Raw genomic sequence first — 72,089 nt, 5'->3', positions numbered from 1 at the left:
CTAGTTAAAAATCACATTAAAATAGGTTTGCCTATGATGGTGCACGTATGTGCTATCAGACATGCCATGCACACAATTCAGAGGGCTTCACACCCAGTTATGGCATCCATCTATAACACCACAGCAGCTTCCACAAGCTTGCTTCAGCAAGACACGCTTGAACACATGATGTCCTATACATATCTACCCCTCCAACTGCTCCCAGCACGCACACATGGCAACATTCAAATCTATGCGCTGCGTATACCTAAAAGTGGAAAGGCAGCAGCCCACAGAGCCCGGCATCAGGGCACTCATGTCCCGCGGGACGTGGGAGCTGCCAGCCCAGCCCACCACACGGAGGCCCAGAGCCGCCCGCAGGCGCGCACGGAGCGCGGCGCGGCTCCGCAGGGATGGGAACGCGCCGGGAAGTGCCAACTCCGGGACACCGGCACCAGCGATGGGGACCTGGCGTCAGGTTTGCCTCACCGACCTCGAAAATGCTTAAATGCCCGAAATCCTAATTTGGTGGGTTCCACTCCACCCCCCTACAACACCGAACAAAATTAAGCGATTCCTCACCAGGGATCTTTGCCTCTACCCGCGGGGAGCCGCTCCGAGACCCTCGCCCGACAGGCGCACACTACTGCGGGCAGATGGGCAGCACCGCTCCGCACCCCTTACACCCCTCCGAGGGGCAGCATCCCCCCGGACACCGAACGCGGTCCCCCGGCATCTCCTTCGCACATGGCGCGTCCGAGGGATGGGGCGCGTTCGGGACCTCGGCTCCCCAGCGCGGAGCCCGCAGGAGTCCGTGAGAAGACCCCCAAAAAGTCGCTTTCCCCCCTTTCACTGTGCACGGAGCGCATCCCTCCCACACATTCCCGCGTGCCTCCCGAGGGCAGCGGGAACCGGCCGGGCTGGGGCCGGTGCGCGCCCTCACCTCGGGAGCAGATAACGGGCGGGTGTTGTTTCGTTTGCTTTAAATTAAGGAAAAAACAGAGTGAGGCGAGGGGAGAAATAAAAGGGGGAAGAAAGAAGGAAAAAAAAGAGGCAACGGGCTCGCTCGGTGCCGACACGGAGCCGCAGGAGAAGCGCGCACCGGGGGAAGCCGAGGCGCCCGCACCGCCCACCCCGCCCTGCCCGGCCCGGAGCGCCGAGCCCGGCGGGGCTGCCCGGGGGTCCTGGGGCTCGGCCGCCCCTCGCTTACCTCCGTCACCGTGCCGGGAGCGGGCAGGGCCGCCGGCTGCGGGGGCTGCTCAGACGGGGAGCGGAGCGACTGGGCCGATGGCACCGGGAAGTTTCTTTATATGATGGAGGGCGTCGTGCCGGGTGGGGGGAGGCGGGCCCGGGGGTGGAGCCGGCGGAGGGGAGCGGGCCTCGGCGAGCTGGAAAACATCTGAGCAGTGACACATAGCCATTGCTGGTAAACACAGTGCGGGCGGGCGGGCGTGCAGCCCGGCGCCCTCCGCGTCCCCGCTGGCTTGGGTTTTTTTAAATCTTTACAGACAGACGCACGTACATAAATAGCCCAGGGAAACTCCTACCAGTGAGAGCCGGGCGAATTTTCCTGTAAAGACCCAGCTCGCTACACCCACCAGAACCGTCCTAGACGGCGCCGGCCGGGCCCCCGGGATGCTCGGGGAGACGCGGGGGCATCCGCGCACCAGCCCCCGCCGTGCCCGGTCGGTGCCCCCGGCCGGCACCCTCTGCCCCCCAGCCCCTCTTTGCTCGGGCCGGGATCGCGGGGTGGAATGAGACACACACCCGCCTCCTTCCCCCCAGGGCTCGGGCTCTCCCCGTCCAGCCCGCTCCGTGTTTGGCCGCCCGAAAGGTGTGATCAACTGGGGGGCAAAATCGGGGGACACCAGCGGCGCCGGTCCTGGAGGCAGCGAGCCCCGACGGGGCGGCAGCGGGGACAGCCACCAGCCCCCCGGGACAGCCACCAGCCCCAGCCGAGAGCGGGGACAGCCACCAGCCCCGGGACAGCCATCAGCCCCCCGGGACAGCCACCAGCCCCCCGGGAGCGGCTCCCTCCCCGCTGGCCCAGGGCACGCTGCCTCCTGCAAAGCCCATCCTGAGGCGCCAGGGCTGGAACCCTCTGGCTCGCCTGCCCTCGGAGCCTCCTGCCCCACCGTGGTGGAGGAAGGAGCGAGCTCCGGGCTCGCATGAAAGTCTCTCTGCCGCCTCTCGGGTTTCAAGCACGTGTGTCGGAGCGGCACGACACTCTGGTTTTGGTCTGCTCTAACGTCCCCAGCGCACTTCCATCCACATCCTCTCTGTGCAACGTCTCAGGTCACAGAATCTGTCACCGCGCTGCGCCGCAGGTTTAGGATATTAATTGCAAATCTTCAACGCCATCTTCTGAAATTTAAATGTAATTATCGCCGCGTTCGGAGGGAGAAGTGAGAAGTGCAGGCGTTTTCAGGTATTGGGTCTGTAACACACCATCCATCTGCCAAAAAAAAGCATTGGCAGGGCCAGTATGAAATCCTTTCAGTCATGAGCCAAAGCACCTTTGGAACATTGGAACGCCTCTTTGATATTGGATGTGACTGCTACCATAAATCAAGACAAGTAACCACAGCTTTACCAAATGGCATCTGAAAGACTTACTAGAAATCCAATTTCAATTTGCAAGGTTAAGACTGTGTGGTGCTCAGAGTGCCAGCTGAAATTTCACTAAGTATAAAACCATCTTGAAATATATGACTGTAAAAGGAACATTTCTCATGTGTTCTCTTTTGTGTTTTTTAAACCAGGAAATTTGGGACCAAGGTGAAACATGCAGACTGGACCTGCACTAGGTCAAATCCTTCATGAGAAAAATAAAAACCTTCTTTCTCAAATACTGGAGAATATTAAAAAGAAAAAAGAGTTGCTCTTGCCCAAAGAAATCCATGTATAGATGGAGAGGTAGGTAAGTTGCATGTCAAGAGAAGATAAAGTCAGTCATAAAATCCCCAGAGACTACCTATGTAGGAAATTACCTGGCTGGGAGTTTGGTTGCTTTGCAGCAAGAACTCCATTAGAAAACTGTCTCCAGTTGCCTAAATGTTAGAGGAGATGATTAAAGCCAGACCCCTACATGCACACTCGGCCTTTGCAAATCAGTCCTCTCATGAGTAAGATATGTAGGACATATGTAGGACCACAATTTTGGTCTGCAAAGTAGAAAGCTCTGATCAATACCTCAGCTGTGGTGTCCCCATTAAATGCTGCATCTCTGGGTGCTTTTTGCATATCCCAAGAGATGATTCCTCCCTAACCAGCCTTGCAAGCACAACAGCCTGGCCTGTTCATCCATTTCTGGTGTTTTCCACACCATTGTGAGTGTCTGACTCTTCAAACCTTACCGAAAAGCCCTGCTGCCTTCATGGAAGTTTTTTGAGTTAATGCCTGAAGTCCTCTTGTGAAAATGCTCTTGCTGCTGTTTAACCACGGCAGTCGCTGCCGGGCCCCCTGTTTTTCACACTCTTAAGGTCACACTGACTAAAGGCATGCCAGGAAAAGTGACTGTTTCTTCTCAACAGTCTCTAACAAGCCCTCAGTGCACAAAAAGATGGCTTCTGCTTTCACCAAACCCCTCTGAAGTCCCAGCTGACTCACCTGGGACTTGCACACAAGGTACAAAAGCAAAGAGAGACAGATGTCGTGTCAGAGCAGCTCTCTGAAGTGGGTCCCTACAGAAAGGGGCAGTGCAGAGCCATGGAGGACACATATTAAATGCTCTTGCATCCAGCAGTTTACTCCTCCTTTCCTTCAGGAAGGTTTCCCTCCCTCTCTGGGTACAAAGGCTCTCCTGTCTCCCTAAAATACCACTGGGTGCACTCAGTCCCTAAGCCAAACAGGAACCTGTTGTCCCCTGTATGCCAGGGACCATAAGTCTGGCAGGAGAGACCTTTTGTTGGACTGTGGCTTGTCCAGGGGCTCCCTCTGCACCAGAGACCGAGAAATCCCCTCCCTCGGGCATCAGCACAGGGGGAGTTCCACGGTGCAGAAGAGGAACCTGCAGAGGGGAGTGAGGGGCGCCCACTCTGTGGCACTGCTCTGCCCTGGGCTGGGAGGGCTTTCCTGGGCTGGGAGGGCTGCCCTGGGCTGCTCTGGGCTGTCCTGGCTGCCCTGGCTGTCCTGGCATTCCATCTGCACCAGGGAGTTTGCTCATGGGGGCAGCTCCTGGTGCCCAGCAAAGGTCTGGCCCTCTGCACTGCGGCTGCAGCCCGGAGCAGACCCACCAGTGAGCAGGATGTCTCCTCTCAAGTGGAGACCCTGACCAGGGCTCTTCAGGAGCCCAGCAAACCTTGGGCTGAAGCCCTTTGACAAATGACATTGGTAAAAGCATTTTCAGAAGTGCATTAAGCTCCTAAAAGTATTTTTGGAAAGCCCACAGCTACCTGTGTACACCTTCAGCTGTCCCAAACCTGTTCCCCGAGATGGAGGTTGCTGGTGGCACAGGTTCTACCATGGGGTTTTCATCCCTCAGAAGTCCTTGCCAATCCCTGGTTGCAAGTCCCTGTGGAATGATGCCCTCCATGGCCCAAAGCAGCAGCACAGCTCGGACCCAAACAGGGGCACTGTTAAAGCCTCACAACACCACTCTTCAGTCAGCAGCTCTGAGGCATGGGGTTGAGTTCAGAAGTGATTCATACATCAGAAACATGTCTGTGGATGTAATTGAATTAATTCAGAGACACTGTGGAAATTTGGGGCAGATTTCTGATTACTTTGGTTTATTCGAGCAAAGCACCTGCTCTGCAAGCAGTCTAACATGGTTCAAACAAAAATAAAAAACAATTTCACGCATCTTTTATTGTAGCAGCTTCAACTCCTGGTGTCATAAGAGCTGCATTCTTGTTTTGGAAGGGTATTTGCAGTTCCTCCATTTAAAATAGTGACTCCTAAACCAGTATTAGTCAGTTACATATTTTCCATAATGCTAATTGCAGAGATATTTTAAACTACTAGAAACAAAGCAAACTGACAAGCATTGTTATACCTTTCAAGCAGAAGAGCCTCACAGCCCAGTTGACATTATTTTAGGTGGATTTGGTGGATGTTTTGTTTTCTTTTCCTGTACTTCCCCTCTCCTTCATAGCCAACAATATTTCAAACCAATTCCCATTAGGCTGCTTTCATGCCTCTGTTCATCAGCCTGTGCATGGGACTGAAAGAGCCCTTCACCACCTGTCCTCACTCCTAAGTCATTACAGAATCATGGATTCAGTTACCTTGGAAAAGCCCTTGAAAATCAGCAAGTGCAACTGTTAACCAAGCACTGGCCAAGTCCACTGCAAGATGGGAAAATACATTAACTGCAAAATCTATTTTTTAGAAAAACCTGCAAATTAACATCACATAAAAATGCTATTCTGTGGCTTTCCTTTGGAGAGAAGAAGTTGGCAAGCACACCCAACCAGTGTGGCACACAAGCAGTGTGGTGCCCTTCCCCAGGGCCCAGATGTCAGGCCAAGAGCTTGGAAACCCTGGGCTGACACTTTCACCTCTGAAAACCAACAGCAAAATGTTTATGGACTTCCTGCTCCTCAAGGAAGGAGGCTCCTTGCCTCCTGATTGAACAGCCCACCCACCTCCCCAGAGCATTTCAACCTTTGGTTTTCCAGCTACTTTCATCAGCAAGCAGCAGTCATGAATCTAAAGAAGAAAAAAAAAAAAAAAAAAAAGAAGAAAACGATAGAAAAAGAAAAAAAAATTAAGTAGTTTTCCAATTAAAAAAAAAAAAAAAAAAAAAAAAAAAAAGGAAAGCACCTGATGCAGGCCAGGAGCCGTTGAGAGCAACCTCTCCCTTAACTCAGATAATCTGAGCCTTCCATCTCTGCAGGGCAGCCAGCAAGGACTGCCAGGGACTGCTGCCATGGAGGGAATCATGGTCCTGTGCCAGCCATGTGAGGCACAGCGTGGCCGTGTCCCCTATGCCCTGGAGCAACAGGTCCAGCTCACCTGGGAACCTGTGCTACCCTTCATCCAAAGGAAGAGGCAAATCCAAATTATAGCATTTTTCTTTTTTTTCATGTGCAACCTTCTTTATTTGCAGTAAAAAGATGGAGTGACAGGTAAGAACTTCAGGCCAACAGCCCACCTGACCAAATTTCATCAGCTATGTTGTGTCATCAGAGTATTTCCCATAAAGGCAGTTTACAGACTGCTCTCAAAGACATTCCAAATATGATGAGCACCGACAAAAAAAAACTTACTGCAATTTGATCACAGAAGTAAGGCCAAACTAGGGATGGACTCTCACCGTAGTGGAGAAGCGGGACTGCTCCAGAGGTGGTACCTGATCTAAATGTGATTTATTACAGCAAAGAACAAGGTAAAGACTGAATTCCTGCCTTGGACACATTCCATGTCTGGAGCCTGTTTCCAAGCTGTGGGGCACACAAGGAGAGGGCCAGGCTGACTACTGTGGGACAAATAGAGAGCTGGTGACAGGAGTGCTGTCACCTGTGCGTCTTGCTTGGGATAGCCCTGGGATCACTGTCTTAAATACAGTCCTCCAGCTAGGAAGGAGTTTCCAGGGAATTGGGGAGCACTGAGCACTGTGGGCTGACACATTGTTTGATTCCTGGCACATTCTGAGCTTGTCAAGAGTCTGTGGCTGGATGACACTCCAAGTGCTGTGATGACACCCTGGGACGCTGTGAGAGCCCCATGCCCTGGGGAAGGGAGGCTGCATGTACAACCACTTTAAATACTTTAACCAATTGTTGCCAGCTTTCATACCAGGAAATGTAAGAAATGTGCTTGGGTTCCTTTTTGTCTAAATTCAAACTCACATAATTTACTGGGTTCAAAAGATCAGCTTGGTTTTGAACATTATGGAGTTGAGGTTCCACTTCCAAGGAAGTGAGCTGCAAGAACCTCTGTTAAAAAAGAAAATTACTTGGAGAGGGGAGGGATTAGGGTGGCACAGCAAGAAAACTCACTAAAAACTAAGCACTGAATATTGAAAAAAACAAACCCACAAGATATATACTACATAGGTATCATCCATTCTGCTCCTGCTGCCTACTACAATTGTCCATTAAATTTAAAACTGTCTGGGGTTTCTGTCCTTTTGAACTGGAGCATCTCTCTGAAAAGCAGTGCAAAGCAGGAATTAAAATGATAGAGAAAGGAACTCAGATGGAAGTGAGCCTTGGGAAGTTCCACAAAAGTCATTGATGTGGGTGCCACTAGGATTTCCCTGCTTTAAAGAAACTGGGAGGATTGCCAGTGGCACACTTGGGGCACATGCAACACTGTGGAGGGGGCTTCACCATTTCAAACATAATTTGGTTTCATCCTGTCTTGATTAGCGAGGGGTAAATCCCCAGCCCTGATTTACTGAACAGATGGTGATGACATGCAGATCGTTGTGAGAAGGAGGTGGTGATGGTCTAGCAGTTTGCTACATTCTTCTTTCTGATAGACAAAAGAGGAACCCAGAGCCCCAAAGGAAAAATACTTAGTGAGCAAGGAGGGCTATAACCTAAAGTATTTAAAGAAAAAGAAAAGCCCATTTATCTATTGCTCTTCTTTAGGCAGCAACGAAACATGTCTACATTTTTGTGTTGAGAGACCTGTTTCATCATTCACAGGGGTGCAGTGTGAGTTTGGCTGTGATCTACAGGGAGTGAGCAATCAAGCCCTAAATGAATGTACCGTGGTATTTCACTTCGAAAAGAAGCAGCGCGACCCTATTAGATGTGCAGGAGAATGATTTAAAAGGAAACAGGTTTTTGTAAACAAGGATTTCGGTGGAGAGCAAGAACAGAGGGTAGCAAGTCAGAATTTCTCCTGCTATCAGTGATCAGTCTAGCACGTACATAAACTAGTGAAGGCTTTCTAAAAGTTTTCAAAAACATGTAGCAGCAAATCCAACCAAAAATCACTTTACAGCACAACGCCAGATGAACCACTGGATGCTCAGTAGTTTCAGCTCTAGCCCTTGGATCAGCAGGCCCCATAAAGCTCTCCACTGCCAGCTGTCCTGGGCAGGGGCTTTAATGCAAGATCCTTCCTGCAGGAGGAAATTCATCCTTCTGCAGTCCTGTGACAACTGGGACATCTGTGTTGCAGTCCTCCTTGGCAGGTACCTCTGTGAATGAGAGGGAATGAGAGCACGGAGAGCACTTGACAAGCTTGAAGTAACCCCTCTCTCCTGGGTTATCAGCATCTTTCAGCCCAAAGCAGCTTTGGCACCTTTTGCACCTTATCCTCCTGGGTGATGGAGGATAAACCTGCTAAATGTGAGGGGAAATTCATAAGAGCTGAAATGTTGTCCGAAGACAGGAGGAAACTCCACAGCATTGTGACATGGTGGACATTTCAGACAAAGAGACTTGGCTGCTTTTGGAAATGTCTCCCAGAAAAATTCATATGTGAAATAAAATGATGATACAGTATTACATCTCCTCCCACCTTTCTCCACCCCAGATCACAGCAGCTTTTGGTATCACTGGAAAAGGAAGGGCCATGGTACGTGCAGTGCTGTACCCACAACTGTCCCATTGGTGGAACAGCACCTGGGACCACCAAGGGCAGACTTACAGAGGTAGAGGGGGAAGTTTTCAATGGCAGAGAGCTGCTGCCTTCCTTCCAGTGGCATGGGAAATACTCCCCTTGTGAGACACATTGCCTGCTTGGCTTTATTTCACTCTATCTCAGGAAAACTCTGAAAATTCTCCTAATTTTGCCCGGCAGTTGATGCAGGCCCCCAATGCCTTCTGAGGCCTGAACAGCTGCAGTGACTGTTGACAGCTGATGCTGCCTGGATGGCCTCTTTCATTGACTTTTGTACCAGGCAGCTCTTTTTTAGTGGTGAAAAAGAAGAGATATTTGCATGCATGGCTACTCATGGCTAGCATGAACAGGAAGGATGCTCTGAAGGGTGACTTACTAGCATGGGGGAATGCTTCCCTTTTGAAGCAAAATATTTTTTTTCACATTGTCAGTGATGAAAGCTCAGCCACACACACTTCTGCTGAAGGTAGCTGCATGCTAGAAAACACCAAGAAATTCCCTCACCCACTCAGCATTACTCATTTTGTTACATAATTCTTTTTTTTCCCCTTTTGCTGTGGATTGGGTCAATAAATACACTGGCCCTTAAAAAACCCAGATGTCTGTTATGCTTGTTTATAGCAAATGCAATTTTGGCTGTTACTGAGTGGGAAGGCACCATGGGCTACTGGTCCCAGCAAGAAGGTATGAATACCTTGCCACTGGTTTTATTGCAGCACCTCAGGCCCATCGTGGGACAGCTCACCTCTGCATATTCAGACCTTACAAAAGCCTTCAAAGTCCTCTTGCAGAGCTCCCCAGTTCTTGCTGTCCAGAAGGACACAAGTCACTGGCTGCTGTAAGAAGCATATTGTCAAATGTGCTACATTGTTTTGAAGTTTTTTTCTAGCCCTTTTCTTTCATTTAGTCCTTGCAGATGGGAGAATTTATTGGTGATATGAGAAGTGAGATGAAATCTCATTGCATCTCTATGTAAAGCAAAATCATGTTACACCTTTCTATTGCTACTTGATCTTTCTCCCACACTGGTACTGCAGCTGGCTGCCTTGAGAAAGGGGAAAAAATTTTTAAAAGGAAAGAAATGACCATTTGGTGGCCTTAAACTGCTACTCAAAGCACCAAAATTCAGATCCTGGTGTCCCTGAACTGGGGAGGATCCCCCCTCTTTTCTGGCTGGGAACAAAGTGTGCCGGCCAGGAGCTGCCTGTTGCACAGGGACAGACATTCCCAGTGCTGCCAGTGCCAGGGGCTGCCTGCTGCTACACTGCCCCAGCAGCTCTGAATTATGAGGTTTCCCTCCACAGCTGCGAGGCAGTGACTTTTTAAAAGACTTTTTTAAAAGGACAGACAGCAGCATTTAAGGGGATGCAAGCAAAATTCCCTGCTGACACAGTAAAGCTTCTTGAGTAACAGTAAATGCTCCACATAAAATGGCAGATGGATTTGGTTTCTGAGGCATCTCTGGGGCAAGGACTTTACTGCCACAGTAACTTCCAAGTCACCACAGCACTGACAGCACCCTATGACTGACAGCAGTCCCAGGACACAGCTTCAGTGATGTTGTTCCCAATCCATCCAAACTCCAGCCTAGACCAATATCCATTTAGTGTGCAATGTATGACAGAGACCAGTACCTAGGTAGTCCATGTCTGGGATGGGTGTGTGTGCTTCCACATCAGGCAGTCAGATAAATTCCTGTCATGTAGATTCTGAGAAAGCTCCAAGACTGGTGTTTATTTATCATAAGGCAAATGAGGAACATATCATAGAGTACTGGAGAAGCAGCAGGACAGGCTGTCCTCATTAGGGAAAAAAAAGTGTTTGACAGAGAACTCAAGAACATCATTATTGCTGCCCAAGGCTCATTTGGAAATCCATATTAAAAGGGCTCTGCTTGGGACCAATTCTTTCCTCTTCCCTCAAAGGTCCCCTGGAATCATGTTCTCATAATTTTGACACTCGCCAGAGATCAAATAGGATCCTTTTAGCAACTCTCAGTCGATAAATTTACACTTCAAAATACTAACTCACATTTCCAGAGCACAGAAGCCATTCAAAGAAGGTCACAGATGCCTCCAGTGCCTTGGGGTGAGGATAGTTGTTGGTGCCACTAAAGAGCACGAGCAAAGGATCTGATGTTATACCTGCAGAACTGAGAAAAACTGTTCACCTTGGTGCACTTCCATGAAGCTCCTCAGAGCTTAAGGGAGCAGAGGTTGTTGGTTCCTTTCACCTCTCTGCATGGGCAGGAGTTTAAAATATAAAATATCAGTACCAAGTGGATATGCTCAGGAGAACATTGGAAGTCAGCATGGGCTCACGTAGCCCAAGTCTGTAAGTCCTAAACCTTACCATGGAATCACAGAGTCCCAGTCTGGAAGGGACCTCAAGTCTCATCTGGTCCAACCTTTCTTGGCAAAAGCATGGTCTAGACAAGATGGCCCAGCACTGTCCAGCTGATTCCTGAAAGCATCCAGTGTTGGGGAATCCACCACTTGCCTGGGGAGATTATTCCAATGCTTGATGTTTCTCATTGGGAAACATTTCCCTCTTGTGACCAATAGTAATCTCCCCAAGAGTAACCTATACCCATTACCCCTCATGTTTTCCATATGACTCCTCTTACAAGGGGGTCTCCATCTTCTTTGTAGCCACCCTATAAATACTGGGACACAGTGATAAAGTCCTCTCTGAGCCTTCTTTTCTCAAGCTGTTTGTCCACCAGGACCAACCCCGGCTCTGGGTAGATTCCAATCTGTGATACAGTCCTGGATTATGTTTTCTAAGAAACAAGGTATTACACTTGTCCTTCATAAGGTTCTTGTTCACTTGTTCTTTCAATCTATCCAGTAGGGTGGCTCTCCCTTCCAAAGTGTCCACTTCCTCTCTCAGTTTGGTGTCATCACCAAGTTTCATCAGGGTATCCTTGGTCTTATCATTCAGATCACTTATGAGGATATTGAACAGCATCAGGCCCAATTTTCTCTACCAATGCATCCATGCTCCTTCCTCATATTCCTGCTCCACAATTTTGGAAAGTTGCTCTAACCATTGGCCTGTCAAGTGCAGCTCACTGGCAGCTGGTTTGTGTATTCACTTTGGACCAGAACCATCTGTTTGGTCATGTTTTCATTATTGGGTTCTGGGGGCCTTTTTGGTGCACTGAGATACAATAGTCAATGTAATTCTCCAAGTAAGTGTCCTTTTCCTTTCACCTTTCTGATTGCACACAATATTAGCCATCTTTTCTGCCCTCTCATTAATTCCAGAACAAAGCCTTTACTCTACCTCACTGTGTCTTTCTTGGGAAACTCACACAATTCCTGAAAGTTCCTCCATTTTTTCCTTCCACCTCCCACAAGTGCCACTATTTGTTTGTAGAGTTTTTCCCTTGTGACAAAGCAGCAGGAAACCAGCAGAACAAAATCAAAGCCTGACTTGGCTTTCCTCTAAAAATGTGATTACATTTTCCTCCTTACCTTAACTAGGCTAGAGCACTATAAACCCCCTTAAGATCAGCCTATCTGTTATGACTGTTCACCTCCAGGGGCTTAACAAGTGTGCACCAACAAGTGACAGAAACCGAGAGTCACCGATGCAAAGTTCTAGAGGACTGTAGGAAAAAGAGAAATTTGATGACAGCCAAAGTCCTATGAGCAAATGACTATGAGCTTTTCTACTAAATGTTATATGTTATGTTTAAAGATGATCCAGCAGATACCTGCATAACTCAAACTACTTTCTTGTTCCTTGTTCCTGCTATCAGATGTCAGGATACACCACCTTCCTGGAAGATCTTTTGAAACCTTAACTTTGGGCTATACTCCATCAGTAGTCTTGTCTAAATAAATAAATTATGCCTCTCTAGAGGGGATCTTCATAATCTCTTCCCACATCTAGTTATTACTGACAGGTGGAAGGGAAGATATATCATAGCAGAGGTCTTCCTTTTTGTGACTGCTCTGACTCCACTCCAGGAATGACTGTGTACCTGCAGGGCCTGGCTAAAGTCATCCCTGAAATGTGAAGCTGCTGTTCCATGAAGCTGCAACAACATGTGACAGACCACGAATATTGATCACCCTGCTTTGAAGGATGGCCAAAAAGCAAAACTGCCAAAAGCATCGTTGACTTGTGAAAATGTGCATTAAAGGCTTATCTTAGAGTTGCGCTCAAATGTTTAAAGCTTCCCCTGCAGGTTGTCAGGATAATCCTCTCCCAAACTGAACCAGTGCACAGCCAGCTCCCAGCTCCCTGGGGTCAGGCTCATGCACTTTGCCAGTAAACCCCGTGGGTCTGTCCCAGCTCATCAGCCCTCTGGGAAGCCAGGGCATGCCGTGGCACAGCTGGGATGCACAGCTGGCAGCCTTCCTCACCGTGCAGGTTTCACTCAAGGTGATGCAGACATGACCCTATTTATTACCATCTCCCAAGAGAGTGCAGCCATTTTACACAATTCCGTTGTCAAGTATTTCCTTCAGGCATCATCTTGGCATCTGCTATTGAAATGGGGTTGCTAATGTGTCATTCCATCCCTTCTCAGAAAAGCACCCAGCTGCAGCCTAGCACTACTTACAGAAGGCTCCTTCTTGCTTTAATTGCAGCCTCTTGTTTAAAATATCCACTGTCTATCTGCCCTCCCTCCCCCAGCAAGCACACAGGTAGAAATTCTCTTGCTCAGAGGCTCATGGTACTTCATGAAATATTAAATTAGAATATGGCTGGTTTAAAACAGCTACTAATGCCTTTCTTCTCCAGCCCACAAAGCATTCTTGTAACCAAAGCCACAAAAAAAGGAGGTATTTTTAAATGAGCTGTGGGATTGATTCACCGATTACTGTCTCTTCCTCTGCTTTATTATTTCCCATCAGAGCTGGCAAATCACTCTCAGAGCAGTCACCAAACCATGCTCTCCCTACTTCTATTTCTGCTATTTCCACAGCCTGGTCCCCACACGAGTTATTTTCAGCTAGGTAAATAATCTATTAGTTTCTATCACCCTAATATACAAGCTCCCAATTAAAAATGGATTAAACTGTTTGGCTTTCTTGAACAAGTGATCAGCACAGAATCCAGCAACCACCTCCATTCAGTCTTGAAGGGAGGAAGGAAAGCCTGGAGGGACTAATAGAATCCCAATTACCCAGCTTAGTGCTCAAGGAAACCCTGGAGAGGACAAGGAGACTTTGGCCATCAGTAGAGAGACAGGGCCTTCTCCAATACGCAGTTTGCATCTACTCTGGCTGGCAATTTAAAGTTTTCTTTTTTAACTGAGGTGCCCACAGCAAGCACAGCAAGTTCCCCAGCCCTGCATGAAGTTCAATGTGTTTCAGGCCACTGAGGCTCCCTGATCACTCACTGAGTCCCCACACACTGACATTCCCTCAGAAATTACCTGAGAGGTGGCGCTGACAGCATTTCACAGAGTGCAATGCATTCAGAGAAAATCAGCTAAGTCAAGGGGGAGTCCCTTCCTCTGCTGCCTGGAGTTTCCAAGCTGTCTTTGGAGATGAATCAAATTCATGTCTTCCATGAAGCAGTCCAAAAGTAGCAGCAGCAGCTTGGCCAGGGAGACACTGATTTTGTTCTTCCTCCAGTTCTCATCTGCCAGAACAGCCTTTATTAGATGTATGCACTTTCTTTCCAGAAAAAGAAAATCAGAAAAAATCAGGTGATTTTTCTATCACCATAGCCATATATCCAAAGTATTGTGGAGAATCCCTTTTATTTTTTTTAGCTTGGACACATTTTCCTGGAGTACATGGAAGGTATCAGGACATGGCTCAGGAGCTCTAACCACATTATCCCTAGCTATTCCAATGTTTTAATTTTTTTGCCATGTGCTATTCCTGCTTTGCCTGCTGCCCGCTGCTCCCCCCATCATTTTTGAAATCACAAGCACATTACATATCCCAACCATTTAATTTTTACCTGTGATTGTATGCCCAACCGATGCACCAGAGGGATTCATTTCACCTAGGACAGTCACAGCCAGAATTGCTCTGGGCCTCTTTCTCTTCACTCCATTTTTTTCTCATTTAGAAAGTAAGACAGCCGCACTTTATTGTTCATGTTGAACACAGTGTATGGTTCCCGGGAGAGTAAGATCTCTAGATGGAATTTTCTCCCATCTACATCCAACCACCATCCCGAGCACCTTCCTATGCAGGTGGGATGAAGGTGTTGAGACCCCCACAGCTTCTTGCCCTGCCTCAGGACCTGTTACCAATTTTAACACCTCTGAGATGGAGGGCAAGTGCCTCAATTGACAATACGCAACCAACATTGATGCAGTGCTTTTCACTGGGGGCATCTCAAAGCTTTACCAGGGAAAGTTGTGGCTGCTTCCCCATTTTACTGGGAAAATGAAGCTAACCAGACTGAAACAACTTGCATAATCACACAGCAAATGGCAGGAGATTTGGCAACAGAATCCTAAATGCTGCTCAGTCCAGCATTTTATGGATTGAACAAAGGTGAGGGACTCAGTATGCCTTCTTGGCAAGTCAAAACCACAAGTCCTTTGTTTCAAAAAGGATTATGGAAACTCGTAGCCTGTCCTACTGCAACACTGGTGCTCTTGGCACCCTTTCTATACCATTAATGCAATTTGTGCATTATCAGGGAAGTATAATTCTAAGGGAGAGAAGCCCAGCTAGAAATATGTGAGATCTCCCAAGGGAAACATGTGAAGTGTGTATGGTGATCAACCCAGGGGAATGAAGGTCAACTCTAAAAGAAAAGAAAATATTGTAAAGTATCTAAGACTATTTCAGTGACAGCAGAGCACAGAGTGCATTTCCAATGAATTACTATATTACATTAATACCCACTGGAGGTTATAGCTTTTCCTATTCATCCTCCAGACTTATTACTAATTATTAATTTCATAAAGCCTTACCTAACAGAGAGATGACAGAGGCACACTTGCACAGCCTCCAAAAATAGGTGTAAAAATATGAATTTTCTGTTTTTCTCTTTTCTTTCCTTCTTTTGAGACATTGAGGGATTTTATAAGTTGTTTTGCTATGAAAGTCATATGCTGCAGACTTAACTTGCAAAGACTTCCAAAATGCAATCCTTGAAAAAATACAGAGTGAGCATGCATATACACAGCTGTAATTCTGACATCTTCAACATACACTTTCTCTAAACACAGGAGAGAGTTTTCCCTACTTAGAAACTTTCAACTAAGTCCCATCTTACCTTAAAATGTAAGAGAGAGGATCAAGTAAAATGTTTGCAATTACTAGTAACCTGCACAGGATGCAGGTCCACCAATGAACATTGCTTTATGGCATACAAATCAGAAATAAAACATCCCTTTTGAATGTTTTCAATGACAGGCTCAACACTGCATAGATCAGTGTTACTTATTCAAAGCATCCAGTGTTGTACAAGAGCCAGAAGGCCACAGAAGATGACAACATCCAACAAAAGGCACATCAAGCTTCGGAGAAAAGCCCCAGTCATAACAGGACAGATAGACAGTCAGCCAAAGTGTACTTGTTAATACAATTAAGTAAATCAGCAACCTTATAACAAAAGCATTTGTTAACATAAATACATACTTACAGGAAACAAACTGAAAACACAAAAACCCAAACAAACCCACACACAGAAAACAAAGGTAAAAGGATGTAAGGAGGGGAAGAAATGCAATAAATTAACAAAAATCCCATTCACTGTATTATCTGCTGACAAATTAAATAAAAACTCAGTTGCTTCCAGGCAAAGAAGGGGAAAAGGAGAATCAGAACTCAGACGTTCAAAAGGTCAATTTGTAAATGTCTTCTCCCAGGTCTAACACTGTGTTGTCTATGCCTGTATGAATAATGACCAATCAAACAACTTAAGAAAGTAGCTTCAGTGTATTGGTTTTTATCTCTCTACTCATAGTTCAATAAATCATGGAGGATACAAACCTGCACATTCATAATTGTCTCATATGAAATGGAAACTGGGCTCAGGTCTGGCTGAAAATCCCACTTTTTGAGGCTGCTTACAAGTGAGTTTTAGTCCTGGTTCACTGCAGATGTGTTTGGCTCACATGGGCAGAACCAAGTCTCCTACAACAGCTCAGTCTCGGGAGTGAGCTATGCAGCTGCTCAATGGCAAAATGACACCTCTTGCTCACACTTCACTAATGCCCATTCCTAGTATTTACACTAGAAACTACATGGAAAACTACAGGAAGTCACATGTAGTGACTACAGGAAGTCACCTGTAGCTACTCACAAGCCTCTCAGATTTGGTGAAATGCAGCTGGCATAATTCACTAGAACAAAGCACACATTCAAATATATAAAGAATTTTTCCTTGACTGAGAGCAGAATAATAATATTGGACAGAACACCTAAATGTAGCAATGAAATAGTTAAGTACAGGGGCTGGGCCACATGGAAAACAAGACCCACATTTAAAGCTCTGCTGGGAACAAAGTATGAAATTAGCTGTTCCTGTCAAGTGCATGGTGTCTCCAGGGGTATCTACAAAAACACTGCACAGTGCAACATCATCTCCCTCATGGTAATATTTTCTACAGACCATCATCATTTTCCTCCTGCCAATGCAATCTTCTTGCGGAGGTGGAAGGACTCTCATAATTTGCTGGCAAAGCCAAAACCCCTTATCAGGTTATAAGCACATCTAAGGACATGCAGGTTTACCCTCTACTTCCCTCAGCTGACTGCATGGGAGGACAGGACTCCAGGAATCAGATCAAAACTGCCACTTTCCAGAACTCACAACAGTTCCACAAAACCCTAGAGGGAATGAGATACACGGTCAGGAACAGCAATGTAGAGCCATGGTCCCAGCACAATTTTTGCATGAGATTTGGTTAAAAATTACCCTTGAAAAGTACTAAGTGGTCAAAAGGAAGATTAAGCAGTAAAGCATTTTTCATTTGGAAATGGTTGTTTTCCTTTAGGCAGAGGAGAACTCTTCTCTAAAGCTTATGAGGTTTCCCTAGATCAGAAGGCATTATACTTTAAGCATGTTTTCTGTCTCATCAGTGTTGTAGTGTTGTAGCACATATGTTTATGACACTTCTATGGATAACAGATGGCAGAAAGAAGGTAATCACACTACTAATTCAAGTGTCACATAGCAGGCTGTATTGAATTTAAAGACATGAAGAGGACTGAAACACACATTAATAAAATCCGAGCCGTCCCATTTACGCTGAAGATGAATTATGAATTATGTATTATGAAATGTATTTGAACAAGAGGCATCTATCACTTCAGAGCTATCTGCAGACACACCTACTTTATTCTAGTGGAAGGTATTACTGATTAGTTGAATGCCCAAGATTCCTTAGGAACCACCATCCACACATTCCCAATAGTATATAAAATAACAAATGCTGGGAGAGGAAGGAGAGGGAAAAAAGACAAGACTCAGAACTCACTGTGCCTGAGCATCTAATTCTGCCTTCATGATAAGCGAGTCCCACTGCAAAAACAGTTCAGCCTTCAGCAATGTTCAAAATGGACATGAGATCTGGCTATGATCTGACTGATAATAATCTCAGGTTGGTGGGCTTTTTTGGCTTAGGTTTGGATTTTTTTTTTCCAATTGCCTCTCTAAGCAGAGGTAGCGTCAAACCAGAAATTCAGTGAGTTATCTGTGTGAATTTGAATGGGGCATTTCCTCCCTTACACTCTAAGTTTTTTAATGTTTTCCCCTGAGAATCATCTGCCACTTACATCAAACTTCCTCTGACAGACAGCTACTGAGAGCCTTGAACACTGAAAACTAGCCTGAAAACTAGGTAAGTTTTACAGCTGGTTAAGCCCTAAATCAGTGTGCTATGGAAAAGAAGGTATTTTGAAATAATAAAAAACATAGGATTCACCACATACCCTGTTCAATGATAGCCAGCAACAATCAGCAAGACATGCAAGACCCTCCTGGGAGACTATCAAGAGGTGCCTGTGCTGAAGATTCTTGAACTCACCTGGAAGTAGTCGGTGAAAAGAGGGGTAGTTTCAAGAAGTCTGTGTGCAGGAGAAAAAAGTAATTGAAACAGAAAAATGAGTTCGTCTTGTACTCTTAATGTACCTGCAGGGATGCAAACAGTGAGTAGAAACCTTCTGGACACTACCATTGATTTCAAGAAATACAAAAGCAGATCAGGTGTTAACATTTAATTTTATTTATAAAAAAATTGTAGAACGTATTAAATACAAACATTTGGAAAAAGCAATCAAGGCTTCACTAAGATGCCCAGGAAGAGGAAGACAGAGAATCAAAAAGCTTACCAGATTCAGAATCTTTAAACTAGTGGAATAATTGCTATAATTTTTCACTGACATCTTTATAGGTGGTGGCCATTATAGCAACCAAAGTCATTATCCCTTTTAAAAAACAGATATGATTTGCCATATCTTCCCACTCAACCACAAAATGTAAGGAAGCAACTTTTTCCAGGTTAAAAAACTTAGTAATAAATACTATTAATGCATTTACCCATTACCTACATTCTAAAACACTAGACATTTGCTTATAATCACACATGGATATCAAGTTTAGCCCAAAAAAAATCGATTATACATTTCAAATCTGAATATCCAATAAGGTGTTATAAACTTTATACATTTTCCAGTGAACATCAAAATGAGGACAGTGTTTTGAAGTACAGAAACAAAATAACTGAATGCATCATCTACACTACAAAGGCCAACTACTAAGAGGTGAATTGGGTCTAGTCATGTTCCAGATAGCTGGAAAGTCCTACAAATTGCCACTGAAAGGCTGGTTGGAAGACAAATCATGTCACATTCTCAGCCTGCATTAGCTCCTCTCCCTCTCCAAAAGGCTAAAGGTGAGGACTGTAGCTCTCTCTTCATTCTGCTCTCTATGTGGACAAACCAGATTCAAGTTTCCTTAGACTGCTGTTGCTCTTATACTGCTCTTACCTGCAGTATGCAGTACACAAAGAACACTGCACAAGATGTTGAAGGTGGAGACTGCAGAAAATACCCCTTTGCCTTTCAAAAAGAGAGAAGCACTTCCACTCACTGACAATATGGCATTCCCTCCGTCTTCCCAGCTTACCCTGTATCTGCTTTGGAGCTGCAGCATAACACACGCTGATGTTGGCTATGTGGCCTTAAAGCCAAACTCAGTTCCAAAAAAAAATCCTGTTCAAGGGACTGACTCTTTGGAGATAACCAAACTATTAAAAAAAACCAGTGCAGATAATCTAGGACACATGAAAATTAACAGATATCTCCCATTCTGCCTTCTATGTGTCAGAACAATAAAAGAACTGCCAGCTTACCAACACCCACAGCGTTACTGCTGAAAGGACAAGAGTGCCAGGAGTGTTATAGGATACACAACATTGGCAGCCAGCTACAGGAAGGACTGGCTGGATACCTGCAAGACCATAGGCAGAATATTTCTGACAAAGCTGCCCTTTGGAGATGGGCTGACGCTGCCCTCTGTATCCTACCATGAGTAGAGGGTTGAACAAATGGACCCGCATCCTGAACGTGTGTCAGACCCTGTTACCGAGGAAAACATTTTCCAATTTTTATATCTAACCTCAGAGCACACAATGGACTGCCAATGTGGACACTGCTGGGCTGGAACTGTTAACCAGACTATTATTTGCAGATCAACATCTTCAGAACAGCTAAATACCCCTCTTACCAGGCAATCACAGAGCAACTGCTGGATATACCAAACAGGCAGTGGTTCATTTAGCTGCAAGCTTGAAAACAAGGTCAGTTCCAGCACTCTTCCCAAATCCAGCAACATCCCTTACTGCAACAAAGATTCGATTATCCTGCTCTCATTGTGCTCAGTACACTTCAAGCACTTACTGCAATGAGAACCCTGATGCAGGCTTGGCCTCAGATGAAATGGACAGGTCAGTTCCACCCCATTCCCTTTTTTCCTTTTAGGCAATTACTGATATGAAAGCCAGTATTTCACAAGCCATAACATATTTTTTTCATGATACTTAACAAAAGATATTTAACAGCCAGAGTTTACTTGACCCAAAAGCCTTGCTCCCATCCAAAGAATTCACTGCCACCTGCAAGCAGGAAATCACATGTAGAGGAATCTTGTGAAGGAATGAGAGGCCAGAGTACCAAAGAAATTGAAAGAGACATAATTTGGATACTATTTAGTATGCTGATTGCTTCTCACTCAATGCTCAGCTTTTAGCATGATACACACCACACTTGAACAAATGAAGGGTTTGATTTTAGCTTTTTATCTTGGCTGTTTGGGTGGTACTTTTTATTTTCTAGAATCTAGAAAGAAGAATCTAGAATCTAGAAGAAAAGCAGGCCTTCCATCCTCCAAGTCAAAGACAAGAAATCCTGATCTTGGCATCAGGGCCACCCTGAATTACACCATCAGAAATCAATACATTGCCCAGCATCCCTAGTGACATGTTTGAAATGACACTCTTACAAGCTGCTTCAGTCAGGCAATGGCTCCATTCCAGAAAAACACAGCGTTACCAAGAGCGGAGTATGGCTGCTAGTTTCAACCTAGTTTAAAATATATTGTACAAAAGCATTCCCATAAATCTGATCACAGCAAAATATATAGTGGTGCTTAAATGGCAGGAAAGTTGAATTCCAAGAACTCAATCTTTAAACCAGTGAGAAATATGGGCAATTTTAAAAGAAAACAATAAACTTCTCAAATACAGACATTTTGAAATATTCGTGCACACGCACTCTCGCACACACACGCACCCACTTACTTCACTCAGTGTTAGATTAAGATTACACAAGGCAATTTTCAAGGTTGCATCTACAACCACAATGACAAGAACAGCATTTTTGAGGTAGCTGAAGTCAAAGAGCAAACCACAGCACAAGCAAAGAAACAGGTGCTGGCACTCACACCGAGCCCACTCTTTGGAGACGCGCTATCGCGTGCGCAGGGGCGCGTGCTGAGGAGGCACGTGTTCCGTGGGGAATGAAGGTCAGTGGCTCTGGAGACATGAGAAACTGTTCTCCAGAAAAGCTTATGCTGGGAGACCAGATGCACAGTCAAGGGAGCACGGCTTAAATCACTGCACATCAGCTGAGCTGTGGTAACAGCCTGGGTGCTCTTGGTCTGTGGCAGCTCTGCCGACAGCTCAGTCTCACGGGCACTGAAGCAAAGACAACTGTGGCGGTTGAAGGTGTTATTACTCAGAGCTGTCTGTCCCACTTCTCTCCTAGATGCCACTGCTGGGGGAAAGCTACTTGGGCCCCTGTCTCATCTGCTCCAGCTTTCAGCCTGCACTCAAGTTCACACCCACCTCCACACTATTACTTGCCAATGGACTGTGAGCAGGAGCAGCAGAGACCCAGACTTGAGTTCCCTTCTTCAGGTGCAGTAACACCTTGGCCACACTAAGAGTGCAGAGATGCCAAACTGCCACAGCTTGAATCACCAGACTTCATCTCTCCAAGCCCTTTGCTAGCCTACAACAAGAGGAGTTGAGCTAACCTCACAGCAAATGCCAGGCAATGTGGGCAGAAGGGGACATAGGTGTGGCTGGCAGACAGACTGCCTCAGCCACAGTCACTGGATCCTGTCTCTGGGCACAAACAGAGCTTGATCCTGCCTGAATTACCAAACTGTGTGAAACACACTCATACACACACACACATAATGTCATCAAGAAGCTTTCTATAAATCAACAGTTTGCATGGCTTACTGCTGAAAGTCTTGAAGGTGGGATGGAAAACATGGCAAGATGTTTTGCAAAAGTAGAAAGAAAAAAAAATCGGCCTCTTGCAACTAGGTCTCTGTTGTGTAGTTGCTGTATGAGAGTGATGGCACAGATGAGAAGTTGTTATTCCACTGCCTTCCTCCAGTAGTCTGATGCAACTCTGCCTGCTCTTTGTATTTGCTCAGAAGATTTTTGGCTTCTTGCAGATCCTGAGAAGAGTTTTCCCCATATTCTTCTTTCAGCCACTGCCTGAACTGGAGAAATTGAAAAGACATATACAAAATTATGAAACAGTAACATGAAATGGACGGAGAAGTAATTCTTCTTCCTGTCCTACAGAATTTAAGTAACCTTTAGGATCATATATAGTTTAAAGAAAAGCACTGAAAATATTGCATGACCTTCAACAGCAGCACGGAATGCACAGCAAAGAAACACATATTTGAAATCACTGAGACCCCTTACATGTCCTGAAATGACACATCTGTGGAACAACTTGGCTGACTGGACTAATACAGAGTAAGGAACACCTGCTGGGAAAGGACATCCTGGACTTGAAATCTCCCAGTTCCTGCTGCATACACAAACAATAAGAGGAATTAGCATGGAAACCAATATGATCAGCCAACTTGCCCAAGTCACGACAGGCTGCAAGAAGGTTGAAGATCAAAAAGTGAACCACTCTTACAGGTTTTTTATTATGAGCCCACAAAAACCAGTAGTAAAAAGTGTAGTGTGTATATCCTGATAGGTGTCTTCCAGAAAGAAATAGTTTCTGAGTTTTACAAGCTATAGAGTAGGACCCCATATGCTACTGATATGAATGACTGAATTTGGTACATGGTAACATATGTACCAGGCCCAGCTGATGGTCAGTCCATCTGTATCCTGCTTTGAGAGTAACCAGATATAACTGATGAGGAAAGAATCAAGCAACAGCAGGGCAATAATGCTGGGACCTTTTCCCTGGCCATTTCCTCAGCTTCCAGCAGTTTTCAGCTCAGGTGCTCTCAGAGGTTGAGGCAGTATCTTTGTGTCTGATAACACAAATTCATTCTTTTGTCATGATATCTCATTTTAAACCCCCATTTTTTTTACCACAAGATACCTGTATTCCAACATGCTCCATAAGTGCATATTGTATAAATCCTCCACTCTTTTTTCTTGATTTGGACCTGCCAACAGATAACTCTGTCTCATAGGAAAGAGTGGAAATTTCACATGTTCGCTTTCCCTATCCATTCAGCTCTGACACTTCCTTGCCTGCTGGAGAATTTGAGTCCAGATGAGGACAATTCCAGCTGAGGAACTGTCCAATTCCTGACAATTTTGTTGAGCTCACCTGCAGAAGCAGCTAGTAAACACAGACTCCAACTGTTGTGTCCCAGTGAGGATAATAATATTTTCCAAACCTTAACCTTCATAGCTTTGTTGTGTTTGGGGCTCATGAAATAGCTTGATCCATAAAGGTAATTTACTAGGATACTGGGAGACAAGACCTCAACACAGATACTTCCTCCCATTCCTTAAAGAGGTTCTCAGGCAAATCTGTAGCCTCAGGCTACCATGTGGAAGTTTGGAACCGGTGCAAACTATGTCATGACCTTAATGACTAAACCTCATCCTTTAGGACCTTTAAGATCTAGAGGACAACATTCCAGAAAGGCCACAGGATACCACCACCCTTTAGTGGAACAGCAAAACACCAAATGCTGCTGAAATCTGAAAAAAGTTCACGCCCTTGGCAGATGGCATCATTCCACCGAAATCAGGTGTGTAAACAGACACCTGCTGAGGATGTGGTTGCTCTTAAGAGACTAAGAAACTACAGTCCAGCCAGTGAATACAGGTGGATACTTCTTTTTGCAACCTACTGCCTCCCCCTCAGTGAATAAAGACAGAATGCACAGTCCATGGTGGATGAAAAAAGAGAGACGTTACTGTCTTTATCAGGCTATTTGCATACAGCCTTAATTGTCATTGCTGTTAGACCAAACCAATTAGAGTAGAAATGACTGTAAGGGAGGAAGGAGACAAGTCTGGAAAGTCCCTCTCTGACTTTTGTCTCTTAAAAATCAGTTATTCTACCATTTACACCAGTTCCAAATGATCCAGGAAACATTCAGTTACATATTAAAAAAACACAAATATTTACAGTTGCTAGCTGCATCACGCAAAACAAATGGTAATTTCTAAACTCTGAGCTTTCTGCAGCAGAATGACAGGGATGGAATAAAAAAACCAACATCCTTTGTCTTGTGTATTTTTCTTTCTGACTTTGGTTCACCTCTGTTGTTATTTTTAATAAGCACAACAGGCACAAAAGCCCACACAACAACAACAGCATGCTGAGCAATGGAAAATGGAAGGGACGGCCACAGCAGGTTGGTAACGTAAGTGGAAGTCACCAATCACCCACAGGGAGCAGGTCTTTTGCGTAGGATGGGTTTTTTTGGGAGTAAGAAACTAATTTTTATTTTATGAAACCCCTTTAGCTATCCTACCCTTTCATTGGTTCTCCTAGTCCTACAAAACCTTCAAAAGGCTCGTAAGAAAAAAAAGGTTCAGATCTGAGGCTGCCCTAAACCTCAAAAAATTTATCAAGTCCTAGCCACAGAAGGTGGGAGGGGGGTCACAACACACAAATGATAATGAGGACTTAGTTAAACTCCTGGACATGAAAGATTTGTGATGATGATTTCTTTCCTGCTATTCCAAATGAATGTGTTGGGAGGAAACTCACTACTTTTATACAACTGGTAGTTATAGGTTGGCCTTTTACCTATGTTCTGAGAACTCACCCTTTACCTTTTACCCCTCTAAAGGTGTTAATCTTCAACTGCGTCTTAGCTCACATGAAACAACCACCAGACAGCATAGTTGGGCAGGAGGTGTTTAGATGCTGTGCTTGATCCCTTCTCCCACCCAGCATTCCCTGATACCTTCAGATCTATCTGTATCTCCTTAGTAGAACTGGCTGGCCTAATAAGCCATTCCGTCAAAGTAAAAACAGGGAGTCAGATAAACCACACAGACCACAAAATAGTGAGAAGTAGCTCATGATCTGACTTGGAGTTGTGTTTCCCAGTTCTTTGTTGTAGTTCATTTACCTGATCAACATCATGCTTTTCGAATTCCTGCAGCTGTCTCTGGAAGCCCATGTTTGGATTGGCACAGGACCTCGCCGCGCGGACAACTGACAGCGCATCTTCCCAGCCAAAGTCTGTGATGGTCATGATGTAGGCAACCACCAGTGTGACACTCCTGGAGACACCTGCAAGGCTGCATGGAAAAGGGGTGCAATACACTGAAGCAGTGCTGTACTTCACTGTCACAGCTAAAAGCATCACTTCTCAACATCACAGACTGCTGTGTTGCTTGCCATGAGGAAGAAATACCATCATATTTGAGTTAAATGGTCTTGGTGCTACTTTTATAAATGCAGTAGAAAAAATTCTACACGATAAAGAAAGTGGGTTTTGAGTGGTAATTCCTATGAGGCTGAAAAGGAAAAAATAAGCATGAAGTAGTCACAAAAGCAGGGGACAGTGCACACATTCTAAGTTAAATTCGGGTTTTAAAAAGGCAGAAGTAAGTCACCCACTTTCTTCTGTTTATAAAGATGAGAGCAGTAAAATAAGACTGTTTCCTCTCCATCATGAATAAAGGCTGCAATTTCATGGGGACAAAATGAACTTTAACTGAACCAGTAAGAGATACATATGTCTGGTTGCTTGAGTTCCTCTTTCTGCTATAGACTGCATGGTGCAGCTTAAACTCTCAGGACTCCAGTTTCCCTAGATGAAAAGCTGGGATAGAGTAAGAATCATTCATTATGCCTAGTTGGACAACACTGGACAAACTCAGAATCATTTCTATTGACAGTATAAAGAATGTGTTAGAGTTATATTTACCACAGTAAAAATATAGAGTTACCAGACTCTTTCACCATTTTATATTTCTGCATACTTCACAAATTTAAATATATGTTTTTTAAAATCTATTAGTATTCAGACCACTTATTCCTGTTTTCCATACATCAAGATTGACCAAATGGCTCATGCATAGCCCTGTCATGAGTCAATAGGAAAGTGAGGATTTATACTCAGGGTCTGTGTACAAGTCCAGTGTTCAAATCATGAGATGACTCTGATTCCAGATATAGACTCAGATATGTCCTTTGGACATACAGCACAAACACCACAACCAATAGCAGAGAGCAAGAAAAAACCCAGGGTGGGATTTCCTTTTCTATTCTTTACAGTCCCAGGAGCATCTCCCAATCAGGGTCTTGCTATTAACAAATGCAACATTTGAATGCCTCAGCAGTTTAAAGAAAAGAAAGAGGAAAAAAATTAATTTCTGTTCAGACAGGTTTTTTTAACAATTCTGAAGTCACCAAAACAGCAGTTAGAGAAACTAATCAAATTCTTAGGACTATGAAAATCACATTTAGAAATACAGTGACTAAAATGATGAGTATGTCTTCAGCCAACACATTCCTAGTCAAATAAATCCTACAAAAATATTTGATAAGAGAAAGTCAAGAAGATTTCTTGGGCTCCTTTCCTCTCCAAGCAGCTGCCCACCCCAGAGACTCCAAAGTCCTAGCATAAGGCTTTAATAGCATTTGCAAATCTTCTGGGGCTTTTTGAATAAAGGGGTCAATTCAGTCCAAGAGGATGTTGCTGCAGAGGGGAGATGACCACTAATTTATTAAAATATGAACATCCAAATCAAGGTAGAGAAACCCTTAAAAAGTTTTTTTAGTGAGCAGTATACATACCAGTGAACTAAGCAGCCTTCACCTGTGAGCCGGCACTCATGGATAAATTTGATGCTCTCTCTGAAATGCCTTGCTCTGAAAACAAAAGCAGAAGGAAGATAAAGAAAGTGCTACCTTTAGTAAAATCACTACTTAGAAAGAAAGAAATATATCCGAAAGCTCACCTCACGCCATTTCTAGAATTTAGAACTGAATATAGGTCTTACAAAGTAAAAGTTATTGTCCGCCAATGAAACACAGAACTCACTAGCATAAGTTATTTGCCACTCTATCCAAGTAAGAAACTGGTATTTTAGGCACTACAGTGTGATAAACTCTATTCTGATGATTGCCAAGTCTGTATTTCGGTTTGTGTTTGATTCTTCTTAAAAGCAGTGACTTGACCTCACATGTCCTTGTGTGCTCAGATGTCAGGTGGAACTCAGCACAACTGCATGAGCAGCTCTCCAGACATAATGTCTCTCACAAAGAGACACTACCTGCTACCCAAACTCATGCTTAATTTTAACTCTACCTGCTCCTTCAAGCCATGTGCTAGGGTATGTCTAAGCATTAAGACTTTCTGCTTGGCTACGTGAAATCACTCCCTTTAGTCTCTGCTATGAAAAAATTCTCAATTCAAGCCCTGTTTTCTTAAGCTCCTTCCAGTCTTCTCCTTTCAGACAGGAGCATCCCTTCTGCCTGTATTCAAGGTGTCAGCCTACAGCTCGCCTGTTTTAAAGCGGTTGAGGAGAAAACCTAGAGAAGATTCCATCTGCAAACTTTAGAGTTTATAATCTCACTATCCTTTACACAAGCCCCTTTCATTTTAAATGGGGCACAGTGAAGGACAGCAAGCAGGCAGCTGTCATCATCTGGGTGAAGATGCAGCACTGCCTCTTTGCATCCCAGTTCCAAGTTGCTTGCCCTGCCTTTCCACCTGCGAAGCCTTTGGAGCTGCCTGCAGTTTACCCCAGGTGCAAGCAGCACCTCTTAGCTCAGCAGAGCTAGATTTCACAGTGGCCTTTGAGTGCTCTTGCAATTCAAGCTCACAAGCAGTAGCAGTGGAGGCAACACAGGCAGAGGAAGGAGGCTCTTAGGGGGCAGTCATTGCCAGGCCTGCTGGCAAGGTCAAACCTGAAAGCACACTGCGCTCAACACCCATGAAACACAACGTCCTGTATTCAAGATGTTTCCCCTTTCTGGGTGAATATTACACCACAAGGGTAAAAGAAAAAAAACCTCAGCCCAGCACCAGCAGCCACACAAAAATCAGGAATACCCACATAAAAGGAAGCTTCCCTTCCTGCCTAACAGTGCAGCTGCTGATACTGTAAACACTCCTGTCCTGAAGGACAACACTGATGCAACAGTGTCCCTGCCTGCAGAACTTGCAAAGGCAAGGATATCTAACTGGAATAAACAAAAAGAAGATCCCAAGCATGGGACTCCCTCTCCAATGCAGTTCCTGCATCACTGGATACAACATGGAAACCATAGCTAGAGAAGACCTGAGCAGCTTATTCGGAAAATCTCAAAGCACAATGCACTCCCAAGCCTTAGGACAGCAGATCAACTCAGGCTTTTATGCTTCTCAAGGAACTGATGAAGCATGTGGGTAAATGAAGACAAAGCCTTACAAATGCATGTGTGCTCGGACTGCCACGCCAAACCACTGTTGCTGGCTGAGTTCTAACAAATAATGGTGCTCAGGTCTGCCAGGGGAGCACAGGAGGTTTCACATAAACAAACTTAGAGGACAAATGAGATCTCTGGCTATGTGTGCAAGAGGCTTTGTTATTGCACCATGAAGAGCTCAGCTGAGATTGAAAGCACTCACTCAGATGCAGCTTGGTTAGGTCTGTATTATCTGACCTGATCTTCTCATCTTTTCTTTTTCTCTCTAGAAAATCTGGCCAGGAGGGCAGCTTCATGCACCAGTGAATTTGTTTCAATGGTCTCACACAAGTTTTGGTAAGACACTTTCAAGACTGGTTTGAAAAATATCTGTGACTGAGCATGTAACACCTTTGCAAGGTACTAAACATTGTGAACTCCATTCACCTAGTTTTCTTCACCCTTCCTCACTGCTGATGCTCAGTCTGATGATGTGCTTTCAAGTGTGTTTACAAGCACTCATGAAAATGAGAAGAGAAATACTCACATCTAGAATTAGTGCTGCTCTATAGCACGCTGGCCCCTCCTCACCTTGAGCCAGAGAAAAGGAGATTATGTACTCCTCCACAGCCCTATGGCATCAGGGTCTCTTCTGGTGCAGCAGACACAGTTGCCTAAACTAATTTTCAAGGTTATGGTAACACCATATTGAGATGAAAACTAACATTGAGGACCAGTTAGCTGTGTGACAAGTGCCAGACACAAAGAACAATGGTAAGTCTTACACTAACCACAGAGCAGTTGACTATCATCTCTAACAGGAAAGCACTTGACAAATGTGTTGATTTGCAGCCCATTTGTTGGACTTCAGGACAATTTATTATATGATATCTGGCTCTTGCATCTCCCAGCTGAAAGCTGAGTCCTGAACTGCATCATCTTTACAGTGGGAAAACACCAGAGGAAGAAGCACCAGTACAACACCCCTACCAGGATGCTGTAGAAGTTATCTGCACTTACGCATTAGCACGCAGCATAATTCAAAACTAGACCAAGAGCAGAGTTATGATACCAGAGTTATATTTTTATTTGTTGCTAGTTAGACTTCTGCAAAGATTTACAAAGGTTAAGAAGACATCCAAATCAGATAGGATGAAGCATCTTGATGTTTCTTTCCTTTGATGATGTAAAAGAAAAAAAAAATCTACCAAAATTTTCTCCTCTTAATAGGTCATCTGGCTTCTGCATTATCACCACTAACCACCTGACTGTTGGAGGTTTATTCCTTAGAAACAGGCAGCCAAAGACAATTAACTGGAACAAGGCAGGAAGGGAAGATTTTATTTCTATAGAAATAACTTTTTAGTGATGACTTCTATAGAGGATGACATTTCTGGAGCAGTTACTGGCCCAAGGTAAAATTCTCACAGACCAGGGAAAACATTGATTTAACATCTACGAAGTACCTTGAGTCTGAAAAGCAATTGCTTTCTCCCTATGCTTGCTAGGGGCAGAAGAGGGGAGTAAAATAAAGCTTTTGAGACACTTTAGTGAACACCCACATGCTAACAGGGGAATCCCTGCTGTATTTCCCTGGCAAGTCATCCCTCTGAGGAAAAGAACTCCACTAAACAAGTTTTCTAGGACTAAATGTGTATTATGCACACAAGAAACCAGAGGTTCCCTTCAGAAAAACTGAGCTGAAGTGCACTAAGAGCTCACAGTCCCAAAATTCAGTGGGTAAAAGGCTTCCAGTTGGTCCTTGCTGTTGGGAAACAGACAAGAGAGCAGAGTGCACCCCATCAGTTGTGCCTGACAGGGCTCATTGCTAAGAGAACACAAGGACCTGCAATACAGGATGCTGCTTGGTTGATTGTTTTTTTCTCCCTACAAAGAAACCAACAAAATCCCTTTTTAAGAAGAAGAGAGTTGACATGCAAAGATGTTACAGAGGGAGCAATTCCCTTCCTGTTCCCTAGCTATCCCTCCCTCCACAGTGGGCACAGGCAGTATGGTTAACCACTCCTAGATAAAACAGCATCCAGTCCTCACAGGCTGAACAAAAACAACTTCCTCTTTCTTTCAGAAGACTGCATGTGCAAAGCAAGCGATGGGGCTATTTCTGAGCATCATGATTTGATTTTACTTGAAGGCCTGGACTGTATAAAAGAAGAAAAATCAGTTACTCATCAAGTTTTATTTTAAGTGATTGAATGTATCAGTATTAGAAGTAATGACGTTTGCTTGCAACCACCTGATACCAAAGCAAGTATTTTAGATGCCTGCAGTGTAACAGAAACAATACTCATGCAAATATTCTATCTTCTTACTGAAGCCTTAAGAGCCTTGGTACTGTGCCAGACAGCTCGAGCACAGGAGCTGGTTTTACAGTGTAACTCCTTGATATTTAACAGTGAGGGAACTGTACATTGATTAATGTTCATCATAAATGCCACCATTTCTCTTTCCATTCCCAATTGATCTCTATTAACAAGGAAGTAGATTTAGAAAATGTTGTCAAAAATGCCAATGAGCAATTAATGACATGTGAATATTTTCCTCTAACCTCATATTAGCTTTCCTTCCCAAAATGATACTTCTTTAAATGTATTTTTTTAAATTCTAAATATTAAGGCCATGGAAGTTGTCCATGACAAAAGCATTAGCTCTCTGCCTTCTCATTACAGACCTGAAATTTAGGGGATTAGGTTGTTTTTTATTGCGGGTGGGGTGTGGTGCTTTTTTTTTTCCCTTCCCCTAAAATCATGACAGAAATGCAGAATGAAAAGGCAAATCATCTCACATCAAGTGCCACACTGGAATCTTTCTAGAGTATGAGAAACACATGTTCTAAAAATATCCCCCAAAAGCATGAGCCAGAAAATTGCTGTGATACAAGAGAAAAGAAGTGCTGCACTTCCTTCCGTACCTAGCAGGTCTCTTTCTACTACTTGTTTCTCTACCAAAAATTGGTAGCAGGATGTGGCTGAAACCCCCCTCACCTCTCCCCAACATAAACAGTGAGCTCTAGAAGAGCTGGTCACCATCCAAGTTCTTTTGTTTTGATTTCTCTTTGGACTCAAGACTTGCCATGCTCAATTAAAACCAGGGGTAAATCAATTAGCATTACATGAACTTTAGCAGAGATGAGAATGAGCAATGATACCCTAGCTGCAGTATCTATGTCCTCAAGGTGAGAGTCACTGCAGGGCAGAAAACTCCCTGCCACGCCAGCTTATACTAAGAGCAGCAGGGACTTCTCAGGCAGGTTCAAGAAGTCCCCAGCAGATTATCACAGGGGTAGTTTGCATACAGGGATTTTGTTCTGAAGGCCCACTGTGAGGAATTCATTTCAACCCTTGAGGCACCAGGCTTCAAACCTCTTTCAAATATTTTGTTTTGTTAATGGCTGCACTTGGCTCTAAAAAAAAAAAAAAGAGGAGCCAAACACAAAGATTTACAAAAACAGTGGCTAGAATAAACTGTGACCGAATTAGGCCCAGACTCACTAAGGAATTCCTGAAGTTTAAGGCCACAAATCAAGAGTGTTTACATACTGAGACTCCTACAAACACACACAAAAAGCAGGGTGAAATGAAGTGTTACTGTGTTTTCTTAACGGATTAGACCCCACATTTGTGTAATACTCATCAGAGATCAGAATGAGAGTTTTCAGCAAATTTTAAAGTAGGCATCATGGGATTTCTGAGGTTTTGTGATTTACTTTTAAAAATACTTACAAATTCTGTGAGGGTGAGTCGGCAGCAGGAATACACAGATACTTCATTCCCTGTGTAAAGAAGCAAAAAGGTATAAGAAGAAAAGATTCAAGTTAAACACAGTCATCCATCACAGCACAAGTCCTGCTCTAGACTGGTGGAATATTAAAGATTTTGAGGAAGCAACACCATCATTCAGACAGAGATCATCTCTATACAGTCAGATTTAAAAAGACTTGCTTTCACATTGCTATGGCACCAGCATATAGCTTAGTCATGCTTCTCCCAAGGCTCAATAGTGAGCTTCTAAAAAAAGGAGCATCTTTACTAAAAAGATCTAAACTTTTTTAAAAACACAATTGTTCTTACATTTCTAGGAAAATTAAGCTGCATCTTCTCCTCCCCTTCCCTTTCTCTGAACAGATGTTACAGCCTCAAATTGTGATATGCAGTTTCTTTTAAACTCACACAATCATTTTTCTTTACCCAGCTGATAAACCAAACAAAATTTATTTCAAAAAAGAAACATGTTTGTTGTATAGATGCTGTTTTTTTCATTTTTGGAAACTTTCAAGAAGGACAACCATAAAACTCGTGCTTTTCATCCACAAAATTAGCCTCTCTTTCTTACTCAGCTATCATAATAAATTACCAGATCAAGTAGGGAAGTTAGATAACCATTTCTGATGCATTAAAAATGTTCCTGGATATATTTAAAACAACACATCTACAATCCTACACTACTGCTTTGCATTGTCAACGTTCATTTCAACTGTCATTTTATTTGCAGAAATTTTTTTGCTCCTATGACTGTTATGAAATGGAATAATTTTCAAAGCACATTTAGGTGACTTCTCAAATAGGACTTCCAGAATACAATCGGCAGCTCAGACACACAAAAACTACATTATTCATGGGAACTCCATTGAATTATCTCAGATGCTGAGTTATGAATTCTTCACATGCACTTGTAAAAACAACAACTCAAGCAAAAGGGCCATTACAAAATACACCTAAATCTATCCTTTTTTAATGATGCACACTCCTGTATTACTCCGGTAATAATCCCACATGTTCAACACCACACATAGAAAGTCGGATATTTATGTACAAGAGATCCTTTGCCAAAAAGGTGGAACACAATCTGCACCTACCAGGCATTTTATTTGCCAGCTGGGGAAAGAAGAGGAATTTTCATTGCTTAAGTGTGTGGCTACCTGAGGCAGCATCATCTACACCCTCTTTGCTTCGCTGGCTCAGAAACCCCTCCATATTTCCCCTATATACACTTTGTTCCTTCACTTGCCATTGCACAAAGAGCCTTTTTACAAGAGATCCAGACCCCAGCACCATGACACACCTCTGCAAGGTGCACAAACTTCACCAGTATGTCAGAGAGATTGTGGGAAACAATCAGAAACAGTCAGAAACATTGTGGGAAACCTGGAGGGCTCCACAGCCAAAAGTTGATCCAAAACAACTTGTACAGACACATTCATTTAGAAAGTAAGTGTAGCAGCAATACTTATATTGATAGGCTGCTGAGCCAAGGATAATTGATTATATTGACAGATTAATTACGATAATAAGCATTTGTATGACACATCTGAGAGCTTTATGTTGGACACTAGTATCACTTCAATTGAGTCACTCCAGTAGAATGAGGGCTTGAGACCCGAAAGTAAATTTACACGCTATTCTTTCCCCATCACCTCTAGCACCTCCATACCATTGAAAATTTGAAAATTGAGGGCAGGAGATGGGTTAGCTCTGGAGTGCAGTACATGCCAGAAGGTTCTCTCCTCCAGCACACACTGACGCAAGTTGTTCCGCAGATTTCAGAGGCCATGGCACATGCTGAGTGCTTTTCACAGGCTGAGTGCAGAGGGGCTTTCAGATTGTGCTCACTCTAAAAGCAGAAGTAGCACCCAACACGAATTTAAGACCCGCAATGTTCCTTTTTTTGTCATGGCTGGTTAGTTCCAACTACTGCAAGCAAGCATGAAACCAGCCTATGAGAGACCACACATGGTCCCAATGGCTCATCCAAAGCCTGATCCTGGACATCTTCTGCACTTACAACTTCCAGTGAAGCCCACAGCACACTTTTAATTACTGGGCTTGCAAATGCTCAGCATCAGCCTGTTAGCTTTATTAATACATCTTCTCAGAAAGGAGATGGTTCAAGTTACTGGAATTTGGTATTTTGACTGATGTATATCACCTGTGTTTTTGGAAGGCTGTGGTGATGGACTCCTCCCTGTGAGGAAATAATCACACACTCAACTCAAAAATAGTTAGAGGTGGGATTTCAAAAGTACTGTGCAGTGACCTAACCCATCTCCCACAAAAATCAACATTGAAACTCTCAGCAACTTTGAGCCAAACACTGTTTGGCCAGAGTTGGTAACTCCTGAGGATCCCACCCTACTATCTAGTTTTGCTTCTCTTGGTTGAAATAATAATTATAATAATAGGATCAAATACCATTCATCATAATTGGATGCTTGAAATACAACATCACCACAAGATTGTATGAGGCAGGTATTCATGCATGAGACTTGGGATTTTTTGTGTAGATATTCTTACATTGATTGCTGGAATTAAGATTTTCCTCACACATACTGTACAGACTTTCTTTTTTTTAAACATATCAGCAATAGGAAGACACAGTTGCTGAACCCTGCTGTTTGTGACTCTTTTTGGAAAAAAACTACCCAGGGTCATAATATTTGTGTATCTGTGCCCCAAGACACTAGCGTCTTACCTGTGCACATAGCCTGCAGGTACTGTCAAAGGAGGTCCCCAAAGGGACCTTTCAAGCAGAACAGTTTATGCCAAGCAAACAAACAGCTAACTACAACATTTAATATAGGGTACTAGCATGCAAGTAAGACAGAAACACCACTATTTTCTTACCTAACACTTTGTTTGCCATTCTCAAACTGCAAAGCATAAAATGTTAGGTGGCAACAATCATTGGAACAGTGACTACAACAGAGTAGCTAAATCAAAGACTGTTAAAACCAGCTTCTTGTGAAAATTTCAACAGGCTCCAAATTAGTCTCTAGTCAGCAGTTTCATTAAATAAACCTCAATCCAGTTGCAGATGCAACATCCTAGTTGAACCAAAATCACATACTAATAAAGATGGAAAGACAAATACAAATTTTACACCAACCACATGGAAGTCTTTATTTACCTCTTTTTAAATTAAGAACACTTTGTTCCCTAAGAATTAAAATTCTGTAAAATTATTCAGTGAAGGAAGGACAGAACAACTCAAAACAGGCATTGTGCCAACTTCAGCTACATACACTAAATTAGGAGCTACAGAGCAGCTCATTTCAAAACATGGTTTTTATTCGAAACAAAGGAAAAAGCTTGCAAAGCCTAAAAACTGATGAAAAGAGAAACATCACTTAAAATCCTATACAAAGTAATACATCCCCTTTATTTATTGCATATTCTTACATATATATTCTTATTCAAAAATTTCTTCAGCTGACAACTATGTCAGTCATGTTTTATCTCTCCAAACACACTTTTCCTCAGAGTACCCAATTAAAATCTATTGCTCCAGCCTTTTTAATTACACAGAATCTATGTATATTATTAGGTAATATAACATGCCAAACATATGGAATGGGTACAGACCCAAGCTCCTAGGGCAATGAGATGCTGAACACAGCATTTTTCTGCTCATCTCAATTCACTACTACTTTCCACTTCTTACTTTGAAATCACTACACACTTTCCATTCTTCATCAATCACCTTTACCACCAAACACAGCTACCTTCCAACACACACACACCAGACTTTTTGCTTATCACTTACATGGCGATCCTAACTGATGCCCCCGTCAAATGAAAGCAGTGCTTCCATTTCTTTTGGTTATTTAATCAGTTATCATTGTCCCAAAAAAACCCAGTAAAATAAAATATAATTTACTTTTCTGTTTTCTGTTTCAGCAGAGTAACCACCAAAACTAGATTTCTCTCGCAGGCCCTGAAACTGAGTGCTGCAGTTAAACCGATACAGTGAGAGCTAACAAAACTATGGTAAGTATTCAGATTTCAAGATTGTCAAAGCTGAAACAAGAGAGAGTAAAGTAAAATTTCTAAAATTCACTGTTGTTTGAGAAACAACAACACTTTCATCACTGATTCTGGAATTAATAAGCCAGTTCTGTTGCAGTGAAGATCAAGGGATTAAACCAGATTTCAGGTGCATACATATATATGCCGAAGCTTTACACTACAGTCAATAACATATTAATGGAATTCTGTCAATATTCAAACTTCTAATTATTTTAGAGGTTGATTTACTAAGGTTGGAAACTGAACAGTTTTGTCACATTTGGAAAAGTCAGTAAGACTAAAGAACAAGACTCTCCCAACATCATTAGTTTTTTAAAAGGATGATTACATCTTTGCTATTAAAACCAGTATTTCATTCAGTGCTCAGGAACACAACAGTCTAGTATAGGGAAAACTCTCTTTCTATTCTACTTAAACAGAATCTCATTTTTAAAACTCCAACTTCATTTTAACAAAACTTGTAAAAACTGGCATTTGGGGTTTTCTGGAAGAACTTGTAGAATTTTGCAGTAGCAGAATGACATATCTCTAAGTGCCAAGTGTCAGCTAATGGATCAATGACTGAAAACAGGACCTTTGCAGAACACACACAAATTCAATTATACAATATCGAGAATTGTACAATATCAAGAATGATTTCGGCTCTGAACAGGATAAAGTGCAAAAAGTACTGCAACACAAATGCAGCACCTATGGAGAAGGCTGCTACTTTGCAAAGATCGAAGATATTCTGAAGTCATTGAGAATAAAAATCAGTTTGATTACATCTTAACTATACTAATATAAGCTTTATATGTGAAAGGAAACTGTCCAGTGATTCTTATATAAAATGAACACTCACAAAACAGCTTGCACAAGAATAAGAAGGACAAAAAATGCTACTCATTATTTCATGTTCAGTGGGTTTTCCATTAATGTTTTTACAGACGTTTTTCAGAATATCATCTTTGCCGCTGCTGTACATACATTTCTGAGCTTCTAGTTAGCATTGGAAGCCTGAGTCTAGACTGTCAGATTTTAAAAGTTGAGGAGTTTTTCTTGAGGGAAAGAACCTCAAATTACAAAATTTCTGCTCTCCAAGAGCAAAGAGTAGGGGGAAGGGTCTGTAAAAAAAAAGTTTAAAAAGAGCAGAATTGTATTTTTGGCATTAAACTCCTCTATTTAAATTTATGTAAAGATATCATCAACGATTTCCAAGAATTTTTTTTTTAAACATAAAACCCTAAACTTATATTTGTGAACCGAGATGCAAATAGAAAACCTCCAGCACCTGGCAAGTTCTTTCAGGTTAGTCAAAAACCATGTGTTAATTTGAGTCGTCACATCAACAGATGAGGACAGGAGGACTTATTTTTGTTTAGGGGCATTTCAGCAAAAAAGCTAAAGTGGGAAACAGCCAGCACAAAGCTTCCTCAAGCCAAACCAATGAGAGTTTATAAAGGGTTTAGTCCAGTAATGTACCAAACTGAACCTGCTAAACTGAAAACCGTTCAACCGTTTGTTTGTCCTTTCAGTTACTTTCTGTAGCAATCACCATTAGTGCTGATTTTGTTAATGACTCATAGAAAATGCATTTGTGTTTCAGCCTAGGATAACCACTAATTGACTTGAGCAAATAACACACTCAGGTATGGCTTTGAAAAATATTATAAACAAAATTGCGATTACATGAACAATGTGAACAGCAGCAAATGGGATGCCTCTGCAATAGAATTCATACGTTTCATTCTTGCTATCAGGAATAAAACAATTTCAGAGTTTTTTACAATGCTGGTTCATAGTTTTCTAAGGAAGTAGGCTCAGTGACACTTCTGAAAAGCTACCTAAGGCTGGAATGTGCCAATCACAAATAGAAAGTGTCCTGTTAAAATCCTCCTTCCCCATCTCTCTTCTCTAAAATTAAAAGAGGCAAATTTTGAAAATTTAAGAATTTTTTTTAATTGCACAGAGTTGTGGTTATTGTTTCTAATTCTAATCCCGAATTCTTGTTCTAACCTGTCTCATGAAAGAATGCAGAGTGGGAGAAAACACTAATGACTTTGTATTAAATTGTAGCTTATCTCCTTCAGGACACACCAAGAGTATTTACAGGACTTCAGCTGAGAGGAAGGACTTTTGTTATTCTGCCTAGACTATAAGATTTATTCAAGCTCCCAGGCATGTCAGGGCATATCTGAGCACTACCAATCACACTTATTCCTGAACCCTCAAGGGGGTCCCTGAGTGCTAAAATAAAACAATATACCAACTGCCTCTTTCTTTAAGGGAATGCTGGAACATGATCACTACACCTCTGGAATAAGCTCACTTGACTTTTTACAAGGGCATACAGTGACAGAACAAAGGGCAATGGGCTCAATCTGAGAGACAGGAGGTTTAGATTAGATACTAGAAATAAATTCTTTACTCTGACGGTGATGAGACACTAGAGCAGGTTACCTAGAGAAGCTGTGGATTCACCATCCCTAGAAACGTTTAAGGCCAGATTGGATGGTCTAGTGGAAAGTGTTCCTGCCCATCCGTGGCAGGGGGGTTGGAACTAGATGATTTTTAAAGTCCCTTTCAACCCAAACCATTCTATGATTCTGTGATTAGAAGCGTGGGTTAACACATTCCACATTGTGTCCTCTGCAGAGGCAGGTCAGAGCACTTGTCCTGCTCTGGATAACACTATAACCAAGCAATCAGAAACACCAGACATCTACAGGTCTCAACATCCCTCATGCAAAGAGCTCACCACTGAAAGCTCCAAGCAGTCTTCATCCTCTCCTCCCTGCCACCTGCCATGACAGGAATGTGTGTCCCTCGACACATCATGTGTGATGAGCAAGTCAAACTGTGAACTAATTTAGCACATCACCAGAGCAGCCTCTGCCAGGGGGACCCCATCATGAAGGCCTGGTCTGACACACTTTAAAAGCTGCTTTGTGCAAGTCTGCTGGTGGCTTCTTAGTGGGCTACTGGGGTAATATTTGAAAAATTAGTCAGAGCTGCCAACTTCACAAGCAGAATCAATGCCCCAGACAGGGCATTACTTCAAACTAGAATCCCCTGGTGCTGCTACACCTGAAAGAAAAACGGTAGCTGTTTTGCTCAGCATGGTCTTCTGAAACATCTCATGAGGGGAAACCTTTACCATGAAAAGACAGTGAAACATCACAGAGGAAGGCTAAGGGGTTTTGCTAGAAGAAGTGCTTGTACACTTTCTCTTGAAGTTAACACAATGGCTGAAAACCAACAGCTTCTAACACTGGTGATATATGAGTGCTACAGATGGAAATGCAACAGTCCAACTTGACAAAATTATTAATTTATAGAGCTGGTCTTTATACAACAGCCATGACCTTGCTATATGATATTAGCACCTCTGATTTTGAAGGCTGTCTTGCCATCTCCCTCTTTAACAGTTCCTGTAAGTGTTTGGGTTGGATCTCAATGACAACAGAGCCTATACATGTTGCCCAGTGATACCCAGCAGGGCCTTCAATTGTCATGTCATCAAGATGCAATTTTCATATATGAAAGGCCTTTTACAGTTCAAGACTTCTGCATGCTATCCAATATTGCAATACAGTTTTAACAGATTGGCTGTTTTCACTTCCTGAGCAGTATCTCTCCAGAATAAACATATGTTGATGTTTTGTGTTTTGTTTAAAAAAAATAAAATTACAGCTGATTGGTTTCCCAGTATTTCCCTTTTTAGTTACTTCATGTTAAGCAGTGATATGTCTTTGAGTCCAGACAAATGCTTTCTGGACTAGAATCTGTGTGAGGATAGGCCTCAGAGAGTGAAAGATGAACAGATCAAGGGCAGCCCTGCCTAGAAGGACTTGGGGGTGCTGGTGGATGAAAAGCTCAACACAGCCCAGCACATGGACCTGCTGGAGAGAGTCCACAGGAGGGCTACTGAGATGTTTAAAGGGATGGAGCACCCCTCCTAGAAGAAAAGGCTAAGAGAATTGAGATTGTTCAGCCTGGTAAAGATAAAGCTTTGGGGTATCCTAATTATGGCCTTCTAGTCCATGAAGGGAGCCTATAAGAAAAATGGAGAGGGACTTTTTACAAGAGTATGTAGTCATAGGACAAGGGAAAATTACTTCAAACTGAAAGACAATAGGTTTAGATTAGATTGTAGGAAGAAATTCTTTACTGTGAGGGTGAGACACTGGAACAGGTTGTTCAGGGAAGCTGTGGGTGCCCCATCCCTGGAAGTGTTCATGGCCAGGCTGGATGGGGCTCTGAGCAATCTGGTGTAGTGGAAGGTGTCCCTGTCCAAAGCAGGCAGTTGGAATGAGATGGTCTCTAAATTCCCTTCTAATCCAAGCCATTCTCTGAATCTATGACTACAAAACAAATCACTAAAGCAGCTTTCAGCACTTCCAAAGTTATCAGTTGGGGAAACTAGGGGCATAACACAGGATTCTTTTTCCTTTTTTTCAAGGGTAATTCCTTTTATACATACACATAAAAATATTAACTCAATCTAGAAAGTGCAGACATGAGAGAAAGAAGTTTCCCCAAACTTTTAATAGAATTAAAGAATTAGAAAACTTAAGGGAGATAAGGCCAAATTTATCATATTAAGTGCTTACTGCATATATTATAGGTTTCTACAATCAGAACCTAAATAGCTGCAAAAATGCAATCCACAAACTGTGCTTAACAGATTACCTGCACTGTGCCAGAGCTGCCAGTTCAGTTCTTCTAAAACAGCTGACTTTGCTTTCTTAAAAAAACACACATGTATAGTCTAAAGATCATGGGTAAACATGCAAGATTATCAAGCTCAGCTAAAACTGCATTAAGACTTACAACATTCAGCCAGGCTTGAAAAATATGAAGCAAGATTCCATATCTTAATGCAAACTGGTATGAATCCATTATCTATACCAGGTCTTCAGGCTATGACCATTGATCTTATAAACATTTCTCAGTTTTTCATAAGTGTTCATTTAGCTCCTCACTATCTTCCAAAGGTCTGAATTTAGCAGCCAGTTGTACACTTTATTTTTAATTCATAATCTTGATTCAGCACTTCCTCTTGTGATTTCCCCAGTTGCAAGCTTCTCATCCTTAATACCTTATGAAACAGGTATATCATAGCATTCAGCAGTGATTAACCTGGTGCAGAGAAGTTATACATCTTCTCCACATCATCCTTATTTTTCCACAACTTCTATTCCTCACACTTACTGGTTCTGTTCCAGTTACAGCATCTTTTCATTGCCTGTATTCTATTAATGCATTTAACTGTTTACTTAGGGAGTATGAAAGATTTTTCTAAAAGATCATCACAGAGCTTTTTAACTGTTGTGCCCTTTCAGTTCCCTTTCAGACTAAGTTTTTGAAACCCTATTTCTATTAGAATAAAAATTTTACAATTTGAAAGGAAAAAAGTATTTAAAATTCTTTATAAGACAACCTGTCTGAGAAGTTCTTTATTTCCAAAGACACATTTCATTTAAGTTGTGCAGGCTGCATAAACTGATAGACTGGACAAAAGAGATTTAAAAATCATAGATTGTGCCAAGTTGGAAGAGACCAATCAGGATCATTCAGTTCACCTCCCCACACAAGACACCCCAAGAATTACACCATATTCCCTGAAAGTGTTGTCCAAACAATTCTTGAACTCTGACAGGTTTGTTACTGTGCCCACTTCCCTGGGGATCCTGTTCCAGCGCCCAACTACCCTCTGGGTGAAAAACTTTTTTCCTGAAAACCAACCTAAACCTACCCTGACCCAGCTTCATGCTGTTTCCTTAAGTCCTGGTCATGAGAGTGAAGAGATCAGTACTTATCCCTCCACTTCCCCTCCTGAGGATGCTGAAGACCACACTGAGGTCACCCCTGAGTCTCCTCTTCTCCAGGCTGGACAGAACAAGTGACCTCAACTGTTCCTGATAAGGCTTTCCCTCAAGGCCCTTCACCATCCTCATGGCCTTTCTTTAGACACTCTCCAATAGCTCAATGTCTTTTCTATATTGTGCTGCTCAAAACCCCACATTAGTAGTTCAGCCAGCAACCAGCTTTTCTCTGCCTTCCCCATCCCTCCACCCACCCACCCACCCTATCAACACTTATTTAGGTAATCAAATTCAGGAAAAAAGAGGGGAAAACCACTGCTCTGGAGACAGCATGTACCAGATTAAGACAATATCGTTAATAGCATCAGAATACAAAGGAAAAACAGATAACTGTCCTCTTAGGGTGCTCTGGATAACTGCAGAATGACGGGGAAAAGATCAACTACTGAAAATAAAAACCAAACAAATATTCTGAAGCCACAGAAAACAAAGAAAGAAAACTGACGTGCATACAGAGGCAGCACACATGCAAAAAGCTAATCTTAATGCAGTTCCTCATTAACCGAGGGAACAACTGAGAGCTTCTGTGGCAGGGGACAGTACAGGCATGCCCACACGAACTCTTGTTGATTTAAAACCTACATTACTGTGATCATTATGATGTCTACCAGATGAGTGCAGCATTAAAGCCTCCTGTGACACAGCAGGAGTCAATCTGACAATGATAATGCTATAAATAAATTAATGCCAAAGGACTCCACAATCACAGGCGACTGGTAATGGGATTCATACATTTACTAGATCAAACCCCTGGTGCAGGTCAAGAGCAGCAGCAAGATTACTGGCAACTGACAAATGTGTGGTGGACTGTGAGAAAGAAGCTGCTGGTTTCAGTCCATTTCCTGACTGATGGACAGGTGTCTGCAATGCTCACAACAGTCACCACAACTGGCACCTCAAAATGTCTCAGACAGACCGAGCACTGTGAAATGCTCCGGCTCCAAAATGCAAAGCGTAAAGACTGCTACAACCCAGCCTCACCTGAATCCACTTCCACACAAAAAAGGAGCATATGAGAAAACCCACCTGTACCTCTGGAAATATATTCCAGCAATAACCTACTCACTCAAAGTCTTGCCTCTTTCCAGTCTGAATCTGAGACACGCTATTTGCCAGCCACAATGACATACAATCCTGATATGGACTTTCCACACAGAAATGGGACCCACAGAATGCCTATCCATCCCTGCCTCTCTTTGGGGATGACACCTCCCTGGGACAGGGTCTGAGCCCCTGTTTGACAGGAACAACTCAGTACTCCTCCCTCTCCCAGGCCTCACACTGTCCTCCTTCCTGCTTTGCAAACAGCAGCCACTGCCCAATGCAGCATAGGAAGCATTCTTCCTTCTACCAGCATTTAAACTCATGGTTGTGGGGAGGAATGATAAGAGAATGAGTAAGAATGCTTGTAAATTCAGCTTCTTGGACATGACTGTGCACCACAGCCTATATTTTCCAGAATGAGATGCAGCTGTTTTCAAGCTGCTGTACAATCCACATGAACAGTCTATTTAGTTTGGGTCCATATTCATCTCCATATAAACCCCAGAAGAGAGTTAAACACCTGGAAAATCCAGAGACAAACACCTCAGTGGACTGCAACCATATTCTTCTGTTAAGATTAACAAGATTTACCTTTACATACCTTAATTTGAGCAACTGGAACAAAAATTTTTGTCATTTGCAAATGTGCTGAGGGTGTACTCGATCCGTCTATGTCATTGATGAAGATATTAAACAGCAGTGGTTCCAGTACAGACCCCTGAGGGACACCACTCATGACTGGTTTCCATCTGGACATTGAGCTATTGACCCTCTGGATGTGACCATAAAAGCAATTCCTCATCCACCAGACAGTCCAGCCATCACATTCACCTCTCCAATTTAGAGAAGGATGTTGCAGGGTACTATATCAAAGGCCTTACAGAAGTCTAGACACGAGACAACCTGTTGGATGGATCCTACAGGCCACTGCCAGACATGCTATTATCTAAAGCAGACTTGGAGACATATTTCCCCATGTACATTTCAGTGTCTCATATTCTGAATAGAAATTTTAAAACCTAAACTAATGGATAAATAGAATAGAAAAAGCAGGTGGCAAGAAAACTAATTATTCTCCTCTGTTCACGGCTCTTATGTGGATTTATAAAACATCTGTGAGTGTCCCATGGGCAGTCATCCAAAGTGCTCTGAAGGAAACAACTTGATTCACCAAGGCTGCTGCCCCTGTGCATCTGAAGGAGCACACGTGGTGCTGCTGGACACTGCTCTCACTCATTACATCTGAAATAACAAACCTGGTTCTATATGGCATGCACACCTTTCTCTTGGACATGCTACCTTCTACCCATAGGGTTTTCCATAAGATAGATATTTGTATCACAGGAGATATAAACATGCATCTTTAAACTACAAAATTCTCACCAAACTGCCTAATATCCTGTGTAATAATGGTACACTTTGTTGGAAAAATAGCCTTAGAATGCTCTCTGAATATATTTCAAAGTCAGTTTTATTAGAGGAAAAACTTATTTGAAACATTTTATGCAAAAGAACTAAAGAATATGGAATATAGCAAGATAGTTCAGGCCAGATTTTGGCAAATTTTTTCCATTGTAAATCACTTGAAGTCTTTCAAACAATTCTGTATCTTCACTTAATGCAAGCTAGCCATGTCTAAAGGTGTAAGAAGTCTTAGAATTCAACTACTTTTATACCTACTTTTTCCTGTTGTTCCAGTTTGAAAGTACTCATGACTTCCTAAACTTTGATTATGAGCCACCATGAATCAGACATCCATAAGGGTTTGTAAACGGTAATTGAGATAATGTCCAAAAGCAAATTTCTATAAGAAAACTTTTTTTAAAGTATATCTCAGTAGGCACATGTAACCTAACTAATATAATACGTTGTTGTGAAACTCTTCAATCATTTTCTAATAGCTTACTAACTTAGATGGAACAGAAGCAACCTATACCCAAAACCTAAGTCACACAGGAAAGCATACTTTTTAAAAGGTACTGTGAGCATTTCAAACAACCAGGTAAAAACAGTCTGTAACATCACATAGAGGGACAATGCCTCAAGTTACTGCAGTAGAAAACAGTTTTACAATCCATAGCAAGTTGGTGTTCATCGCATCGACTGATGTTTGTTTCCATTTCTTGAGTATTGCATTTTTGACTATGAATGACAAAGAGAGATTAGGCATTCTCATTCTCTACCCACAAGACCCACTGTGCATAGAATCAGTACTTCTGATAAACCACTTTAAGTGCTCCACTCAGATGTATTATTGCATCAAAACAGGGATGAAACTTCAAAATCTGACAAGCAAGATGTGGTTAATTTGTGACTTCTGAGAGCTAAAGCATGCATCCATATTCTTTGTTCCATACAGGGTCAGACAAGACCAAATACTCTTTGATAACATGCTACAAATACAGTACTGGCTTTTCAATGTCTAAAAACACTTACCTTCCTTAGCATGCACAGAAAGCTTTGTCTAATGAATTATTTGTAGAATTTCCTACAGGTTCCTACATCTCCTACAGGACTAGGGAATTCTGGAGATAAAATATTCTTAGCTAAAGACAAAGGCAACTACTGCAGAAGCAAAGGCAGCTTTTGACAGGTGATCAGCATTCACATAAATGCATACACATGAAACAGGGAATCTCAAGGAAAAGACATTTCCTCATCACTGCAATTGCATGTTTAGAAGTCTGAATAACATCAGATGATTTCTGAACAAAAAGTAATCACTTTCCACAAGTGAAATTTGGGGAGAATGCTAGTGAGGGATACAATTAGGGAAAACATTTCTATTTGATTTCAGTGGACATGAGAACAATCCCCAAGCACAATGTGGACACACAAGCTGTAAACAAACCCACCTAAAACCTGGCACAGATGTAAATAACAAAGGAAGTAACCAAACCTAGCAAAAGTTTTCTAGGCTTTTGTTCCTAAACAGAAGCATTCAGTCACAATCACGGCAGTAAGACCATGACTGATGGTGTAATCAAAATTAGCTCAGCTCCCAAAGAAATGGAATTTGAAATCCTTACACTACTTTAGGAACTGGGGAGGAGTTTTAAGGGAACTATACTGTATGCAGAGAAAATCGAAGGCACAGTTGGAAGCAGGGGTGATTAAAGCAAGTCCATCCTCAACCAGTTATATTGTTCATGCGTTTGTTCATGTGCCACTGTTACTTTTGAGACACTGCTGTGAACCAGATTGGGAACAAAGCTGGGTAAACATAATCCTTCATGACTTTTGTGGTGGTAACTAGAGGAAGAAATGGTGCCCTGGTTACATTTAAACCACAAAAGTTCCCGGTTCTATTTACCATGCAGTCTCACAAACAGATGCATCACCACAAGCAAGGAGGTGGTGTGTGGGCTGCCAAAACTACCACCACCACCACCATCAGAAGCACTGGCCTGAGGCTGCAGCTGATCCATACCATGCAGTTGGTCTGTCTTCCTAGTTTTCTAATCATGATAAAACAAAACAAAATTCCATTCATTTTAAAGACCAGCACCCTAGAGGCAACATGGCATCTCCTTTACTCAGCACAAAAGTTTATCTCTTCAACTAAAAGCACTCCTGAAATTCAGTCTGTTTCAGACTTAACAAGCATCAGGCACAACACAAGTCAAATGGACAGTGTAACAAAGCTAACAGCTAAAGCACATTTATAAATCTGCTTCAGCACATTTATAAATTCAAGGTCAACCCAGAGTTCACCATTACCTTGATACTGGTGTTGACTGTGACTGCTGGGGACACCTCTCATTTGGCTAACCTATTGAATTGCCTGGGAGAAGTGGAAATTCTGTAGTTTAAGAACTGAAATCACTGGAGACATTTTGCATGAAGAAAAAGAAAAGTGGAGATTCCCACCAGCATATGAGGGCTAACACCAACTACTGCCTTACCCATGATTTTGCCACATTTCATGAGAAGTGGAATGCAGGGAAGGAATGAACAAATTTTAGAGGATAATAGATCCTGACATAAATCAAATAGCCAGATTTTAAGATGTAGCAAAGCCCAGGCAGACTCTCCTCCAAGGTAAGCTGATGTAAAGAAGAAATCATAGCATTCCAACAAGAGAGACCTGTATCCTGCTCCCAGCTCCCTCTCTGCTCAAGATAACACAGTAAATACGGGTCTTCAGATGAGTTTCCCTTCAGTAAAATGGGAATAATACTTTATGTAAAGTTTTGGAGACTACAGATGCCCTGCTATTTTAGATCTATTATGTGAGGATCACTGGTTCCTCCTACACTCCAAGCCTAAATAAGGCAATTTGACATAGAAAAGGACTGCAAACCCATCTGCCAAAAAGACTGAAGGAAAGGGCCCAAGTACACAGAAGGGTTAGTACTGGGGAAGGAATGTTGTTTATGTGATGCTTTAACTCCACACAGAAGGAAACTTACCTTTACTATTAAATTAATAACATAATCCCATTATTGTGTTATACAGATTGACAGTGTAGTTCTCTTCCCTTGTCAGTTACATTTCTTGTTGTTATAACAGCAGCAACAACAAAACCTGTGGCTGGATCTAAAAACTACAGCTTTCAAGAAAATCAGTCTCAAAACATCAATTGCACAGAAAAAAAAATTAATCCAAAGATGACTATGACAGTCAACTGCAAAGGAATGATTTATTGTGGAGTCCCCCACAACTCTTACCTCAAGCATAGGGCGGGCACTGTCATGGATTGAAAGAATGTGCGTAATGTTATTCTTACTCAATTGCTCTACATCTCGGGCATCTGTGACAGAGGGAAAAAAGGAAGATAATTTTTTTAATCTCTTGAAATAGCATTCGCATTGTGCATGTTGAAAAGTTACTTATTGTTGATACATTTCCTTTTGAAGCAGCATATAGTCAGGCAAAACCTCAAATGCAGCTGTTCTAGAACATAATCATCAGAGTGGGTAACGGGAAGACACACTTCTAACTCCAAAACAAATTATATACTATATAAAGACCAAGCTTAAGTGACTCAGGAATGTGTTCTCAAGTCAGAAGTTTCAAGTATTTTGCATCTGAAATGTAAGTCTGTGCATGCCTGTGCACAGGTGATGGCCATCTGAACGTGCACTCAGAGCTGTACAAGAAATATCTGACCTCCTCTCTACCCACAAATCCCCCTTCAGGGAATACATTTTCACTTGGGAAACAGACCCTGTGATATCCAGGTCTGAGAAGGGAAGCCAACCATACCACTTGAATTGAGGTCTCTGCAGACAAGCCATGACAATAACAAGATTCTTACTTTCTGTGAACCAGCAGAGAAAAATGTGCATTCAGCCAATACAAATGATAATTTTAAGTCTAAAGAGAGACAGGTGATAAATATATCAAATGTATAAAAAAGCAAAATGCTACAGCAAGGAAATGCAGTTGTGAAAAGGTGGTTCCTAGACCTGTAACCAAGGGGTTTCAGACATTCAAAACTGGAAAGAAAACTGAGGTGACTGAAAATTTGATGCTAGATACGGCAACACCATGGGCTTGATTCTATGAGAAAAAAGGGTAAAATAGACTATCTGTCATCAGTGAGCAACTTTCCCCATATCAAACTATCAGCAAGTCAAAGAACAACCTGAAAGAACCACCAATACAGGTCAAAGTTAGCTTGTGCCCATCTACTTTTGACCTTTTTGCTAGAGAATGGCACAGCACACCATGGTAAGTACAGCAGTGGTTTTGTGATGGGAACACCTGCCTTCGAAACCTGCCCATACAATCTTTTCACATTAGCCTGGTTGCACACAAAAAGAGAGCACTGACCACAAAGGTTTCGAAGCGGCTCTCTCTAGGTACAAAAATAATAGCATCACCTGTATGTTCTTTATGTACAGGCAAGAGTTCATTTAGCATCTCTTGGGTCGTCTTATCCACCTACTATAAAGTTTCAATTCTCTACAGCACAAAGAAGAGCTGGACATTTAATTATACTGCCCCATAGACAAGATTCAAGAGAGCACAGTAACAAGCAATGAAATTTAAACGTAATCCAATTATGCAAGCTTCTCTACAGCTAATAAAATGAAGAAAATAGTTAAAACTGCAAGGATTTTATTCACTACTGCTCAAGCCTGTATGACCAACACAGATGCCTAATCCTTCAGGAGAGAATTAACACAAATTCTATCTGAAACAGAATTAAAGCCTAGCTTCACAGAACAAATAAAATTTCCTAAAAATCTCAGAGAAAACATTTCAAAGAAGAAATGCTAATGCTCGCCAGGCGACATCCTCTAATCCACCTGACCTTCAGATTTTTTAACAGTTTGTAGGACAGTCTCAATTCCTTAGGGAATGCCTAAGCAGTCAAGGATTTGGAAACCCAGAAACCAGCCTAAGTGCCCCTAAAAATCAGTTTTCTGTCTTACAAAGACTAAGGGCAGACTTCAGAGCCTGCTGGCTGGAATTCATGGTGTTAAGGTACACCTAGCACAATGAGACCCCAATCTCCAATTATCAGTATGATCTATGTGGTAAGAAATGTCTTGCCACACAAGGCAAACTGCTTTAAAAGAAGATATAATCCAAATTAAATGCTTTGAATTAGTTTGAAAGGCCTAATGGACATAATTCTTCAGTTAACAGAGACTCAGGCTAAAGGAATCTCAGCAAATCAAAACTACACACTGAGATTTCAGATATTCCTAGAAACAAGCTGGAAATAGCCATCCCAGACATACATCACCAGGTAGCCAACAAGTCCTTAATATATTTGGGAAATAAGCATTCAATTCACTAAAGTAGAGGAGAAAAAGCTTCCCAGTTACTTCTGGATCTAAACTTCAAACAGTTTACAAAGGGGAAATTCCCCTGGTTCCCCAGCACCTGCCTTAAGTCTCTACAGATACTACAGATAAGGCTATTTAAACAGCAGTACAAATAAGATATCCTGTCACTCACAGTCTCATACCATAAATAACAAAAAAAAAAATTTACAAGTTATGTAAAGAACCACCAAAAACCAAAAGAACCACCACCACCACAGCAATTCTAACTTCTTTGCTGTAGCACAATGCTGTACAAGCACATGCAAGCTCACATTTTGAAATCACAGTGTGAAACACCCCATTTTCAAATGTTATGATTAATCCTACCTACCAGAGCCCCCTCCTGTGCATACTCTAAAGGGTGCCTCAAATGCAGTATTATTCCTTCATAACAGCTTACCTAACATTCTGTGTCATACAGCAAACTGCTTCTCAGCTAATGCAGATGTGGACTTTTGAGCTAAGCCTTTGGGAAATTCTCTCTTCACACAAAATGACACAATTCACACTGGGGAAGTCTTCCTCTCTCCCTCCCACATTTAGCCTTTTTCCCTCAGTTTCATACTGTGACTCCAAGCTTGACCTCTACTCATGCAGAGAGCTATAAACACTTATATACAAAACCAATGCCAAAGTCATCAAAATGGGACTGGGGCCTCAGAATTTGTCTCCCTGCAGCTCTGGGAAGCCTTACTGTGTGCTGGGGAGAAAATCACCTAGTGCAGTGTGCTTCCATCCCAGTCAGCAAAAGAGACACAGCTCCAACCACTGCAGTTAAGGCACATCAATGACTGAACAACTCCAGTACTACAGTGGTGAAGTCTCAAATGTACCTACAACCATCTTCTCTTTCTTCAGTGTTTTAGTGCCTCCACAGAAATGCAAGGTGAGGGATAAGGACTTCCTCTCAGACAAAGCAAGTCAGCCCAGCATGTACAGCAGTATTAAGTCTCAATCTGCAGATGTGTAGAGACAATTTCATCAACATCACATCTTTTTGATTTTATTATATAAAGCAAAATTTTGTCTGCACTTCCTCTTCTGCTTTGGAGAGAGCTAGATAGAGAGACAGCCACCTAAAGAAGAACATCCTCTGTAGTGGTTCAGAGCACTAACAGCTATTACTGGGAATAGTTTCCCATCAGGAGAGCTTTGTTCCTGAATCCAGTTATGTGCAGTTACAGACACACACACAAACTGTGTACATGAACAAAACCTCAACCTCTCCTGTCTCCACTTCACACTTTGTTCTAAAATATATTTTGTCCCATCCTCTTAGAAGGGCCTTTTTGGGGAACAAGAAAGGTGGGAAATAGGTGAGTACTCTGTTTCAGGGAGTACCAATAGTCTTTCTACAAAAGGTGAAGCTGAAAAAGTAAATGGTACCTCCATCCTCTCCTGTTTTCAGTATCTGATATAAAGCCTTAGGAAATGGAACTTTAAAAAAATAGTAAGAAGATGAGAACAGGAATTAACTGACTTTAGAAACACAGTAGAACTACTTGGTGGGCATTGTCTTTTTATACACTTAGTAATGGGAAGGGCAGAAACTTCCCCAAGACTCTCCAGACCATCTACAGCAACACTGGACTCTTTGGGGAAATTAAACCTCATATTGTGGCTTTCCCCTTCAAATTAAAAAGCCCCCAAATATTCCATGGAAAAAACCTTGAATGATTACAAACAAGGAAGGACACAAGCTCTTTAATATTCAAGGTAGAAACACTCTTGATTCTCTGGTTTCTGCTACTGCCACACCTCTTGGTTTGGAAGCAAGCTGAACATCCACTAAGAATCTCTCATCAGAAGAAAAAGATTTTGTTTTCCATTTGTGCAGAGAACCAGGCTGTTCTGTCAATTCCTTAAGGAACAAAGCAACCATTTTTGTTGTGAGCACAGGTGACTTTCAAGGGCCATCGGGTTTCCAGTGCAGAAGACAAGTGGACATGCAGTCTCACAATAAATTCTTTGTCTTTTGAGAGAACCGCATTTCATCTCTAAGGTACAAATGAAACAAAACAAATCTTCTCCAAAACCAGAGGCAGAAAGAGGAGTTAATTTCCTCTTTCTTTTCCCTCATTTTTCTCTCTTAGCCTGCTACTCTGCCATTTGCAAAGAAATAACTACTCCTTCACTTTCAAAGAAAAATCTCAAGTGCCGTTTCCTTCTGGGCTTTCAGACCAGACTCAGTCTTGTATTTTATATGGACATCTATGGTTCTTCTTGAATTTTCCTGCCCTCTAGCTGTGAAATCTCAAATATAAGCTCTCAAGAGCATACCACACTTTTCATGTGCTACTGATGAGCTGAATCATGCTTATAGAGCCTGTGAGATAAAAAGCACTTGAACACATGCCAAGATCTGTGCTTATTCAGGAAAGGTTTTCAGAGACATACTCAAGCTCTGTCAGCTTAGGGGGATTTCAGGAGATACTTCAGTGCTTTTCATAATCAGCACTACACGTAACTTTCTACCCTAGAGATCCTTAAGGTGATTATTAAAGCCCCTCTCAAGTCTATGTGCTTAGAGGTTTGTGAAGCACCAAACAAAGCAGAAGCAGCAAGCTCAGGTCCTGAGGTGAGCCACAGGTTCATTTCACAAGCTGTTTCTGGGCCTCAGTTTATCTCCCAGTCAAATGCAGAATTTGCACTGCTCTGTCATAGGCTGTATTTAAATTTACTAGGCCTAAAAGCAGAAATATAGCTGAATGGTGAATAATAATTTCCCAATCAGAGCAATTCCTGAATGCCTTCTTCAGACAACAGCCCTCCAGAATTAGTGTTTAACATCTCAAACATCCTACTTTCACTCAGCAGAGAGGCACCCATCTAGAAGAACTGTGCCTTTTCCCAGCCTGCCAGGGTTCCCAGAGGTCTCCCATGCAGCAGCAAGACAGGAGTGTGAGTAGGATGGTACTTGGATTGAGCTCTGGAAACCGTGCACGCCCAGGCTCCCTGAGGAGCCACTGGGGAAAGACTATCCTCCAGAGGGCAGATCAGAGCGATTTACAGACATTCCCCTGACTCAACTTCAGGAGAGGCTGCCTCCTCTCCACCCCAGCTCAGGGACTCAGACAGTGCCTCGAATTCTCAGCCCTGTGTCTGGGCGAGATGCACAACACCAGGGATTCAGTGTTTCCTCCTCTTACTGACAAGATGCAACTTTGTTCAATTTCAAGCTATCAATCTTAGGCTCAAAAACGAGAGACTGATCAAAAATGCATTACAGGAAATAATTTTGTAAATCTCTGCCTTTATGAGTAGCTAGTAATTTCAGCTGCCCAAATCAGGATACTCTGACCAGTCACAACTGCACATGCTGCTGAGTATTTCTCAGTCAGTGATCCCCTTTGTGGCAGACTCAATGCTCACTAGTCACTTTTTTTAAAAGTCTCACAAATCAGAACATGCCCCAGGAACATCAGGATAAAACACCTCCAGAAAAAACACACTGGTAATTAACCAACAACCTGTTCCTAAATGGGATGACTTCACTGCACAGAGAGCTTGCTGCAATTACTCCTATGCAGTGAGGCAAGGGGAAGTTGAGGGACAAGGAATGCAGAAAACAGTAAGAATTGTAAAAGGACGCTCTCCTATTAGTGAAGTACTGCAAGACCTAGCTTTCCCTCTCCAAGTATGGTAGCCTATCTGAAATTATAACAGGTACTTGTGAGGGGAGAATGTAATGATTAAATGCAATCTGAGCAAAGGTCATAGCAGTAAATAAACTGACATTTTTGTTTGTGTTTTTAATTAATTTTAAAAACAGGCTCCATAAAACAACCACTAGGGTTAAAGTCAACTCATCTTTCCTCTCTTTTCTGGAGGTAAGCAGAGGCATTACACCTTCTGCTTCTTTTTCAGCGAGGTTCCCAGAGACACTTCCCAGCCACAGCAGCACCTCCACCTGCACACCTCTGCTCTCCACATGGGTATGACCTGCCCTGCAATTCCAGGGCCACTCCCCAAGGCACACGGGGAGGGACAGGGCCACAGGCCTGGCGTGGGCAGAGATGCTGACTCACTCTGCAACCGTGGCCAAGTCCCCTGCTCTGAAAACAGAGCTGCACCAGCAAACAGATGCTCCTGCTGAGTTTCACTCCCCTGCGCAAGGGCTTAGCAGCGGGATGGCCATGGTGAGCGGGACTGACTGGGAGCCACGCTACCAGGGCCTGCCCACCCTGCCTGAAACCTGAAGGACTCCACAGTCCAACATCTTCCCAATTCCACCCCTTGCCTGAATTACTTCAGGAAGAGAAAAGAGAACAAAAAGAGGAAGTAACATGGCTGTGACCAAGTTAGTTAATTTTGTCATCAGACCATGCAGTGGTCCATCCAAAGGGCTTTCAAAACTATCCTCTTGGCCTTATTTTGTTGGGGTTTTTTTTTCCTATATTTTTCTTTTTTCTCCTTTCATTATCAGCATGAAATCACCTCTATCTTCTCATTTTCCTTACCATGGCATGATTAACTCCCTCACACAGTAGCCATTGTACTTGTGTTTATGGTGTGGCAAAAGGCAGCTTTTAACCTCACATGTACCTCCAGGTTGCCTTCTAAACTTATCAGCTCCATGTCCCAAGGGGCAGCAAGCACTGGATTCACAGTATGGGTCAGCAGATCCAGAAGTAGGTAAATCAGGCAAAAACCACTGAACTCACAGGTTTTCAGATGGGGAGGCATGGAAGGAAGAGTGGGCACAAGGCAGAGAGAAGGTGGAGCACCATCTAAATCCAGTGTAGATGTTGCCAGCCTTAACAGTCTGGGTGTGGTATCAGACAGCCCAGGAAGGACAGGAGATCTATTGCAGGAGCCCCTGTGAGCCCTGCTTTGCTGGTTTACCCAGGCATAAGAAATATGGGGTCTACATCTACCAAAAACACTGAACACGCACAACTGGTTTACTTCTGAGTAGGGAGAGTCAGCCAGAACTGCTGCTAAGAGAGTGTTTTGAGAACAGGTCATTTATTTGGATGTCTGCATAAAGTTTCCTGTGATTTCTAAATGTGTCTGTTTTTCTGCACACAAAAAATAAAACCTCATGCATGAAAGAAAAAAAAAATCCATAGAAACTTACATCTGCAACAGAGACAGTGTGAGTATCAGTGGTCAGGCTGCAAGCAGCAGACATATCAGTCTCACAAGCGGTGACAACAGCACTCTTTAGCAGTTGTTATAAATAACCAAAATAATGAAAGCAATGAGCAGGAGGTATAGTAAGCCTTTACTTATAAGGAGGACTTGCACTAAGTCTTACAAAGAATCTGCCTGGCTCACAAGCTTGCTTGCCAAGCACAGAAATCGTTGCTCCAAGGAGATGGTATTCATTTTACTTTTGTCAAAGTACTTGCAGCACAGCACACAGAGGAGAGAGCAAACGAGTTCTTCTTTAAGTGCCACCAGGTGAATCCAGACATGAAGCAAGATGGGGTTAAAAAGCTACAGAGTTGCCAGAGAATTCTGAGTGCCTGCAAAACACTTTAGGACCCCTGCTAAGTAATCCTAGAGATAATAATAAAACTAATCTTACCTTTAAAGTTGCCAATGAACAAGCCAGGCAGAATCTGTGAGAAAGAAATATAGTATCAAATATAGATATCTTGTGGTAAGACAATTTGACAAAGTTCAATTTGCATACAGGATGGAACATACTACTTTAGCAGACTATTGTGAAATGCAATCTAAAACATGCTGACAATTTTTGCAACCTTCTCAGACCAGATAGCTCTAGGCATACTGTGCTTTGACAGCATTCCTTGGCAGAAGGGGGTAGTTAATCGTGGGTATTCTTTCACTTAATGGAGGCTCTCCAAGGACAGCAAATGTAGTTTACAAATTACGAAGCAGCCTCACAACACAGCTCTCCCCTGCCCCCCGCAGCAGGGTAACAGCTACCCTCATGGAACTAATGATGAAACTTCACACAGCAAAGGTGATTTGCCTAAAGTTGCTAAGGAAGCTGGACAAAGCCCTGCAAAATGACATCCTTCGAGGCTTTTGAAGTGCAAAGCCATGCAAGTCAGGGCTGCAGCACTGTGGAGCTCTTAGAGCAAATCACTGCAAACAGTGACTTGTGTGCTCACATAGCAAGGGAACTGCCAAAAGTCTGTGAAGTGCATGTTTCTCCCACAGACCTACCCCTTCAGCCCACACCCTCAGATGCCTGCACAGGTGTCCGTTACAGGACATTCTTTAACTGCACTTCAGTCTCCTTCCACAACATGTACCAGGTACTTCGGGAGTATCAAGGTCTGCCCAAGGACCAGCACGTGCTTGAGGGCACGTGCACGCACAGACACGGAGGCAGGTGACACTGTAGTGCTACCCCTGCTACCCTCTCATAACCCTCCCACACTTGGGAACAGCAGTACAGACATCAAAAACCACCAGGCACACCGAACTGCTGGCCAAGATTTTTGTTCTCTGCCACCTGAAGTCTCTGACCCACACCCACATCCTTTGAGGAGATCAGAACTGTGGTGGTGAAACCATACAATCCATTTTTCTTCAGCCCACGTACAGCATACCACCAATACAGATACATCAGCACTGACTTCCTATAGCCTTAGCAACACCCCAGTGTCACCACAACAGCAGCAACAACCTCTCAGGCACAGCCAGGTAAAAGGAAAAGTCCACCCATTTAGGAAAGTCATGAAGGACTTTTCATCAGGGATCATTGCCACAGACTTGGTTTCACTGCAACCCTCCTGCGGAAAGCTGAGCCAGGTCACCATGCGCAGGTTAGCAGGGCCAGCAGAAGAGGCTGTAAAACAGCTTCTGACCTGCCCTAACTTCACAGCTTTCATCTGGTCAAAGCATCACGTTCGCTGTTATTTATCGAGCCTTGCAGGAAACAGAAAGCTGCAGCATCTCTTGCAGTCCTTGCAGCTTTGGTTTGCGCAAACATTCCTCCCTTTAGGCTTTGCTGGGTGATCACTCTGCCTGCTCTGTCTCTGTGTTACACCAGCTCTAAACACAGGGCTCAATTCCCCACCCCGATACAAAAAGACAGCTTCTCCAGGACCCTTGCTGTACCTGATTGCTTGTAGAACCTTGCTTGAAAATTAAGGGCTGATTGACAGCACTGGTACATCAAGAAAACAGTTCTTTAGTAGGGGCACCTGTACATCTGTACATTTTGCAAAAAGAAGCTGAGATAGCTTTCTCCCTTTTCCTTCCCTCTTCATTAGTACAAATTCAACATTCTTACAAAGACAGCAAAAATGCCCAGGCCAGTTTCCAATGCCAGGCTATGGTGTAGGGTAAAGAAGCTTTCCAACATCCTGCTGTCCCCTTCCATGTGTGCAAGATTCATGGTTTCAAGGGACAATTCAGTATTTCAAGCACTCTTGATGACATTTGCTAGAAGAAGCCTGTACCTGTTCCAGATAGGGCAGTACTCAAGATTCACTGCCAAAGAGACTAAATTCTGCAAACAAAATCATGTTCCAAAGCAAAAGGGACTCAAGTTATGAATGAATTTCACTAACAAGATCACCCCAGTGAGCTCCCTCAATTTCAGTATAAAAAAAAAAAATTAAATTCAAGGCTTTCTGCTATTTTAAAATAGCTGTCTGGTATTTCCTATCTGCAGCACAGATCTTCCATCACACCATTACTGCTGTAGACTATAGCATTTTAGACTCCAGGACATTATTTCTGCATCAAATGCGCATTCTCAAGAGAGAATAAAAGCCTAATTTCAATTCACAGTCATTAAGCTTTGACATTAGAAATTAAAGATAGTGAGAAACACTGGGAGGTTGCAGAAATGAGGTTTCTCGTTGGCAAAGGAGGAAAAATCGAGAAGTCTGCATTTGTACATCAGGAAGCAATGCTGTATGATAGGCAGGTAATTAGGACACTGTGCAACCAAGGACAGATGTTATCCCTCTTGTACTAGTCATTCTAGAAGCAAGAAACATTACTATGGGTGAAAGCTACCTGAAAAGAAGTGAATCTTTATGTCATGCTGACTAATACTTCAGCACTCAACTATGGCTGGGAACTTTCAGCTGTGTCATCTCACACTGCCTTCAGTAACTGCAACTCCGGGCTGTGCAAAATGAAGGCTGATGGCAGCTAGGGGCGTGTGAGAGAGAAGGGGTGGGAGTCAGAAGAGTAGAAAAATAAGGTGGTTGTTTTTGTGAACCTCTCAACCACTGCTATATGAATAAAAACAGTAGCATCTTTATATGATCCGAAACATTGAGAAAATGACCACAGAGCAAGTAACCGATGTAAAGGATGCACCAAGGGACAGGGACACCAACGTCTGTCCTAGTTAGTACCTCGCATGAGAGCAGCTCATGTTCTCCACCTTGCACAAAGACTGAGCCCTGCAACAGACAGCAGTTGCTAATGCTTCTGTCAGTCCTCTCTGACAACACACCTCTCTGGAAAATGCTTAAAGGGCTACTTTGTTGCTGTTTCCTCTATCAACAAATGCCTATGATAAAGCATCTAACTCTTGCCTAACACTGCTTCTGGTTGTGTTAGTACTGATGGGCACTCTGGAGAAGTGCATGGGGCTTTCTCAGAGGTGTTGGGGCACTGCAAAAGGAGAAGACAAACCTACCTTTGTCCAGTAGTACACGAGAGTGGCACACATCAGTGAGGGGGATTTGCTGCTGACATGAACTGGCACAGCTTCTCTGACTTCCATAAAATTAGCTACCTCAGCTGTAACTAGCCACACTGGTTTAAATTTCTTATTAATCCACTCCTACAACAAGCAGGGCTTATCTGCCCTTTTTCATAGAGATAATACTCAAATCTTCTGAAGAGTTTACATGAATAACTGTCAGTTAACTTCAACAGCTCTAAACAACAACTAAACCCCAGGAAGAGCTCTTCACCAAGATCCTGTACACAGATAGTCAAATCTGGTCGCCATCTCAGCCGCTAGACTTCAGCTCCTGGAAAACATTTCTACATTTCAACCACAGACTTCAACTTGAACTTTGAATACAAGTCAAAGTTAGACATTAACCATGAACACAAATCAGACTACTGAGATAATTTCCTAAGTCAGACCCCATTACTCATTCTGTAAAATATACATCTTAAAAATACAAGGAAAAAAGGTGAAGTACTGAAAATTAAACTAGGCAGGTCAATGCACAATCACAAGCTGATTCTCCTTCTCTGAACAGAATAAAAAAAGTGTTTATGAACAAATGATTTCAGTTTAATTCAGGAAATGTCAGAAGTCTAGGATGGGCTTTAGAAAAAAAAAAAAAAAACTAGGCCAGGCTAATTTTACAGAGAAAATTAGCAAAGAAAGATAAACCTCACCTAAAAAGAATGCCAGGCCTCCAGCCCTTATCACTCTAATGGCCACGTGAAGTCATGTGCAATTGCTATTTGCTATGAAATACATCAGTATAATGGGACAGAAAAATAAAGAAGGGACCATGCCACTGAGAACAAATTGGTATTGACAGGCTGTAGCAATCCCTGGAGCTCTTTCTTACCACACCCATTCCAGGCCATCATTAATCCTCTTCCCTTGGCATCTGTACAAAGGGACTCCTTAAATGAAATAATCCATCATCAAATAAGCTGATTATTTTTTCCTACCATCCGTACACAGATCTGCCACAAGAAACACACTTCAGCTGGAAACTAAGGCAATTTGTATTGACTGACTCAAGCAAATACCACCTACATCTGCACTGATGGCTCCATGCTTCCCCTTGGCCCTCCAGCTTCCCCGACTCATGAGATCAGGAGGAAGAGATGATCCAGAGGCACATTCGGAAGGTGGCAAGTTCCACACCAAGATGTGGGACCCCTACAAATATAAACCCTGATGGCCAGTACTCTGCATGACTGTAGCCTCCTTAAAGGAGCCAGCCCTTCCCAAACTGCTCAACAGCTCAACCTCTTGGATACAGCTATAAGAAAGGGGAGAAAAATCCAAGTGGTGTTATGCTTGTCCTGAAAGCACCAGGTGGTACATGTCAGGGCAACATTTAACAGAATTAAAATGACCAAACTGGCCAGTCACAGATTGCCAATTCCTACCACACAGTACCACAGTAAAATGCAATGCAGCTTCAAAGGGCTGAGTTGTCCTTTACGTTTTATTTTTTTTTTCTCCCCAGACTGCAACTTAAGTATCCCATATTGTGTCCCTCTAAACGTTCTGATAATTTCAAGCATTGCAAGAAAATTACTACAAATATACCAGAGGCCTAAAAGGACTTTCTCTAGCTGTATATCTTCCTAATTGGCCATTTCTAGAAGGCTAATATCAATGAGTGGCTAATACTACAGCATTATTCCCAGACTTTGAAAGCAAAAACTGAAAAAAGGACCAAGGGAGGTTCTACCTTTTACGCACTAGCTCGATTCCTCAGCAGCCAGATCTTTTCCCTGCCAAAGGTTTCTATTTCAATGTCTCTACCCAAAGGTTTCTATTTCAATGTCTCTACCCATAGGATGGAAAGGCTTCCCCTTCCAGGGAGCACACTAAGCACTCTGGATGTTCATCAATCTGATGATCCTTCCAGGGGCAAGGATGTCAGTCTGGGACAAAATGTGAGGAGCTATTTCTAGCTGTTCTCCTCTGCTTTGTCAGAGGCCACACAGCAAAGCTACTCCCAAAGCACTCAAAGCAGGATGTAAGACAGAGGAGATGACTCAACTTCTGTTCCTCATAGTAAGCTATATATAAAAGGCTAGTTACCACCACACTTTCAAACCTGGGTTTTAAACAGAGGTGGAGATACTGAGAAAAATCACAGTGGTCCCTAGGTAACCACCATGACATGCCAGGGGAATCGGTGCGTACAATAAGCCCCCTACTGCCAAAAGGCCAACACCCTCTGCAAAACCGATCCATCTTCCTTCCTCTTCCTCGCTGCGATCTCCACTGGGGCCGAGCGCTTTCCTGTCCCACGGGCACCGGGCGGGCCCAGCCCACGTCCAGCGGCTGCTCCTCGGCGCGGGAGGGGAGCGGAGCGGGCTGTGCCCAGGTGCCCCGGCCCGGCTCAGCGCGGCGCCCGCTGACGGCCCCTGCCGCGCCTCAGGGGCTGCCGGCTCTGCCCCACGGCACCCCGGGGCTGGGGGACACAGAGAGGGCACTGAAGCCCGGCGCCGGGGGCAGGGTGGCCCTCGCCGACCGCGGGGAACTCGCTTCGCCCGGGAAGGGGAAGCCCGGGCACATCACCGAAACCAGGGCCCCCCTCCCGCCCGCCCGCGCTGCGGCTGGGGAGGAGAGGGCGGCGCGCCCCGAGGGAGCGGCGCGGCCGCTGTCTCCGTCCCTCCGCCCTCGCCCCGAGGCGGGGGACCCCCAAAACCCAAGGGAAAAGCCCTCCTGCCCTGGCCTTTGTTCCGGGAGCGGGTGCCCGCGGCGCCGGGGCGAGACAAAGGCGGGGGCGCCGCGGCACCCCGCCCGCCCCGAGGTGGGGAGGGACAGCCGCCCCCGGCCCCGCCGCGCTGGCCCGCACACATGCACTCGCGCACGGCGACAACGACGAGCGGGGTTACCTTGTTCATCCCATTCCCCATGGCTTAAGCGACCCGCACGCCAGCACCGCGGGAGAAGCCGTCGGCCGCTGCTGCCAGCGGCGGGTCGGCGTTCATGGGACAGTGCTTGCCGAGGGGGGACTGGGGACGGGCTAATTGCTAATCAAGGGCGGCCGCTGCTCGCCGCTGTTGGACAGGGCGAGGCGCATCCCTCTCGCCCTGGCCGCAGCCGTCGCCCTCCTGGATGCCGGGCGGCTGGGGGCGGGTTTCCGCTCGGCCGCCCCCGGGAGCGGCGAGAGCCGCGGGGCCGCGCTGCCAGGATCCACCTCCCGCCGCCGCCGCCACCGCCCCACGCGCGGTGCGGGCCCCGCGGGCCGCCCTGGGACTTGTAGTCCGCGCCGCCGCGCCGCACCGCCGCCGCCTGCCCCAAGGAACTACACGTCCCAGCGACCCCCGCGCCGCAGACCTGCCCCACCTGCCGCGGCCGGCGGCGCCCGGCGGGCGTTCCGGGGAGGATGAATAAGCGCCGGCCGCGGTGTCGGAGGGGCGGCGGCGACAGTTCTGGCTCCTGCGGATCGCTCCTCGACACGGACCGCTCACCGCCAGTGCGCCCAGGCAGGGCAGGGCTGCGGCATGCGGTGCGGGAGCGGGCAGGTGCTGCCCGCCCGCCTCTGCCATCCCGAAACCCGTTTGGTTTCGGCTATGGAAGGGCTCTGGCAGGAGGCACCAGGCCTTGGGCACCGGGGGCAGCTGCCGCAGCTGCCCGCTGCCAGCCCGTGCCGCTCCGGTGTGCCGCTGCCCAGCCGTGCCGCTGAGCTGAGCCTCCCCGGTCTGTGCCCCGTCAGGGCACCTCGGTGGCTCCGGCTCTGTCATCCCAGCCACGCTGCGGGCAAGCTGGCATCGCAGCTAGACAAAGGACATTCGTGCCCTTAACTCAAACAGACGGACACACAGGGGAGAGCAAATAGTTTGGCGCAAACATCGCCAGATCACAGTGACTGAGGTGGGAAGACACTTCTGGAGGCTGCCTGGTCCAACCATCTTCCTCAAGCAGGGAAAGATGCTTTTTGCTGAGCCGTGGCAGGCGTGGCTTCAAAGCCATGCTGACTACTTCCACCCTAGTGCACAGTTCAGCGTGACATGATAGAATCATATCCCTCTACCCATGGGGATGTGTTTTTTCGAGGTGTGGTTATGGGGATCTCGTGGTTAGTGAGGGAAATTTTATCCCAAGAGTTAATTTGATAGGGGACACAAAGGGTTTAAATATGCAGGGACAGGATACTGCTGCATAAGGTCTCTCCCAATAACCAGTGCAGTAACACTACCTAAAAAATCTGAAATCCTTAGTGGCTCAAATGTAAGACAAAGGAGGATGCTGATGTGTGGCCATCATCAGATTCCCTGTGCATTTATACCTGTGTCAGTGGTAGATGTGTGTAAAAAATGAAGATGTCATTTTTTGGGCTCACCTTGGTAGGAATGGGCAGGTCAGGGGATCTGCAGTCCAGCACAGTCCAGTGAAAGGGTGAAAGGTGGAGAACATGGTAAACCCAATGGGCAGCAAGGCCAGGTATGAAATAATGGATTGATGAACTCTGTAATGGATAGACTAGTGACAGGGGACTCTTACCTAGTGTCAGTGGTTGCCAGTACAAGCAAACTCCAAGGGAACAATTTCACAACCTCCAGTTACAATCAAACATTGGCATCCTCGTGCTACTCTTGACAGCACCTCTGTTCCCCTTTCCCTTGGCACCTGTCTGACCCAAGACCAGACTAATCAGAGAATGAGCCCTGTAGAAAGCTGAAGAATCACAAACCCACTCCCTGTGGGGTCAGACCAGTGCACACAGAGACAGGGATCAGGACCAGCCCGATCAAGAGCTGATGCTGTTCTCATAGAAACCAATGGCATGCCTGAAAGCCAACAGAAGTTAAGTTTGGGTACATAAAAAGGTGGAAAACCATTCCTGAACTTCTCCCTCCCTGAGGCTCAACAGAGTTTGGAGGCTGTATCATGTCATCATCAGCCTCAAAAACATCAGAGCAGTGTCTCTGTAAAACCAGGAAGAATAGCCATCAGATTTAATGTGCTGCTCCTTCTCACTTCTCCCTTGCTACTGCTGAAAAGCACAGCAGTGAGGAGCTTTATCTCAGATATCAGCTTTAATATTTCATTGGCAAAGCTCTCCAGGATGTAATTGAGTTTATTCTTATGCCACACAAAATATGAATGGGGTCCAAACAGTATGAATCACAGCTTACCATAAAAACTGCGGTACACATTGTATCCCCAAAGTGAAAGTTGTCAGAGGCTCTGGCAAGAAGGATAAAAAGTAAAAATATCCATAATAACTGCAGGGATCTGTGTTGTGCTAAGAGGTCCAGGATAACTGGGAGGCATTGTGGTCAATTTGCTGGAAGCCTGGGTTTGTCAATTTACTTCTCTGTAACTCAGTTCCTTTATCTGCAAAACAGGAATAACATTATTTCTGACCTTTTTGCAAAGAGCCCTGGAAAAGTACTGTGCATGGGGAGTTAATCTGAAATTATTACATTAGGCAATACAGATGCAAGTAATGCAAGTATATCTAACTTCGTATCTGACATTTTTCTGAATAGAAAGTGTTAAACATCCTCATTCTTCTGAATGGGAAGGGTGATTCTCTGTTTTAATTTCCAGTTTTGTGACTCTCTTCAGGATGCCTACTTCAACCTGTACTGTTTTCCCATATTAAACTTTTATTGCATGCATGCAATGTTTTACAGGGAAAGAACAAAAATTAGGGTGGAAGAATATAGCATACTAAAATTAAAAAGCAGTGAGAGAAAATCCACTTCTCTCTTAAACATTTACCCTTGTGTATAGTATATCCTTTGCCTCTCCACAGATCTACAGGGGCAATCCTGATACTGTTGCCAGATCTGCCTCTCTTACCCAGTTATTCCAAAAAGTGATTGTTTTAGTTCTTCAGCCAATTGTTTAATAAAATACTGCAGAATGCATTTATGGGGACAGGTCTTCAGTAAGCCTAAATCCTCATAAGGTGTTTATTCATTGTCATTTCTCAAGATTCATTGTTACTGCTCTTATTCCTTGTGCTTTGTATCTGCATGGCTTTTAATATTTTGAAAGTTCATTTTAAAAAGCAAGCTATCCTGAGATGACTGGACTGAATAATTGAACTCAGAAAAAAGCAAAAAGCTCTGGCTGAATCTCATAGTCTTCAGTCAGTATCCCTGAAAAGAAATCACTTTAGCATTGCCTGTAATCCCACAAATCCAGGGATTTTCCTACTTCTTTGTGATATGAGGATCATAAATAGATTAATCCCCACTTCCTGACTTGACACACAAATGTATCTGTCAATGTCAAGTCTTCAACAGCAGTGACCATCTTCTAGGCAATTGCCTGAAAACTAACAACCAACCAAACTGATAATGAAACTGAATCTTCTTAAAATTCAACAAAACTTCTGCTTTGACAGCATGTTGAGTTTACTATGTTAAAAATAAGTAAGTAAATACTCTGCAGTTCTTATCTTCTGATCTCACTTTCTCTAAACCCTCAGGTCACATGCAGCCATAGGCAGAAGGCATGTCAGCTATCCGTGATCTGTCAGGAACTGATAAGACCTGGGCTGGGTTCCTGGGAAGCAGCGTCACAATTTAGTTCTCAGAGGTGGCAAGAAGGGAGATAAAAAGGATGGTTGGTCAGAAATAGCCAGTGAGATGGTTTTCCTCTGAAACAGAGCCATTTTACAGAAAGGAACTGTTTAATTAGAGATAAATAACAAAACTTTAACATTCATAAATAGCACTGGCTTTGTTTTCTAACTGTGCTGAGAGGGAGATCAGTGGTAGGGAAAGACCTTGGAGGACTCATGCCCTTTATTTTAATATTTATGCTTGGTAATAAACATTGCCAACGCAATTCAAAACCTTTTTTCTCTGGATAGAAGAGATAACACCTTGATTTGCTCCCATGTAGCCTCAGACCAAAGTTCATTATTCATTTGATAAATTCACTGTCTTAAGGCAAAATTTGGCTTTTACTATATCTCTGTGAATCTGCAATAGCGTCATCAAAATCAATGATTTTGCAGCAAGCTTTAAGTCCTGAAAATGAGGGGAATTACCACTGTGGTTTACTTCGGTGAAAATCAGCTTTCAGGAAGCTGCTCTCAACAGGCAGAATAGCTGGAACACACTATTTGTACTCCTCTTGCTTCCCCTTTCCATTAATGGGTGATAGCAGCAGCTTGTAGAGTATGCCAGGATGTGTGGGCTGAGCCAGCAGATGAGGCCAAGGTGGCACAAAGGAGGACTTTACACAAGGCAGGGCTTAAAAAAAAAAAAAAAAAAAAGGGAACCAGCAATTCAGACAGAAGGAACAATGCCAGAGAATGGCTGTGAGAAGCATGTAGGATAATTTAGATGTAGGTTAGCTGCCATGGCAACCATGTACCAAATTACTCCACTTCTGTGTCTCTAAACCTGCCAGCAGCTAATTCTGTTTGTAGGTACTTCAGGCTTTAAAACAAATTAAACCACCTTAAAACTCATGAGGGATTGCAAATGGCATGCAGATACTGGGACTGCTGTGAGATGCTTGGTTTAAACATTTAGAAAATAGAGATAGAAAAAAGAATAGCCCTTGAAAATTCTGATTTCAGTAAGTGGCTAAAAAATACATAATTTCTTTAACAGTCATAGCAGGCAGTTTTAACCCTGCATTTGTACTGCTTTGCCTTGACCTGATATTTATAATGTCAACCTGATACTTTTACCTCAGATGTGTTTATAAGGAAGAAAGTGGTGTAAGCAGCAGTTCTGTTTACTTTTCACTGCAGGAAACTGCCATGTTATAAAAAGAAAAAGAAATTTTCTCTTACTCCAAGATTCTTTGTAAAATCTTAGATCCCTAAGGAATAGAAACCAGGCTATCAAAGAGCATGCTGCAAGGCACATGCATATTATTAGTTACTAAGAATAGTCCATTGCTGAGTGTGAGTGAAAATATCCAAATGCATTCCCCTGATAAGTTAAGCATGTATTCCTCTCTCTGGGCACGCGTCAAAGTGTCCTCAAATGGAAAAATAATGTTATAATAGCCTAACCTCTACTTGCAGGCCATGTGCATGTAATCCTAGAGAAACACAACACCTCTATGGAGGAGGCCCACAGACCATTATGGCCATTGGACTCCTCTTGTGGGGTCCATGGAAACCCTTCAGAGTAGAAAGAGGTCAGTTTTTGTCATCTTCCCACTGAAACTTGGTGAACATCATTGAGATGTTCGGCCATTAGCTGAGAGGCATTAGGGCTTGACACCCTAAAATCAGCAGGAATCTTTGAATCAAGTGCAGCAAAAAGCTGTGGTCAATGCCAGGAGATAATTCCCTGTCCCTCCATCATCACATGATACTCACTGTACAGTTTGGTGTTCAGAAATCAGGGCCTGCCTCCAGGCAGAATGCTGGACAGAGACCTTTATTTTGATGGCATTTTCCCAGTAGCTTCTCCTTAATAGGATTTGTCTAAAGATCTGTGTTTGAAAAATTAAAAACACTCTCAATTCTGTTATGTTTTCCTGGCCAAAATTTGAGATAATAGCCCTTAAACACCACATATGAAAAACTAATACAAACAGTTATGTGACTACATTCTCCAAGAACTTTCAGTTACCCTGTGAGGCCGTTGCCCTGTTGCTTCTGTGGCTCGCTCTTGATACAAGAGTGTTGTCATGGAGCATTAAGTATTTGATTTTTCATGCAGAGTCTTCACTTGATTTTATTATTTTAGCCTGTTGCAGTTTTCTGTGTCAGCAGAGTTCCTCCAAAGTTGCTTCCAAGCTACATGGTTACCTAAAAATTCTGGCTCCAATGCATCTGTGATTCAGCAGGTCCAGGACACTTCCTTGTGCTGTCTGGGAGTGGTCTGTGGCACAGCTGGGAACAAGAGATGAGTGGGAAGCAGAGCACAGAGCATGTTTACAGCCAAGAAACCTGTCTCTTGGAGTGTGCAGGTGTAAACCCTTAAGATGTTCTCAGGTTAAGCAGCAAACTCAGTGCCCCTTTCCTTCCTGCTTTCTGGAAGTTAAAGTTAAAAATGTGTTTTCTCTCTAAGTATATGGCCACCTGAAACACCCTGGATCAGTATGATTCCAACTACCCTCAGCAATGGTTAAACACATTTGTGGATGTGAATCATGTCAATCTCAGGATGCAGTAACAATGCCAGGACTTCAAATTCTGCTGTTGGAAAATCCCTGTTCTTCTAACATCATCCACTGCTGACAGACTGTCCCACTGGTGTGACCCAGTTAAGTACAGATGGACACCTGATGCTGACATGTAAACCTGTGCTCCACTGCATGTGATACCAGTTCAGGGTCATTAAGCAAAAGATATTTTCAGATATTATAACATCCAATGTGCCTTGTCTGGCATTACAGGGACAGTCATCAGTAAAGCTGTGTCACAGAAGCATTACTAGTCTGGGATGGCTGCTGTTTGCTTTCAGGTTGGCAGTTCATTGGTCTTCTTTTCAACCAGTGCCTCCTTCTGAGGGAAAAACTCCTGGAACTGCTGATATTCTCTTCTCTGCTTACACTCTGCTCTCTAAGCCAATATCTGTCTCTTTTTGCATCTACTGAACCCCTTGCAGTTGCAGGAGATATTGGTACATCTGTCTCTGAACTCTTCAGGTGTTACTGTGATGCTTTATTGTGGTATTTTGGACTGTCAGTCAACCCTGGCTAAAGCACCAAAACACTCAGTAATCTTCTAAACCGGCAAGGGTTAATCCAGGGTCTCCTTGTGGTCTCTTCTGAGGTTTTTTGTTTGTTCCGATGCTTTGTTCCTTTGTCTGGAACTTGAGACACTTGTTGTCAGGTTGTGTACCTCTATGGTTTCACTTTCCTTTGTGGCTCCAGGTTAGATCTAGTCTCTTGAACTGCTCCTTTGACATAAGGGTATAAGAGCAGCTGTTCTAGGCCATAGCAAAGATCCATACAGCTCCATCTTCTCTCAGCAGTGGCAAGTAGTGGATACCTATGAGAAACAGGGTGAGTACAGAAGGTTCCTTCCTCTTTTATATCTTCCAGTTTCTGGCAACCAGCAGGTCAAGTTTGTGAGCCAAGGGCACACCCAGTCCCTGGACTGAATGTTAAGCTGGTGGTTTTGTGGTGACATTTACAGTGACTGCAAGAGCTCCTTCTGGAGTGACAACTGCTTATTCAGAAGCAGTTATTAGGGCTGTATTTTTCGCATATGCACTCTTTTGTATTTATCAGCACTGTATTTTTCTGCCATTTTACTACCCAGTCAGTTGATAATGTGAGATTCCTCTGTTACTTCTCAGGCAGATTTTGGTTTTGACTGTTGGAAACAGCTTTGTGTCATTAGCCACTTTGGCTATCCACCATCTTTTTCCTGCCCATTTGTGGATGTGTTGAACAATGCAGGACCTATCCTGATCTCCTGTGCTTGCCTTTTTGAAAATTCCTTTAACTGATGATCAGTAGCTCCCACCTTTGTTTTTCATCCTCTAAACCCATTACTAATTCACAAAAGGATCTTCCTTCAAGCAAAGGCTTTTTAATGAGCCCTCTGAGGTCTGGGGAATCCTCTGAAAAAATTTCTGGAAAATGCTAATATACAAATGCTGGGGGAAATTGGAGTTCTGGAAAGCAAGGAGATATATTTGCCTTTGAGACCAGAAAGGTTTTATTCTTCTTATGTTTAAACTTCCCCTTAACCTGAGAAAATGGTGTAGTCTTCCAGAGCACTATTTGTGAAAAGGCAGCATATTTCCACTGAAACCCATCTGGCAATGCTGATAACGTGGGCTGAATGTTCAGTTTATTAGTAGAATTATGAAGGGTTTTTTTTTTTTTCAATTACTAATTTCTTTGAACCCTGTTTTGTAAGCAAAAATACTTTTGTCTCTTCATAATGAACAATTGTACTCTGTTCAGAACGAGTCAAACCCACTGGGAGGGAATGCAGTATTTAAACTCCAGTCAGACATGGATGGAGTTAATGCAAGTTTATACTGAAGTCCATGAAGGCACAGTCAGGGTTTGCATTTTTACTGCCTAGTAGGAACAGCTTATGCTGCCAGTGAAGTCAGAGTAGCTTAGTCACTGATTTCAGTAGGAAAAGGAACACCATTTGTCATACAAGATACACTTGACCTATCTTTTTGTAAATAATGAAATAAGATGTTTCAGGAAATTTCACACTGTCTTTTTTCATTTGATTATTATTCCACCTGCTTTGATAGTAACTTTATTTGTCATCTGTCAGAAAATGAAACTCAGTTTATACTCTTAATATCCGAATAGAGCTATAATGCATGTACATGGGCTTGTATTTAGGAGTGGTGCCAACACTGAGTAATTTTAATATATCATATGGTTGATAATATCTGAAAAAATATTCTACAATAAGTCACTATAGAAATGAAGGTAGGTTTCCTGTGTGGCTTACAATATTATACTAAAATACAAAAGAAACCTGACTGGGTTTCAGTTATGAAATAATAGATACTGAACCATTTTCAGGTTTGCTCCATATTGCCAAAGTGTTTAAACAGGTGTGTTTCACAAAGTTTGTGAAACAAAAGCTCACCTCAAAGTAAATCAACATTAGGAAGCAAAACCAGTGCTGAGTGATAGTGCTTAAAAACTGAGAAACAAGAGTGGTTTTAAACAGCAACTGAAAAGATGCTTTGATGTTTTTTAAAGCACTCCCCTAGAATCTAAAATAATTTTAGAGTTTTCTGTGATTATGTACAAGACACTGCATCTTATATCAGGGTAGCTCTGTAGTTTGGATTATGCCCATCAAACATTAACTTTTTTATTGTAATATGAGCATGTCAGCAGTTTTTGAAGATTAAGAAAACATGCTTATGAACCTAACTGCTAAAACCCACTATTTTTTATCTAGAGCATATGTACAAATGGGGAAAAGCACAATAAACCTAAAAGCCTCGTTAACTTCACTTGACCAGCAATTATACTTATGGTTTGTAGAAACAGGCAAACTCCTTTGCAGTGAATGAAAGGGTAGGCCAAATATTGTTGGCTGAATTCAAGTGACATCTGCAATCAACACCTTAACTTGCTGACAGCTGAGAAAGCAGCGTTCCCGTGCGCTGTGAGCTGAACACTTCCCCTTGCTGCAGAATGACAGGTGGCCTCCCTCTGGAACACAGGGCTCAGCAGCAGCATGGGCAGGAGGAGTATTTGGGTCAAAGAGTGCTAGCAGAGGCAGAGGTGGATAACGTGACCTGAGGAGAAATTAAGAAAATCTTAAGAATTCTGTCTGATTTTACATAAGTCCCTAAAACCTTCAGTTCATTTGAATTCACTGAAGGCAAATGGCTTCATGCCTTTTTAAGTGTACAGAAACCTTGTGACAGCAGGGCTTGCATTGTGTAGCTCTCTGACATGACTTAGGAAGATAAGACATGAACAATGGGGAGTTATTAACATGAATAATTTTCCATGCAAATTGGAAGCACTGCAGAACAATAGGATGGCTCTGGCTTAACGGCATCAGGTTTTCTGCAGAGTTGAGTAGAAAATATCACAGTAGGAAAGAAATAATGGAGTCAAAAGATGCTAGAATAAAGCTGCTTTGAAAAATTAGCACAGGCAGGTGGATCCCAAGATCCCTTTTCCTGGAAGTGTTTCCAGAGATCTGGTGCCCAGAAAATAATGCCTGGAAAGCCAGAGCTAAAGAAAAACCACAGCTTTTCCAAACCTGAAGAAGTTTACAAATACAATGCATGAATCTAAACATCTTCACCAGATTCACCTTCATTCCACACCTTGGGGTCAGCAGGATTATGACAGATGCATTTGCATCTATATTAATCAAATATGTTGCATCCTTCAATATAGGAAACAGAGAAGCAACACGAGAAAGATGAGCAAGTTAACTTTTCTCCATGTCTCTTGGTGTGTTGTTGTATTCAGGAGAAAGGATGTAGGAAAGAGGAGGGCTAGTGGAAGATGAAAGCTACGTGTTCCTTGGGGTAGGTAGTGGATGGTCTGATTTTCCCAAGACAGTATCTCTGTTACATGGGATACAGGTCTCAGCTGAGCAGCAGAGCTGGTGCTAGTCCAGGTGGCAGTATCTTATACTGGTTGAAACACCAATCCCAAAAAGTTCAAGGGGGAAAGTGTTCTCACAAAAGATAACAGCTCCCTGCTGTTCTATTCCCTGCCTGTTCTGTCCCATCCTTGCTGAAGCTTCCTCCACTTACACACACCTGACACCCGTGGGAGTGATCTGACAGAAGTGTTTCCATTTGACATTTTCATGGACAGTCTACGGAGCAGCAAAACACTCTCTGAAACAAGCAGACCTCTTTTGATTTATTCACTCCAACAGTGAGGATAATTTTAGAGCACAAATGACAGGGAATAATTTTTTGTGCAGTTCATCAGGAAATAGAACAGGGCAAAGCACCAGCTACTAAGGAACAGGAGCT

The 72,089-nt window shown here is 43.2% G+C and overlaps 1 protein-coding gene across 1 annotated transcript; it reads right to left on the bottom strand.

The window, feature by feature from the left end:
• Positions 1 to 18,643: 18,643 nt before the first annotated feature.
• On the bottom strand, positions 18,644 to 61,875 carry DUSP22 (dual specificity phosphatase 22). Its single transcript, XM_058038620.1, has 7 exons — positions 61,599 to 61,875; positions 55,630 to 55,663; positions 47,985 to 48,067; positions 32,324 to 32,373; positions 26,988 to 27,062; positions 25,312 to 25,483; positions 18,644 to 22,455 (listed from the first exon to the last, which is right to left on the bottom strand). The coding sequence occupies exons 1-7, from the start codon at positions 61,617 to 61,619 to the stop codon at positions 22,270 to 22,272; spliced, it is 621 nt and encodes a 206-aa protein (XP_057894603.1). The 5' UTR covers positions 61,620 to 61,875; the 3' UTR covers positions 18,644 to 22,269.
• Positions 61,876 to 72,089: the final 10,214 nt, after the last annotated feature.

The sequence above is a fragment of the Melospiza georgiana genome, chromosome 1 (assembly GCF_028018845.1).
Source record: "Melospiza georgiana isolate bMelGeo1 chromosome 1, bMelGeo1.pri, whole genome shotgun sequence".
Taxonomy (NCBI): Eukaryota; Metazoa; Chordata; class Aves; order Passeriformes; family Passerellidae; genus Melospiza; species Melospiza georgiana.
This window is presented reverse-complemented; position numbering and strand designations above follow the sequence as displayed.

What these genes read in the sequence shown, in the direction of transcription:
- DUSP22 (XM_058038620.1), bottom strand. Translation starts at nt 61,619, where the DNA reads ATGGGGAATGGGATGAACAAG. An exon ending in GTTCATTGGCAACTTTAAAG is followed by an intron (nt 48,068 to 55,629) that starts GTAAGATTAGTT and finishes CCTCTGTCACAG; the next exon opens with ATGCCCGAGATGTAGAGCAA. An exon ending in AAAAGCATGATGTTGATCAG is followed by an intron (nt 22,456 to 25,311) that starts GTAAATGAACTA and finishes CAATTTCTCCAG; the next exon opens with TTCAGGCAGTGGCTGAAAGA.